The sequence below is a fragment of the Anopheles darlingi genome, chromosome 3 (genome assembly GCF_943734745.1).
Source record: "Anopheles darlingi chromosome 3, idAnoDarlMG_H_01, whole genome shotgun sequence".
In the NCBI taxonomy this organism is placed as follows: Eukaryota; Metazoa; Arthropoda; class Insecta; order Diptera; family Culicidae; genus Anopheles; species Anopheles darlingi.
The window spans coordinates 52,200,693-52,272,781 of record NC_064875.1 but is presented as its reverse complement, the minus strand read 5'-3'; the positions used below and the strand labels follow the sequence as shown (position 1 = coordinate 52,272,781).

Below are 72,089 nucleotides of genomic sequence, written 5' to 3'. Positions count from 1 at the left end.
TAGAAATACAGCATTAATTTGAGCATTTACTGCAGTTTAGTCCAAAAATTTAAGGGAAATATAATTGTAAAGAATGATTATTACTTGCATATAACACTGTATGTCGTAATTGTCGTATATTCCTTAAAAAGGGCATCAAAAGGGAATGTTAAAAATCATAGAAATCCACTCAACACACTAGTTGTAAGATAGTCAGACGAATATGCTTCCTCGTGCGATCGATGATTTGAAAAATACGCAGTTTTATCGTGGAAATGACTACCTGTCAGACGCAATGCAGGTATCTACATCGATTGACCATAAAGTGGTCAGACTTATAACACTCGATTCCTCCGTAGTGTCTTATTTCACGATTTACTATTCCTCTCTTATAAAGATTTATAAGTCTTATTTACTTTCCTTCCAGAATTTAAAGACTATTCCAAGTCACAATACCAATGCGGTGGCATTCAACTCGTGCAGCATAAATTTAAGCATTACACAATCAGCCGGGACATCACCACGAACCGTTCACCGATCGTGGGGATCCGTAAATTTATTATTCTAAACCAGTGCCACGCCTGATACCCATTTGATTATATTCCGTGAGGAACATTACCAGGACCAGGTCCCGCTTCGGCTGTGCTCCTTATCACCAGGGATCGTTTTTCGATTAGAGACCAGAGTGATGGGCCCGGGCATCCCAGCACACTCCAAACAGTCGTCATCATGTTCAAACATTGCGGAAACCGGTTCCAATAAATTGTCTCTCCTCCTCCTCCTGTTCTGCCACTGTCACTACAGCTACACTTCCTACGGCTACTGCTGCTATCACTTCACGCTGCAATACGTCTACAAGCGTGCCGGTAGCTGCCGCCCGCAGAGGATGCTCACACGGGCTCCATTATTTTCGGAAGGATAATGGTCCGAAGGCAATCCACCAGCCCCATTTATCTCCTTTGTTCGACATTCCCGGTGACGAAGGCGCACGGCAGAGCACAATCACACACACACACACACGCTCGCCAGGACGGAATTGCCCTCATTCGCTTTAAACTATTTACCAAGCGAGAGTCCTTCGCACGAGTCGCACTGTTCGAGTCCGACCGAGACGACGACGACCATTCGCGTCCATTAAACAAATAAGAAAAATCGATCCCGATTTGGTTGAATTGGTGTTGCTGGTGCTGGTGCTGGCGCTGGTGTGCCGGATCTGCTCCGGCGTTCGATCCCTGGTCTCTTCTTTGCATCGCTGCCGATAATGCTGCCATCGGTGGGCGGCATGTTGCGGACACCCCGGAAGGACACTGGACACAAAATGGAGAATCATTTGCTTTGCTCTGAAGGACTCCAGTATTCCGATCACGTTTTGTTTTGTTTATGCGAAACGTAAAACGTCCCTCCCCATCGTCGGTTCCCCATTTCCATCGCGGCCAGTCCCGGACCAGAAGTGTCCTTTGGCGTACCGGTGGCGTCCCGGAGTTAAATGCTCGCTCTTTAAGCAGTGGACAAAACAGAGGTGTTACAAGGTGAAGCAAGGCACATACACTTTGCACAACGGCCCAACGGAGAGCTTCATCGATGAGGCGATGAGTCGGGAGCAGCCACCTTTTGGGAAGCGCTGGAGCGCTGGCTTGTTTTGTCAATCTTCGTTTGCCCAGGCTTACCTCTTTGACAACCGGACCACCACCACCACGACTCCATTTGCCGGCGTCGATGGTGTGGCGTCTGTTTTCTTATTCCGGCCTCCCTTCCTTTTGCAGTTTTCCATTTTCTCGCCTTTCCCAAAGCCCAAAGCCCATTATCCTGTCGCAAAGCAGCAGCAGCAGCAGCAGCAGAGGAGACGATGATGGCACCTGAGGGACACGTCGATGTCGTCGTCATCCTCGTTGGCCACGTCGATGTCGCACATCCATTGATCCTCGGGGTTTTGATTGTCGTTAACCTTCGTTTAGGCCTGGATCCCGGTGAAGCTAAAATGTCAGAATGTCACCGAAGCCTCGGGGGCCTGGAGGTCGTCTGGTCTGAAGTGGGGTCCCCTTTCCTCATCATCAACCCTTTCCGCTGATAAACGGATTTTCGAACCCCCATTTCTCTCTCTCTCTTCCTTGCTTTTGTGTTGGATTGTTCGATGGATGATGGGCACGTCTTTGAGAAAATTGGTCGCTTAGAGCGTCCGGCACGCCGATGGCACGCCTCGTGGGGAGGGGGAGGCGGCATTGAGGGGGGGAACCATTCACTGAAAATTAGTCTTCGTTCAATTTAATCGATTCCGATCCGTATCGATCGAGCTAACATCGATCGAACGATTTGAGCCATTTTTAAAGGGTGTCTCTCTCCCTGACGGAGAGAGGTTATCTGTTTTGATGGCATTAGGCCACATTAGTGTCCGTGGATCCGTGATGATGGTTTCTGCTTTGGCCATAAGGTAGGAACTCCAAACAACCGACCATAAGAACCAAACCCATAAAAGGCACCACCACCACCTCTGCTCATTCACATTCAAATCCGGTAATTTATGGTCCGTTGGGCCTTTCGTCTTCTTCTCGGTTGTCTCCTAGGAGGTGGCAGCACACACACACACACGCACACACACATCAGCACACACCAAAAGCCCCCGGGGGCCCCGTTCAATCATCACAAAACAGTCATAAACTTTGTCATTGATTTGTTAATCTTTCGACATCGCGCGTACATATCTGTCTCTAGGTCTCCACCGCCTCCTTCGTGGCCGAACGAGCCGATGAGGAATAAATTAACCACCTTGGGGCTGGACCCCTCCACCCCATCCTTGCAGGGTGTGTATGATGATCGTTGGCTATTCGCGTTACCCTCAAGCAGCGTCGATCGCCTTTTTTACGATCCCAACCCTTCTCGACAGCAGCTAATTTATTGCCTAGCTCTGGCCACTCTAGCTTTGGCGCGTACCAGAGCGACTCACCCACCGCATCCCTAATGCGTGTTAAACGTCGGTCGTGGAGTGTCGTCACCGCGAATAAAGGTAGCGGCGGGCGGACGAGCGAGCGAGTGCGAAAAGGGGTTTTGTGGTTTGGGTTTTTTTTGCGCGAGCGTTGAGTCGATGAAGGTGGTTTCCATCTTAAATTTCAAGCCATAATTCTACGCCGCTGAAGCTGCGCGAAGGCGATTGGTGGCTTCTTTTCTTCCGCGCAGAGAAATCGATGTTTTTCACTCAACGAAATGGGGTTTTTTTAGTTCTGGGTTTAGTAGACATGGTGATGTATGCTGACGAGTACGAGTATACATTTGTGGCTCAGCTTTCTTCGGCATGTAGGTGGAAGGTTTGATATGTTTTTGCTATTATCTAGTAATCACATCTGATACACTGATGCACAAAGTAAAATGAAACATATTTCTTCTGGCTCTAATCTTCTTATGTTTCATGTTTCGATAATTCAATGGCACAGCGTCGTGCGATACATTATAAAAATGTTTTATATGTTGTGTGTTAAATACGCGAATAAATCGGTTTAATCATTACGATATATCTTTATACTTGTCAAGCATAATATGCTAATGCGGAGACTGCTCCTAGCATCCCACACTCTGATTTTGAACATAAATGAAAATGGAGGAAAACGCGGCGTTGGCTATGCGAATAAAAAGTCCTGCGTTTAATTAGCTAAGAGCAATGTTAATGTTCCTGATAATCGTACCAACCACACATGGAACACATTCCTATACTGTACCCGAACGAAGTTTCTCGTCGTCTACGTAATGGTGGCCGTTGTTTGAAGGGGAAAGGTTAGATGCTTGAATATCGAAGAGCAGCTTATCAATACATATATTTAAGGAAGTCTGTCCCTCTCACACTCATATTTTTGTGGGACTTATTATAGCAGTCATCACCATATATTATAGTCATCACCATCACAGTAACAGATGTGCAAATATTATTCTATGTTGTTAGTTGTGCAGTTTGGTTGCAAAAGAATAAAATTACCAGTGATAACGAGAATATGATGTTCATCATTTTTGTAGGTGAAAATCTTTTATTTGTAAATAGTTTAATTGTTGTTTTATTTCAATTTTCAACAATTAGTAGTGATTATTAGTCAAGTAATTTATTTGGTAAACAAACCATAATGCAAGTGATTTTATCTTGTAAGAAAAGGTCCGATTGTAACGATATATAAAGTAGAATATTTAGAATAAGAAAGAATATTTTGGATTTCCATTGGTTACATAAAGTAAAGATTCCTTACGCCGATTTGGCGAACAACACTTAAATTAGAAACATAGTATTTTTTAGCAAAAAAAGTATTTTTTGGTTAAATTTATAGTTTCTTATCGCGTCAGCAACCATCTAATGAATATTTTTTCCACTCCAACAGTTCTCTAACAAGTGAACCTAACGATGAAATCACACACGATGAAAAAAGCAATTTGCCGATAACATCTCCCAAATCTCTGTAATCACAAAGCAGTGCATCACCTCCTAACAGCAGCATCGTGCCAAATGAAAGATTTCCGATTGCCAATCGCAGCATCAGCAGCGCCCTTTTGGGCCAATCATATTACACTTCAAAAACGTCACCCGCCCCCCTCACGTACCACACGTTTCCGTCGTTCGCAGCTTCATCAATCGCACATTATTACCGAGAGCGAGAGGTGCAGAAAACCGCACCTCACTTCACGGTCCTCGCACCTCGAACGCAGCAAATTTCGCATCATTTCGCGCTTATTAAAGTGGCCATAAATGGCAACGACTGCGACTGTGTTTCGGTTTTCGTGGTCTCGATCATCGAGAGACCATTTTCGGTTTCGGAAGTACATCCAGTACTCCACGAGAGACAACAATCTCGGTTTGAATCACGCAAAAGAGGGGGTTCCAGCCGAACGGTTTTCGTGCTGCTGCTGCTGCTGCTGCTGCTGCTTCTGCTGCCACTTGCGATACATACGTCGACGCAGCTTGAATCGAGTAGCACCGGAAACACGAAACGCAGAATGGCTTACAGCTGCTGCGTGGTCGTCTGGCGTGGTCTGGTGTGGTCTTTCGCGTAGCCCGAACCACCAGCTCGTGGATAAACAACTACAAAAAGGAAAAAAAAAAATAGAAGGCGAGAAGGAAAAACTTTGGCAACCCAGAACGGAGCAGCACAAAAACAAAACTGCCAACGACAGCAGCGAACACGACGACGACGACGACGATGGTTACACACCCATCATCAACGCGCCCATTATTTGTTAGAAAATATCGGCCCTCGTACCACACACCGAAACACTCTCGGCGGCGGATACCGTCCCGGCGGAAGCAGCATTTCGTTTCACAACCTCGTGCGTGCGTGTGTGTGTGTGTGTTTCTGCCACGCCAGCGTTTCCAGCTTGCTTGCTGCGAAGAACGCTGCTGCTTCCCCTTGCGGCATTGCGTAAAGCCGCCCGAAAGGTTCCAGCAGCGGCGCATTCAACGCCGAGAAGCTCCTGGAAGACGAAGAAGCAGCACAAGGCAAGGCAAACGCAAGCGTCCCCCGGCGGCAGTTCGGAATCCGAAACGCCAAGAACGGTCGCTCGCTCGGTCGCTCGCGGGATGTCAGGGCAACGCTGTTCCCCAATTTATTTGCTCGCAACGCAGAGAGCAGAGCAGAGCATAGGACCAGAACGCTACAGAACCTGCGAGCATAGCAACCTTTTTTTCACGAGAGGGGTTCCGTTTTAAGGGTGTGGGATTTGAGGTGGTAAGGGGTGGCTGCTGCTGCTGCTGCTGGTCTCTGGTGGTGTTGTTTTCGGTATATTTCTAAATAATGGACGCTTGTGCGAGAGTGTGCGAGGCCACCGAGGCGGCTCTTACCGAAATTGGAAATGGAAAAGTTGGGTGTTTTCCGATTTGTTTTTCGCTCGGAAACCATATTGTTTGCAGACCATTTGCAGCGAGCGAGCGAGAGGAACAGAAAGGCATTTCTCGAACAACGTGTACGAGTGGATTCTGCGTCGGTATTATGCTGAAAACAACTTACAGATTGTAGGACACATTGTAGGATTCTTATAACCTTTGTTGAGACTCAGTTGATCCGTGTTTCGTTCGCCGGAACCGGAAGTGAAACTATTTACATATCGATCCACGACATTGTCTGGCATGTAATGGTGCAACATGTGTCTGAATCGCCTCCTTCATCAGCGTCATTATCCCCGGCCATATTCGAGGCCAGCGATTCAACAAACGATGAGCCATTTGTGTGGCGAACATTTCAATTAATTTCTTTTGTGTCTCATCAAATCCCCGAAAAGCCAGTGTTCTCTACCGTGTCCGCAACAGAAGTGCTTCTCTTCTTCCCAAAGAACCAAATCCGACGAGCGTCTTGGGCGCCTTCAAAACCGGCTATCGATGGCTAGCGGTCCATATGCTGTGCTGCGGGGAAAACTCCAATGAGTCCGATCATTAATTTTCTTTCTTCCTATCGGTCTGGACCGCGGGCAAAACGGAGTGATGGTGGCCGCAAGCGCGTCCTGTGACCACCAGCACATTTCCCTGCTTATCTTTTCCTCCGAATGAGCACGAACAACAGCTCAGCGGCAGCTTCCATGGACCGCTCCGCCCCATTTAGAAGTGGCACGCATTGTTTGTGGGGCACGCGCCCGAGGAATGATTGGTGAGACATCGTTGCCGAGGTTTTCTCCGAGGAATGGACTAAGTACATTCACCAAAGCGCTAGCGTACCATTAATCAAACACGATTAAATTCGTTCGTCTATTTATTCTCTTCATTCACAGCCGGGCAGATGTGAAAGCGGCACTTCACTTTGATTGATAAACCCAATCACGGGATTCCCATTTTCCTCGGCAGTGGGCGGTTTTTGTTGTGGTTTTTCTACAGAATTTCACTCGGCAAATGGGACGGTGTGGAAAAAAACGGAATTTATACTGTTTTTGGTCAAACGTGTCATCCAGAGGAATGCTTGTTGCTTTGGATTCTATTTCCAGTTGGCACGTCGCAAGTTTTCGTCGCCATCCATCGCTGCGCTCTCGATGCAACTACTAATTGCATTTGCACACACCTCCAACTATCGCCGGGTTCGTTCACACGATTACGATCACATTAGACGCTTGGGAAGAGGTGCTTGGGAAGGTCTCCCGTTCTCCAGTCTCCAGTAGTCTCGCAGCTACCAACCGCGAACGCGAAACCGACCGTACACGTGCGGTGTGTGTGTGTGTGTGTGGAAAGTGCGCGTCATTTGCAATTACTAATTACCAACTTCCCTAATGCGCCAGGCGGTAAGGGCATTTTCTCTCGGCCTTCCGGAGCAACACTGAGCCCGTTCTTCGCATGCACACTCATTAGCATGCTTGCCTGCCTCGGTGTGTGCGCAGTTCACTAATTTATGGTGACACTTACGAGGGACATCATAAAGTAGACGAGTTTATTTAGCGACTCCCCCGTCCCGGGAGTCTGGAGCATCGACAAACCGGCGCAAACGGCGATACACATCCGGCGTCCCACAGCCTTCAATGGATGCAGGAGAAGAAGGCGCTAACCACACAGCCCGAAAGATATTCCGAAAGATTCGCAAAGATAGATAGAGAGAGTATCATCGCGAGGTTGGTTTCTTTTATTGGCACACTCCAGGGATGTATCGGAGAAGCCATACGCGTAGGTAGGTGCTGCGGTAATGCAACTCATGCGTCTTCCGGTTCCATTTGTGGGAGGAAGATGCGCTGGAATCCTTTTCTTGTAGAAGAATACTCCGTGCGAAATGGAATCAGTATGACATCCATTTGTTTGTCACGTTAGTCTTCGTTATTTATTGTGAGGAAATGCGAAGTAGGTGTCAGGTTACGAAGTGCTGTGAACTACGAACAACATATGCAATTGGCACTAAAGGGGAAAACATGAGGGATGTATTAAATTCACTGGCCTGAATTATTGGGTGAGCAAGCAAGGAACAACTGTTTCACTATTAGTTATGCTAGAAAAACATGGCGCTTGGTAACGTCTTCGAAAATGCTCTAAATTAAGCTAGTATAGGTGACTAACAAGTTGAATTATAACACATTGAGATTCTTGTTATTGCATTTTGCTTGCTTTTGTTTGTTCCAATATGGCTGCATTCGTTGTCAAATTGCGACAGATGCTAAACGTTTTCGGAGATGCTGTTCGGAGCACAACAAGATACCGTGAGCAGTTACGTGGCTTAGTCTTGCTTCGACTTCACAGCAAATGATCGGTTTTCGACGATGCCGTTTGAGGTGAACCTAACGCAATTTGCAGACGCTGGAGTACCGCTATTGCTCATTGAAGCTGATACCGAACCAATACCAATCGCAAGAAGAGTTTGTCTCAATGGTACATGGAACGTAGCAATTCATTTCCAAACATTTAATGCATTTGTAAAGGTTTTATAAACTTGAATAGTTGATAGATTTAATGTTGAAGGTGAGCGATTATGAATATCCGATTTTAATCTGTAAAAAGCGGCGCTAGCGGCAGAAACGGAAAACATTTCTGTGTCTAGTTACATCGTTCACATGAAAATGATTACATTAGAACAGTTCAGTTCGCAAAGTGAAGACTATCCTAGGGATGCTGAGCAACTGGATGGACATTGTTATCAACTGCTATGAGCTGTTACAGCCAACTGATACCAAATTGAACGATAAAGAAGTGTACATTTTCGAGGAATTCAATAAAATTCCAATTAAGCATATCCATTCCTGTCGTAAAATATCCTCTAGTCTCCTGTTCAACTATTAATTGCACTGCCATCTGTCACACAAGTACGTGCGCCATTTTATTTATTTCTTTAGGATAATCATTATTCTGTTATGGCCAGACGGATTCATAAGTTTTAATTTAATGCATAGATCAATTGCTGAAATTTAACAACAATTCTTTGCATAGTAGATTGGAATCCCTCCAATCACCATTAATGCAAACATTCCCTAGGATGTAATGATGGAACTTCCATCTTTAGAGAAAGATCTATAAGAATAGTCTGTAGATTTTCCATATTTGTTGCGATATTCCGTTGAGCAATAGAATACGCTGTTTCGATAATTCGAACTAGGGAAATGGATTTTAGTTTCTCAAAACTTCAATAAATGCTTTGCTAAAGAGAAGATAGGTCAACTAAAGTGTAAAACCTATAAAAATATGTAATATGTTAATACAGTACAACCACCTCAAACTACACCAGAATCTTTAAATTAAATGGATTTTTCTTGAAAATTCTATAAAAATAAAACTCTTCCTATGTTTCTCTAATCTAATGCTGATGCTCCAAAAATCAATGATTTTATTATATTTCATAGTTAACTTATTAACAAGCGCATCAACAAGAAAGAAAACTGCATCCAATAGTACAATTCCTTGAAAATGGCTTCTCATATCCCCGGGGAGAAAACCAACATGGAGCCCTCCATCTCGCTGCGTGGCCGAAGCGGCTCTAAGGACACGATCCGAACCTCGACTCCCACGAACCTGGTCACGATTCGGTGTGTCCGAATCGGATTTACTTAAAAATCTCCCCCCGCAAGGGCGCGGTTACTACCAAACGCGATCAAGAAGCCGATGAACTCCATTGCGACGACCAAACCGCCGACAACAACAACAGCAACAACAGCAACAGCAGATAACCTTCAAACGCACCCTAAACGTGCCTCGCTTTTGTGTTCGGCACAAAATGGATTTTCTCCCTCGGTTCCCTCTCGTTCGGTTTCAACACTCGGGCCCCACTTCGGCTCCGCTTCGGGTTGATTCGTGGAAAAAGGAGGCGGTGCGGTCGCCGTCATCGTCATCATCGGGGCCGAGTCGATCAAAGGTTGCCCAAGAAGCCGGACGGAGACGACGACGTCGACGCACCCCTTTTTTTTCGTACAATTTGACCGCCCTCTTCGCCCTCGCACAGCCCTCATCATCTTGCTGATCAAGTTGTTGGTGGAGTGGAGTGATCGCAGCAGCTCTTAGTAGACCACGACAACGACAACGACGACCACGACGACGAAGGCTGCCAACAAAGCAAACACCGCGTGTGTCGATTGTGTTCAATCTCGAGGTGCTGTTGTCGGTTGTTGCGTAATCGCGAATTGTGTTGTACCTGGTGTGTGTTTCGTGAATCCAAAAACAATCAAAGGTAAGTGTTGTTTCTGCTGTCACGTCGATTTGGAATCAAGGTAAGTCATCAGCCAGGCTTGTAAAGGCATTTTCCATTCCATTTCCATTGGTGCGAACGCAACGTTGCCAACGTTTCGCTTACTACGCATCCGATTTCACTTCGGCAGCTCGGGCCCGCTCGGTTGTTTCTCTCGCGCTAGCAGCAAATGATGATGATGATTACGATGATGACGATTAAGAAGAGAGAGCGAGAGAGCGCTTCGGTCGTTCGCTCGCAAACGTGAATTTCGTGCGTTCGGAGCTGTAGCGCTGTCACGATGATGCGGCTAGATAGCCCCTCCACCCACATTCCTTGTCCTCCTCTTCAGAGTTTTGGGTCGTTGCTTTCCTCAGGCGAAAGGGTCGTCGTCGACCTCGCTCTGCTTTCGGCTTCGGGTTGCGTTCGTCGTCGTCGTCGTCGTCGTCGCCAACTCGCGTCATCACGAGTGGTGCGTACGTGCGTGCGTCGTGTGTTGTTATTGTTGTTGTTGTTGTTGCTAGAGGCCTAGAAGAGGTAAGCGATCCACTTTTTTTTTCGTTTTGTACTGTTAGCCCCTGGCCAACCGCCTGTTGGCACTTTGCCCCAAGCCGGTGCCAAGAGATTCGATAGCTGCTGCCGTAATGTACCGTAATGTGCGCATAGACCCCCCTTTCCCCCACCTTCTTCAACTTCCACACCAAAAACCGCCGTTAGCAGCTCGATCGCGACTGCTGTGCGAGTTTGTGGCGCCTTTCAATCGCGCCTCGCACAAGAAATGAGGCCATCATCATCATCATCATCATCACTATTTCGGGAAAGCTGCTCGACGGCATCGCATCGCGATCAATCTGTATCATCACCGATCCGATCGATTATCATACTTTATAAGTAAAGGAGAGAGAGTTAGTGCGCGCCGAAAACCGAAACTTCCACGACGCGCCTACTAGACGCGCGTAATCCGCGGCACACACACACGCACACAAACAGTAGACGCAGTGTGGACGCACTGTCTACTGCACGCACACGACGCGGCGCAAACGCTTGCTTGAGATTGTTTGTTTGTTTTTTTCGCGATTTTGCGTTGCGTGATTTGGTTTTACGATACGACCCACCAAGACCCACCATTCCCAGGGGCCACGAGTCCACGCAGCACTCGCCAAGCAGGCTGTGAGTCTGCAGTTTGGGATTTTTGTTCAATCCTTATCACCCCAAAAAACCGAACCACGGTTAGTGGTTGGCGGGTTGGCCGCGAACTTTCCGCTGATTCCGCAGCGCAGAGGAAGGTCAGTGCGTTTGCGTCTCCGCCGCTGATGCTACTACTGGGCTGTTGATAACGCAATCGCGGCTGCCTCTTTGCGGCTGTTGAGCCCACAGTTGGTGCAGTTGGTTCCTTGTGGTCCGGAACTTATAGTGAATTCGTAGAAATTTGAGATAAATAACGCTCAAACGTTCCATATCGGCACATGTAGTATTGAGAATCTGGTATGGTTGCGTGGATTTCCATTTTAAACCTTTTTTTCGGACTTTTAAACTTTTTTGCGGACTTTTAAACATGTCAAATGATTACTATCTTGCATGCTATGGCACGATAGCTTCACGCCGGCATGGTGTGAATTCGTAACATAATCGCAAACACCTGCCCACCCCGTACTCGGTGTACGCACACGGTGGATGCTAATATCAAGTGTAAACATTCCCCACCGCATAAAAATCCAATCTCTGCTTTATCGCATTACACACGTACGCACACACACACGTCGCACACACGCTTGCAATCACAAGCGACGAAGAAACGGAGCAACTGATCCGGGTTGTGGTTTGTTTTCCCCAAATCTCGACTTCTCGAATCTGCCGGAAACGTCTTTCGCGCTGACGAAACATTTGTGGTTTTTTTTCGGCTGCGCTGTGCGGTGCGGTGCGTTGCGGAAGGGAGGAATGCTTATCAATGAGGTGCTTCCGCCACTAGTCACTTGTCACTCCGGAGAGGAAGAGCGAGCGAGCGGAGGATTACCCGGCGGTCCGTCAACACCGTCTTGGCGTCTTTGCAAGCGGCTCGTGTGCGAAATGTGTCTGTCACGCATCATCGCGCCTCTCGACACCCATATTCCAGCGACACACCACCATGCATTCGGAGTTTCCCACGTTTCCCCGAGTTTTGGTCCGATGGGAATGGCGCATAATGATGTGACAGACGACGGCGGTGCAGTGTGCGATTCGCGAATGACTGAACTGTCACTCCGGTCTACTTCGAAGCAAGCGACAGCAGCCAGCAATCTCGATAGCATACCGAACGGGATGTTCCAGTAATCCAGGGATGTGCTGGCGTTTGTCTGTCTTCCAAGATATGCCACCATCCGTACACGGGTCGGTACACGGGTCGGGGGTAGTCTTTTCCGGAAGCAAACATGATTGACGAAACAGAGTGTCATCCGGATCAGGATCAGGACACGGTGCGTACCGTGCGACGACGCAACCCGACGCCACCACGCCAACGATGAGAAAGAAACGAAATTGAAAAATCACTTTAACACTTGCGCTATCTCCATTCGCCACCACCACCACCACCATCACCATTGTGATGTGCCAGGGAGTGAGCAGTGTGTCAATGCCTGCGTCGACGTTGTGGCCTGTGTCAAGTGGTCCTTTCGCGCCATCGCGACATAGCGCGTGTGCTCGAGGGGATGATGGCAATGCTGTTTTGCTGGCGAGCAAGCGAATTCGAGGATGGAAAAGAAGGCAAAAAAAAAAGAAAGAACATCAACAACAACAACAAGCGACGAGCACGAATGCAAACACAAACAGTCGGGCACTCGGGTGACGGTGGCACCTGTTTTTCTAGTGTCCGGAACCGGAACCTAACATATGCTAGCTGTTGCTGCAGTCAAGTGTTTGGTCTCGCGCGCTACGCCCGCACCGTTCGGGATCGTTAATTGCCCGCAGGGCGTCCACCGAGGGACCGGAGGGACGATGGACTAGGGATGGCCAATACTGTGGCGGGAATGGTGTTTGAATTGACTCTACCCCGGTCACATCTGCTGGATAACGCCATCCTGCTGAGTGTGTGTGTGTGCGCAGATTGGTCGCATATGACCAGGGAATGTCCATAAATCCGGGAGGGGGGAAAAACAGGTTGCGCAAAACTAACTTTATACGTCAGTTTGTGGATCAATTTACAGTGTGACAGCTGCCAATTTTGAATTGACAGTAGTTGAGGTTACGTAGAGCTAGAGCGTAGTTTGATGTATCAGATCCAAGAAGTCAGTGAGTATCCAGGTCACTTTGGTAGCAACTTTTGTAGGCGAGTGTTGGATCTCTCAAAGACATAGAAAAGACGAGACGTGTTTCCGAAAGTTCTAGCGCAAACAAATGGCAGATATTAAATCCATCGCCATGCATTAAATGAATTTGCGATAGGCACAAAAGAGTTCCAAGGCCAAAGTCCATTCGTGCGTGATGCTTATGGAGTCAGTCAGTCCGGAACGGAAAGGAACGGTTGGCACTTGGTTGTCAAGAACTTCTGAATCTGAATTAGGACGAGCCTTAATTAACGTGACGTAACGAAATTACTCAATGTCCTCGTACTTCAACAAAACAGCAAAGAAGAAAAGAGAAGGGATGGCATCGTTTTGCCTTAATGAAAACGCCTCATTACCCCGAGGATATTAGGGGCATAGTAAACATAATGGGAGGCATAACTTTTTTGGGCAATGGCCATTACAGCGTTATTCTTCCAGAATGGAATGGAAGAAGAAGGGCTGCTACTGTAGCACATCCCTGTCCCTGCTAGAATAAAGTTATGAGTAATGAGGAGTTACGGAGACCTGTTTTATGTATTATAGGTTCTTTTGATCCAGTAAAAGTATGCATATCAGTTGGAGGACTCGATTTCGATTCGAAAGTATAATTAGAAAATGTTTCCAACATTGAGGGTATGTCATCAACAAAGTACTACGTTTGATGATGTTTCCATGGCATGTAAACGTATTAAATATTTACAAGACATCGTGGATCCTTTCCTTACTTTTGCCCTTGTTCGAGGCCAACTACCAGGACCCTGTAGCGTGTATAATCACCACCTACTAATGAGTCCACAGAAGAAACGAGAACGAATACAGGAATACAGGATTACACGTTTTACAAATGCATCGTCCACATTGCATGCTTCGCGGCACTCATCGGGTCTGTTTGTCTCTCGTCAAGCGTCCCTGGGCCCACATTTACATGAAGAGGTCAAAACGCGGGACAAAATGACACAGTGTGCAGGGCGACGACGGTACGACGTGCCGCACGTGCCGGCAATTGCTGGCACAACCGGCACAAAGCATAATGATCCACGTGGCCGACGTTATTGACGTTTTTTGGGCGATGCACGGCCACAGTTCTCTCGTAAGCGATTGTCGCCACTAATGAGTCGTCGAATTGGCCCCGTATTTTATCGATTCCCCGGGCCCCTCCCCTGGTGCGGGCGGAAAACGCCAGAAGTGGCTTTTAAGAGTGCGACTGTTTCTCATTAAATTGCGTTTTTCGACAAAGTATGGACTTTTTGCGCAAAGTATGGCCATCATCTAGAGGTTTTTAAAGAATTATGCGCCTCTATTTTGTCGTCTCTTCCAAAAGAAACTCTCGCTCTCTGCGGAGTTGCTTTGGCTACCGTTGAGTGGTTGCAAAAATTGGTTTTCAATTTCCACTAGCCCTTGGCGATCTTCTCGGTCCCGGTCGGTCCCATAGTCCGACATCCAACTTTATATTCATAACCGTTGGGGGGATTCGGGGGGAGCGCCTTCCAGGATGAGGCAAGGAGCACACGGATCGCCCGAAAGCGGAAACGCTCGAGTGAAAATTGAGTAGGAGGACAGCGCCTTGTTGCGTTCGCGTGTTGGAATGGAACCCCACGTGACTGCTCCCCCCACCCACCCCTTTGAGGGCTCCCTGGAAAGCCCTATCATCGGCCACTAACCAGCACCAGAGATAGCCGATACCCGGAGACAGGCCCTTTCGGATGGAACATGAAAAACGACCTAAAGTGAACCGGGAGCGAGAGAGCGGCGTTGGAAAAGCCTAGAAGGCTCGAAAAACGCCAAACCCCAAAAAGAAGAGCAAGAGAGAGAGAGAGAGAACGAACGACTCAGTTGTGCTACGATGGGAGCGATGGGAACAAGGACACAAGGACGCTCATCGTCCACCAGCGAAGCGGTGAATATGCTGGCCGGGGATATGTCTCTCGAGGGTGTTTTTCAGCTCAAAAGGCCGCCGTCGCTGCCACCGACAGTTGATGGCCTTCGAGCCACACACACACACACACACACAAGCACACACATACAAGCGAGCACTCTCGCTCTCGAAGCCTGTTGTTGGTGGTGCTGCTACTGCTGCCGCTTGGTCGATTGTCATTCGTCGTCGTCCTCGTCCTCGTCGTCGTCCTGAATTGGAGGCAATCGAAGGCCTTCGTGGCGTGGGGTCGGTGGTGGTGATGGTTGTGGGTTTTTTTTTTTTTTTGGGGGGGCTTCCGTTTGGCCTCCGTACCAGTATTCCCCAAGGGTACAATGAGCTGTTCCTCCCCGTAGTTCATTTTTTGTTACCATTCACCATATTGTGTGTATGTGTGCTGTGCTGTGTATGTGCTTGAGCGTTTGCATGTTTTCGATGAGGCTAAAAATGGAAAATCGATCAAAAAAGGCGCACAGAGAGGGAGGGTGTGATGGAGAGCAGCTAGCAGAGGATGAGTATCTCTGTGTTTGTGTCCTCTGTTGTGCTCTTCCTTGACTTTCGGTTTTAAGGCTTGCTGGTGTGTGTTTGCCAAGGACATTGCACCACTTAACCGGGCGTTACAATAAATAATATGAATTTCAGAACCTCCCGTTTACGTTAACTCGTTCTACTTATCATCGTTTAACGTGTCTCAATAGATTACAATGAGGTGCGATACACTCCCCGTGATTGCCGATTACGATGTTGATTTAGTAGTCCGAAAGTGTGTGTGTATGTGTGTGTGTGTGTGTCGGTGTGTGAATACATCCCCCCAAGAAAACTCCCCAAAAACGTTGTTCCAAAATACGGAATTCAGAACCACTCCTTCCTGGAGTTGTACTCCACGAGTTCTCTTCTCCCCCCGGGGGCCACACCACCCACAAACCCACTCGATAATCAAGGATCCATCCTTTAGCGTGTCCTTTAAGTTGGTTTTTCCGCTCGCCTTGCCCCCTACGTCGTCACTAAAATCCCTCTACAGCGCCTGCCGCCTGCCTTCTACTTCTGTCTCGTTACCATAACCTCAAACCACCGTCGTCGCCGCCTCAAAACTCACGCGATGGCCTTCTGCGAGCGAAACCGAGACCGAGACCACGAGCGCACAGCACAGGAGCGCAGCCTTCTTGGATATGCTCCCCTCTCACTCGCTATCATTCTCTCTCCTCCGGTAGCAGCAACTGACAGCCGCGTTCGCACCGCTTTATAGCCCAAAGCGGATCGGATTGAAATTTTAATAAAATTTATGATGATGACATGATAACCCTACTCTCTCTCTCTCCCCCTCTTTCTCTGGCTCTTCCCCTCTCAAACAACCCCGTGTGCCGTTCTGGAAAATGGGAAATTCCAACCCCGAAATCCATTCCATCCCGGGGGTTGCCGCTGGCAGTCTCGCGTTACTCCCAGTCCCAGTCAACCCACCCGGTGCGGAGTGGTGCTGGTCTCCGTTGCAGGAATCCAAGCGCCGGTTCATCGCCGCCCCAGCGCAGCCGATAGCACCGACCGAGGCCACTAAATCACATCCGGGCTAAAGCGGCATCGTTTTCGCACCGAAAACGGCGCGATGTCACGGGGGGATGATACTGGGGATGATCGCCGGAGCCGCGGTGCTCTTTTTGAGCGGTGGTGTTGGCCGCGGGTTAGGGAGTGATAATTATCACAACCCCCGGGCCACCCACCCTCTGCGCCCCCCCCCCCCCGGTTCGAGCGAAAATGGTCGATATGGGACAACACACCGTTTAACGGTTGGGGTGTTTCGAGGCGCGTATACTACGTTGGTTTTGTTGTTGTTGTCGGTAGTGCTGGTGGTGGTAATGTTGCGCCCTTTAATTGCCCAGAACATGCATAGAACGCGCGCGCTCGCTCTACCAACGATATGAAGCGTTGCAGCAGCAGCGTAATCGCGAGGTTAATTAATTAACATTACACCTGGCCTTCGGTCGGCGGTCCTTCCATTACCATCATCATTACCCGCGCGCCCTCCGTTTTTTTTGCCAACGTTTTTGTCCTCGTCGTCGGCTGGTGACATTAATTAATGCATAGCGCAGGCAGGCTAGCCAAGCCGGGCATCGCATGCCCGGGAAGCAGCAGGAAAAGGAGGAGTAGGAGGAGCCTCGAACTATTTATTTATTTGGTTTTCCACATTTTGGGAAATCCGGATTTTCTGTCCTTTACACGGATGGGAGAGGGGAATGGGGACAGGGTAGCGGTACGTGGCGTGGCGTGACGCCGTCATTACCGTTGGGCCCTGTGAGTGCATTCCGATAAATTATGCATTTCTCGTTTTGGGGCCTCACGTGCGCTGCGGCACACTTGTTGAGTGTATTGGGTGTTGGAACGTTGCATTAGCCCCCCCCCCCCCCCCAATCGAAGGTAAATATTTGAACATAATTTTGTCGTTCGTTTGATCGGTCAACCACAGGGAATGCGAGTTGACTACCGGGCAGCGGTCCGGGTGGGAACTGATAAGTACACGCCAGACCACCGCCAGTGGATGATGAATTATTAGCTTGAAATGATAATGTCTGCATTAGTTGCGGTCGACGAAGAGTTTGGTTTCGCTTCCGTCGGTCGTTGATTAGTGGTCATCAATTAGCGGGTTGCGTCCTCTTTTTTGCTGCTGCTGCTGCTGCTGCTGGGTGGACATTCGTCGCTTTGGGGGCTTCACATCACACATGACTAATGAGCATGTCGTCAGTTAGTTTGGGGAGATGCTCTGCATGAGGCCGTTTCTGTGGGCAGCATTTGCATTTGTAAAGACATCTACAGGAAATTCAAGCATACTATTTAATATGAGTTAGATAAAAGCAAACTCGAGTTTTGTTTGGCACATGTTTGAGTTCTTGACTTATAGAAAGCGAACTAAAAGCTAGTAGAAATTCTTTTACCTTTAAAAAGACAATACTATTTGCAAGGCGGTGATGCATGAAAAGAAATCTGGGAGTGGAATGGCACATGAGTTGGAAAAATTTTCGTATTTCGATACCAAATATATTAAATTAACAGAGCAAGCAACACGAGGCAACTGACGTTTTTTTTATCCATAAAAACAGCGTTCAACAGCTATTCGTTATTAGCTGCATGCTTTTAACACATTTTTTAAACTTAAGAATAGCGTAACGACGGGTCTTAAAAAGGAAAATCATTCATGCTATGCTATTTTACACTTTCTCGAGAGATTCTTTTTTCGATTGAAACATAAAGCGTAGGTATTGACAGACATCCAAATTTAAAAAGTTTTCATAACAAGAGGAAGGCAAGTAATTAAGAAATTTTGTAGAAGTGATATTTCTCTAGAAAATACTTTTGATTATTAACTTTTGTCACCGAAGAGACCTGTTGCAATTTCTGATAGTTTTATCATTTCAAGCTATTAGTTATATGAAATATCTACAATATTTTGCAGCACTTTCATTCCTATTGATCATCAACAAGTCACCCAATAACGTCGCACTCTCGATGCCTCAATCACCAAGATAAGAGCCGTCTGATGTCTGATAAGCGTGTGTCATATATCATTTCACCAACCCATCAGTGGCTTTAAGATAAGGAGACAAATGATGCTGATAAGCAGTTGTTGACGCGTCGATCCGTGATGACAGTCGGCCATTTTCCTTCCTCAACAGCCGTCAGGCTAACGTTGATGATATTATTCATTGCGTGAACTACCTGCACATCGGAGCGAACTGCAATATGGCAGCCAACAATTGTTCCCCCGGGGGCCAGTTTCGGTGCAAAGTAGGAAGTCGCCATCCGGACCGTAAATGCTGAGTGCATTCGTGCACCCGGCCAACAACTGGCCAGACCTACCTACCGTGAGTGCTTCATTGAATTAATTGAGCCTTGACCTGGCTGGTCAGCTCATCGAAAAGAAATAAAAGAATTTAATTGAGTCTCGCATTGGTGCTCGTCGCTGGTGCTAATTACACCAAGTGCCCATTCATTTCAATAAATTTGCGGATGTCATCCCCCCTTTTGCGGTTCCTGCAGCCAGCCTACGGGGCCTCCCCCACTGACCGACCCCTCGATCGAGTCCACCGACCATTTGTTTCTCGCTTGGTTGTAATAACGTGGATCTCGACCATTTGTTGCGCTGGCTGCAGGGTTGATGGGAACGGTGGGAGCCAGCCATCGGCCAGCCTGCCCTGGACTAATGGAAGGTGTGGAGTAATTTTACACTCCATTAAAGGCCACTCATACCAACCGCGGGAAACGGTTGGACGGGAATTAAAGGATTTTATGCCGCAAAAGTTGCCACTCGGAAGGATTTGTTCCTCGAGCTCGCTCCATCTTGACTTGTTGATGAATATTAATTTGCCTGAATCTGTCTTTACTCCACGGTCCTGGCACCACCACCACTCGACTCCATCTCTGGAGAGAGAAGCAGAGATAAAAATGTTGAGCAGAAGAGAAAGGACGGAACGGTGAAAGAGTTTGAAGCCAGAATTCGAAAACTGTATTTCGCCCGACTGAAGGATGGGCAACATAATTCTATTATCTTCTCACTCCGTTCCCCCCGGGGAGTGTGCCGTCTCGTAGAATGATCCGGCCCGAGATTTTGTCCCCACCGGAAAGCGCTCGGCGAGAAAATTAATTCCATTTGGCACATTTTTCCGGCCGTCATTGCCTCGGCGGCCTAGTCGACATCCGGCGCAACGCGCTTGTAACGTTGTTTCGTTTCCGGTGAGGCAAGTAGCAGGCAACCGACCGACAGCATCATCATCATCATCATCATCACCGTCATCTCACAACCAACCGGTACCCGCGACGGAAGAATGTAGCAAAAATGTCCCGAATGCTGGAGGAAGCATATTTATGCCACCAAACCCCCGGTCTGAAGTTCCCGAGCTCCAGAGACGAACATTCATTTCAAGCATGGCTTTTCCTTCTCTACCTCGGTGTACGTTGTGTGTATGTGTGTGTGTAGGTCTACCTGAGCATAAATCAGAACGTGAATATTAATTGAGTTTGAAATAGTTTCCGCTCCGAAGCTGCAGTCCGGAGTCCGGTCCGGAGTGTGCTACACGTCCCGATTCTCTGCAAAGCCCTCTGTTCAACATCCCCTTTTAGTACATTCTTTCCTTGCTTCTGGAATTCGGTCCGAGGGCACACAAAACTACGCAGAAGCACGACCTCCGCTCTCAAGGAAAAGTTACTCGACTGCACAACACCTGTGCAAAGCTGTGTGTGTCACTGAAGTTTGCCGAAAATTAGCGCATGAATTTTCAACTTTTGGTCCTGCAAGTTGTATTCCTTTAGTTCGCAAAAAGTTCCTTTTCACTAGTACTCCGCTCGGTTGTATGTAAACTACTTCCGGATTTCGACTGACTTTGGGAGTTGATTTATGCAACTCGATTACAAAACGAGCTCCTCGAATAGAAGAACGAGTCTGGACGAGTTCTTTTAGTCAACCTATCTGCTTCCCTTTGGGCTCCTGCAGCCTAACTACTTCAGTATCTCTGATTTCCTTCGCCTCTATTTTGTTGAGAGTTTTTGCTGAAAGTTTTCGAAAACACCGAAAGGCTAACAGGGCGACGGTAGGTGGCGCAGTGCCACCGGAAGCAATGCCCGGAAGTCAATCCTAGAACGCCCGTTCTCCAGTTCTTTATTTTCTTTTATTTCTATCAGCGGATGAAGCGGATGGTGCGGTTGATGGGCAACGATGGGCGGTCGGGATTGGCAATTCGGTACGGTTCAGTTACTGTTGCTTTCGGTCGCAATCCGGCTACCCGATCCCCGATGGGGGAAATGGAAATGGTGATAATTATGTAAATTGAACAAATTAGAACGCCTTGCGGTGACAGCCATTTCCGCCGGTAGGTGAGAACGATCGAATCGATTCGTCTAACCGAGCTAGATTGGCCTGCTAGAGAACTTCTTTCGGTAGGAAATGGCTGCTCGGTGGAAACTGTGGACAAAGTTACGAATTGTTTGAAGCCTTCTTTTTTTGTAAGAAAATCGAGATAACGATGGATAACGAACGAATTGAGTTGGACGCTAATTTCATTTAATTTCCACACATTTGGCGGATGAATTGGATCCACGCGAGACCATGCAACTGTTGCAGATGAAAGTTCAATGGCTATTAGAACATTAGCTATCGTTTAGAAAGTTGGACAGTTGTGTTTAGTTCTGAATCTATTCATTACATTTGTATTTCCAATACGTCTTTTAAAGCTTTTGTTCCTTTGAAGACCTTGCTTTTTGCCTTCAAAATGGACTCAAGGATCCGTTCCAACTGCTAATTGTCGTTGGAATAAAAGTACTTCTATTAGCAGTTATCACTTTGATTTTTAAGTCCAATTATAACGATAACAGCATCTTAAGTGATTGATTGTAAAACAGTTCCTCGCCATTTCTTGTGGAAGATTTATACATCTAGACATGGAAATCAGTGCTACTATCGGTGACACACGGCAGTGATCGATAGCATTGCTTCTCCCATTTCCTCGCTACATATCCCTCTCCACGCAACAAGCGAATGCACTCTCGAAGTTAATGCATGTAATCCCCAGAGTCTCTATAATCCAAGTCCAAGACTCTCCGGGAACGTCATCAGGGATGAGGGTACTACCACACCCTGCGTGTAGTACATCACCGTTAATGGCTGATTAGAGATGCGTTGATAATCCCTTCTCTCCGGTCTCCGGTGTCCGCGGCCTCGTCGCTAATGAACGGCGCCATAAAGCCGCCAGCAACTTCTCCACTGGGGATCATTATGCTCCTCCTGCCAATATCGTGGACCAACGTGGCCGTGGACGTGGCTGCTTCATGCCATTTCCAGCTCGTAATAACATGGTACGACGACGACGACGCTGACGACGGCAGCGGCCGCGCAACTAATAATTCCTTCTTCGTCCCGTATCGGTGCATCAGTTCAGGCCTTGACGGGCAAGTGGCGATCCTTCAAATCGCGCTTCGCCATGGGGCCACGGGATTCAGGGCCAACCGGCTAGGGAATGTTCGCGTCCGCGTTGGCCCGGACTTGTACCTTCAATGGTAGCGACGACCGTCCCGATCCTGGGATAGGGTTCGCATTCGTTGCGTTGCGTCGTGCGCCTCTCCATTCTGCTTCTCCGTTCCTCTCCGTCGTACAATCTTGTCGATGTTTCGCGAATCAACATTCCCCCTCGCGCGCGCGCGCGCACGCGAACCTGTGGGTCTCATTAAAATAGTCAAGTGCCCAGAAGCTTCGGCCGGTCCCAGTCCAGGCTTGTCGTAGATCTTTGGCGCGCTGTAACCGACCTGTCCACCGACCCACCGATCGCCGTTCTGGGAAATGAATGCCGCAGAGCGAGCGCACATCGGTGGAACAGCATCATTTCGTGCAATCTCTAGCTGGAACTTGCAACTCCTTTGGGGATGCAGCAGCAGCAGCAGCAGCAGCGGCCGCAGCCTCGCCCTTGAGTACTTGCATTTACGCGGGATGATATGATTTATTCCTGCGGGGGGTGAAGGCGATGCGGAAGGCACAAGGTGGAAGATGCTGAGGAGCTGGAGTAAGTGGAGCCGTTCGGTGGAGGTATTTTGTCGGGACGGTATTTTGAGATTGCAAAATCAATTCTTATGGTAGTGGAGTAATTAAAACATGGGTTCGGTAAGCAAAACGGACGAGCTACTATTTAAAGCAAGGGAGGAGTAATGTAAATTCTGGCTAAAAAGAAGGCCGATTGAGGTTTTTCCGCGATGGAAGTACCGACTTAACGCCCTGGTGAGTTTTCTATAATTTTTCGTTTTATTACATTGTTGATAGCACTCAAAACTCTTTTCTCATAAAAACAGATCTCTATGCAATTGTTTTACAAAACGTTATAAAACTTAAAGAAAAAGTTTTTCGAGTTATCTGGAAAGTTATGTGCCAATAATCGGTTCAAAATTTCAAATAGACCATTCTAGTTACTTTGATGATACGATGGCCGTTGAGCTGTGTAAAAGCTATATTTATATCAGATTGCGTCGAAAAAATCAAATTAAATCTAATAATAATAGCAGTAATCAATGAATATGTAAAAAAACTGTCATTTTTTTAAAATACGCAATTTACTTTGATAAACGTTTTATTTATCTAGCTTTTCTATTTATGGTGTACGTCTGTAATTCGTACCATTTTTGCTTACAACCTTAACATTATTGATTCTATTCATCGGATTTTTAAAGAAAATACAAAATTCTATCTGCTACATTTAATAGATTTAGAGTCAAAGATACTATCTAGCAGCGATTGCCGGTTCCACTACTGCTCCTAGTATTCTGCAAAGGCTGTAATGCATTACCAATGAAGCCGTGAAATTGAATCCACCTATTACGGTGTAACGGAATAGCTGGCTTTGCTTTTAATACCTCCAGTCCTACCGAATTAGCTGCTGTTCAGGTGCAATCCCTAACGCCAAGTCCGGTCGAGAATCACTTTTAGATGTTCCATAATTTACTGTAACTACAACCATACCAACCCCGCTCCTCCCTGTTCCGTAATCCAGGTGGATTCACTAATCCTCTTCTCCGTCCAGGCCCCCGGCAGCAACAGCAGCAGCGAGAACACCAATCGCCAGAACGGTGGCTGGATTCGTTCGAAATTCAATTATTCCGATCCACCGAAGGGTCCACCACGCTTTTGCTCGATTAAACGCCAGCCCAGCGAACGGGGGATTGGGGGAAAGAAAAATGTCCAACACACCCTCCTTGCCTACCGACCGGAACCGGTTGTTGGTGGGCCAGGTGAGGTGTCCTTTTGCTGGTTTGTTTCTCGCGTCGCACGATATATCGCTTCAACGGCGCGACGCCAACAACGAAGCCAAGTTTGGCGACCACCGGCAACTAGTTACAGACAAGAGCAGCACCGTCCCCCCCGTCCAAGCGGTGGTTGCGGTGTCCGTTGTCTAGTAGGACAACGGGAATGAAACAACTGCGAACCCAAGAAAGCCATTTAAAGTGGAGCTTATCGGTGGGTTAACATCGGTGTTCCTTCGGACGATTCGCTTGGGTTCGATTCAACGAAATCAATGCTCTGCTGCCCCGGAGAATGAGGAGGAGGCGAGATGTAGGTGTTGGTGGTGGTGGTGGAGACGTGGCGTTCTGTCTGTTCGTTATCGGCCAATCTGCCATCCTGGAAGGGACACACACACACGTACACGGTGTTGGTTCACCTCCACCCCAAGTTCCACGTTTTCTCTCGTGCAATGTGCATTCAAATTGATGATGCATTGTAAGCAGATTTTCCCATTTCCAAAGGTGACCACGACATCGAAGCGGTCCAGCAGAGCTGCATGCAAATGCTCCCCCACCCCCTGGTCCTTCCTTTTTTGAGGAGAAGACCCCGAGCAGGTCCCAGAGCGGAGAGATTTGACTTCGCATGCACCTCGTTACATCGCGCGAGCATCGGGGACAGCAAATTAGAGAAGAGAACTGGACGGAGTGCGTCTTTAGCTGGATTATGTTTTGCATTCAACATTCCAGCAACACTCATTTGATCTTTTGGACCCAGCGAGACATCTGCGCCTGCGGTAGTACACGAGGGGATCAGGCAACTGGGTGTGAGACGTGGGGATTCACATCCTAAAAATAGAACCGCCACGAATGCTGCGGATGTGTATGGTCTCTCCCGGTCCAGAAATAGCAAGTAAAACACGAACGGCGGCAGCAGCAGCAGCAGCAGCAGCATTGCCAGCTCGAGATAAACTCGTTTTTGCCTCATTGACTCCCACTGTTCCCGTTGCCGTAACCGTGGCTTATCGCTCTGCATCGCACAGCGTACGCTCCGACCTCCGGTGGATGATAACAAGGGCGGGACCCTTGGACTGTGGCAAGACCAAAAGTCACGACGACGACGAGGATGAGCGCTTCTGTGGATGAAGGTGCGCACATACTGCAATACAATGCAACTCGCCTCGGCTCTTCGGTCTAGGATTCTTATCGGTTGCTCCCTCTTGTTTCATCGTCTGGTTGTGTGTGTGTGCAAGGGGAGTAAGTAGCCATAAACTATGTGCAGTCCTGTCGGCCCTGCCAAGAGCAGGTCGCTCTGATAGTACAACAGCTATCAGAGCGACTTTTAGGTGCTTTGCGGCGTTGAATGCAATTTGTGAACGGACACGAGAGACTGCTGCTGCATTCTTGGCACTGCAGACCCGTGTCTGTCGAGTGCGAGATGATGATGATGATGATGATGATATGAAGTCGTTTGCTTGTGTCGGTGAATTTGATATTCTTTGGTATTTCGTACAGCGACCATCGTGCAGCTCCTGTCGTTCTCTGTCGAGGAACGTATTTCACGTGAACGTTGAACGTAGAGCAAACCCTCGGGTGTTGTCGCTCAACGCAGTATTGAATCCCCTCTTTTGGGGATGAGCTAGACGGAGGAATTGGCAGGAGCAAGAGTCCTACTCCATGTTGCGTTGACACATTGCGCCCGCTGAGAACGTTTTTAGTGGAGTTTGTTGCGGAGTTTTAAGCTTTCTCCGGAACGCGCAGAAGCTTTTTAGGAGTAGCTTTCCGGGAATGTTACGAGCTTTTTTGGAGTGTAAATCAATCAGAAAATCTCGTAAAACAATCGAGTGTCCTGATATGATGCTGATTGAAAGACGCGGCTAATGTAAATTCCAAGCAATAAAACGATAGGTTTTTTATTGTTTGTGAAACGAAGCTCTGTTTTGTCATTAAGGGTATTCATTTTGAATTTTTGGTACAAATAATCATCGCATTCACCCTTTACCATATCTATCGTCCTTGATTAATTTACATATTATTTAAAAATCGATCATCTTTTGTTAGATGATGAGTTTCCTCAAGATATGAGTCGTTTTCAAATTTATAGTGTTTCGTTTTTGGTAGCATTTTAAACATGAATTTCCTCTATAATTCATACGATTTAGCTGAAGAACGAAATGAAGTTATACAATATTATTATTAACCACCAACCTTGAAAAACACTTTATTATTACCAACCTTGAAAAACAATCTATTCATCTCGGGAATCTCGGGAACATTCTATAAAGATCGTTTGTGTCCAGTAGTTTTACGTTAAACCCAGAAAAAACTTCTACTGCGTTTGAAGTCGTTGGTTTGCGAAAAGTCATTTCAATCATCATTTAGGAAATAATGTCAAAAAGCCACAAAGCTGTGTTCCATTATGTTAGCGACAATAACCACTCTAGAATCCTAAATACCTAAGGACAATAACCACTCTAGAAGCCCAATAACATGCTAAAAAAACACAAACTAGAAGCAATTCTACAACAAAATATGGGTCCAAACTGCGTACATCGTCTATCATGAAGCTGTTGACTCTCTAGGGAGTCTAATTGGCGTCCTAAATTTATTACAATGTTCGTTTGATTCGTCAAATATAATTGAGTACATTCGAATACTAGAACTGTTGCCGAACAGCCAGCCTAACGCTGGCCGATTCAGCGAAACTGAATGGAAACCATTTATCTAACTCACTCGCATTCAGCAGCACGCTTCAACAGCCCGTCCGTGGCGGGGTTTCGCATGTTGCTGACGCATTCGGTTGGTTATTTGATAGCAAACCATCCAACCGAGGCCGAATCATCCGCCGCCTCACCGCCGGCGCAACACTACCCCACACACAGACAGACACACAGCGACACACCGAGTGTTTTGTGCTTCGCGTATTTCATTTTTTGTTGTTGCTGTTGTTGTTTGTTTTCGAAAGACCTCCGCATTCCGCATACCGTTTGAGACTTCCGTGTTCCGCGAGGTAGTGCGCGCGTGTCAGGCGGCCATTAATAATTTGTCATTCAAATTGCCCTCTAGGCGAGTAGGTCCAAGTTTACGATCCAATCCCATTTCCTAGTTAGCATTTGTGTGAGGAATCGGAATTGGAATTGGAATGGAGAGATCGTACCAGGTGGTGGTGGGGTTGGGGATCGACCGATTGAAAAACGTGTTGCCGAAGGCCGCTTCACTTAAGTGGTATTTAGGGAAATGGAGAGCCCCCCCGATTGGTCTTGTATTGGCCAGGCCAGCCAGTGCTCGCTATTCCGTTTTAACCGGAGAAATCGATTTGAAGCACTTAGTATAGAGCAAAGTGAGTCTATCGCCTGTGAGCACAACAAAATAAGGAAAGAAACCTCATTCTTGGCACAAACACACAATGACTGTCAACCGCAACTTCCGCGTATGACGAACGGCAACAAACAGCAGGCGGGCTGCTCGATGCAACGGATGCATCTTCCGTATGCAATTTCGAACAGATCGTATTCGTCGCCCGCTAAAGCGCTTCTGTTCCCTCTCCGATGAGACCAACCCCACCTCCCTCTGCTCACGTGCATCTTCGGTGTCACGTGCTCACCGGTGGCCCCTTGTAGACGGTGGAGCTGGTGATGGTGTTGGGGCGAGCAAAGGAATTTATCGCCAAACACAAAGGCACCAACAACGACATCGTAGACGCTGACATTCGTCCACAGCACAACAACCCCGCGAATCGGGTTGATTGTATTTATTGCTTCGATTAGTCACGAGCGCTCTAGATGCATCTATTCAAGTCGCTGCGTGCTTGAGAGAACACCCCCTTTGGCCCCATGGTCGTTTGTGGTTTCTTCCCGTTTATAGCCATCGACACGATACGACACCGTCGTCGGTCGTCGCTGTGTACTATATTGGGGAAGCATTCCTTCGTGCGAACCAAACAAAAAACGAGATAAAGCGCTAGAGCTAAAGTCAGTAGCCATTGCAGTTATTTGCAGATAAAGGAGAGGTTTTATGTGTGATTACTAATGCGCTGAACAAGCAAAACAAAAGTAAGAACCACTGGTGATGGCCAATAACATGAGAATGGTCGTGTACGAGATGATGTCAATCAAATGGGTTTTCCGTCGCTGTAACGAGCCGTAAACAAATCACACTTGGGCTGTTTCGGAATCAAGAACGTTCCTTCTGTTAAAAGGAAATTGATGTATATTGAGTGCTAGTGAATCGGAAATACTAGCAATACTAGCAATAGCAATACAAAGTTTCGCATCTTTTCGTCTGCTTTTCCAAGTTTCCAATTTGGCAAGACGTTATTTGTACGAATCCGTTGGCGAATGTTGGAGAAATTAATGGAAATATCCATGGAATGCACAATTTACTAAACTTGACTAAAACGACCAGATCAAGAGTAAATTTCGTTAGTTTTATACATTTTATTTTCTGAAATAATTTTCCCTTGGTTCGTTAACGTTTACGATATTGACGAACGGACTGTAGTAATACATTTAGATTTAGAATCCGGAATTCTTCTTTATTCGATTTATATTTATGTATTCTTTAATCAGAATGGAATCATCGAAATTCCTTCTTCTTTATGGTTGCTTTCATGTTTTATGATATGATGCAATAGAACTATAAAGCATTTTGTAAACTTTACTGTAGCTTTACTGTAACTGTAGCTGATAGAAGAATGCATTTTCTCTATTGAATTTTTCTATTGAGCACTCGAAATCTATCTAAACTGCATATAATTCTACATGCAATATTTGCTTCGGCAATCAGTTTGTTTCGTTACAAACTCGGAAGTGTTTTCGAAGTGGTGTATGAAATTGTGTAGATGTTCCAATGCTCAGTTCATACACCGGGTTGTAACAGTTTTTTTTTGTTTGAATTTGTTTTTGCACTATAGATCAAAGTCTAATTTGCCTTGGAATGATGATTTAGTACTGTATCGGAACACGTCTATTTGAACATGTTTTCAATTAAATGATTTACCGTTTTTTTAAATAAGAAGAAGTTCAACAATTCAGCATCTCATTATATGAGATGACTGGTTTCTGATAAGCCGTCAATGACGAGCAGTGGAACTCGTAATACGCTTTGAAAGACGGATAAAAAAGAAGGGATTCTAAAAGCATCTAAAGAAGCGTTTGTCTAGATGTTTCGTTAAAAATTCCATAGTTGCTCCTACACCTCAATCTAACATGATTCATTCCGGAAATCTTCAGGAGCAGAAGCATCTACTTAGCGCATGCAGCAGTTGTATCACTTGCACTAAATCTTGTGACATTTGCACTAAATCTTGTTGCTCGAATAGCGCCTCACACTGAGCCCAAGATTTGTTTTATCTTTGATACAAAGACATATTGACGTCAGACATAACAGTTACAATCGAATTAAGTAGTTTTTTAATTGAGGGCAATCTGTTACTAAAACAGGACTTATTCCACAATTTAAACAGTCTTTTTCAATACCTAGGCTGCAATCACAACCAGTATGTCATCTTTGTCTCCCGGAAAGTTTACCACAAAGAGCGTTTCGGGAATGAGCATTCTCGGACAGCAATGATGTAAAGCTAAGCAAGGAAGAAGTGTAATTTCGTAATGTTGTGCAATTGGCTTTGCTTGCTCGCGTCAAAATATTTGCATTCGTTTATTGCTTAATGAATCATCGTTTCTGTATCGTGGAATTAATTTTATTATTCAGTAGTTCAACGGTAAACTGAAAAAGGTTTTAAAACCACAAAATGGAACTCGCTAGAATGATGCCGAATCTGTTTCATCGTTGGGTTTGCAAACGGAAACGGATTGTTCATGCTCATGGCGATGAGATGCAAAATGGCGTTTTGAATAGAAAGAAGCTGCAATACTTTGCTAAACTTAAAGGACCATTGTTATAGGGACACTGTGAGTGGTTAAAGTCTGATTGACTAATCTTCACGGAAACACACATCGATTTCCAAGGTATTTCGATTGTTTCTCGCTGTTCGAAGACCGTATTTCGTCGGATCGGATATGGTTCATCCGTCATCCGATTTGTGTCCTGATCCTGAAACTTTTCGCCTGTACCCTTCGCCACCACTACTTCCTCCTGTGACCTCTGCACTCTCGATCAACAGTTCACGAGGATTTCATTTCGGCAGAAACTGCCATTTTCCCTCCACCGCAGCTACAGCAAAAAGTCAAACTTTTCCCTGGTTTCGAAACATGGCGTCTTTCGCCGGAGTCTCATGCGAGGTTTAGTGTCCTCGATTCCCCTTCCTCATGCCGCGTGCCATTTCGTTCTTCTGCAAAGGCCACGTTGCTGCTGCTGCTTCTGCGACAAGAGGGTGGACTTTTCTGGCAGCTAGGGGCCGCCACTAGCCTTCCGTGTGGTCGTGCAATGTCCGTGTTCGATTCGACGGGGTCGCAGGATGCGCACTCAGACAGAGAGACACGTACAAGCACCGCACAGCTCACAACTTGCGTACGTGGACAGCAATTTTCCACCCCTGTAGCAGAGGAAAAACAGTGGAACCGAATTTTCGCTCGCTCATCATGTACAGGCGGAAAAACCTCGCCGCCGCTTACGGGTGTGACGCGAAGACCTCGCCGCTGCCTACGTGGCGCGTGGAGAGATTTTCTCCTTCTTTTTTTTTGGGCCTTTCCTTCTGTCAATTTCCCCGCTCCACCGTACGCCGCACCGGTGTGTGGTGGGTACGATTTTCGTGAAAAACGCTCACGAAAACGACGCCGGAAAGGTGGCATCGAGGGACCACCGCGTTTTCGGGCTGGTTCTTTTATCGATTTTCCTCAGTGCCACCACCACCCGTTTGCCAGTTCCGCCAGGCCAGGTCTCGTCACGAAGGTGGTTTCGGTTTTTTCGTGTCCCGCCGCCAGTGGAAGATTCGGGAAACTTCGTCGAGACCCGAGGCCACGATGAGCAGCACGCATTGCGCCACCATTTGTTGGCCGCCTGGCCACCGTCGGTCGACGCCGACGACGACGACAACGGCGACGACGACGTCGTACGGGCGCACATTTCCACCATCGCCGTCGTCGTCGTCGTCGCCCAACGCTTTTCCTTCGCTCTCGTTCGTTCGTTCGCTCTTCGATTGGATCTTCTCGCTTTCTCTCTTGGTGTGCATGCACCCCTTCCTTCCGTCCCTGTTGCTCCTGTTGTCTCTACACCGCCTTGCCTTTTGCTACCTTTTGGTACCCGGGGCCGGCTCCAGTCGATGCGTCGGCGCAGTACGCGCACCTCCTTCTATCCCTTCTCACCGTCCGTTCACCAGCATCCTCCTCCTCCTCCTCCTCCTCCTCCTCCTCGTCTGCCACACCTTCCATCCCCCTTCTGCCATGCACCGTCGCACTGAGCCCTCGGTCGCACTGCCGAGCACGACGACACTATCTTCGAGCGATCGTGGTGTCTCCGCCGCCGCCAAGAGCCAAGAGCCAAGCGCGTTCGGCTGCTGCTGATGATCGGGAGGAACCAGCGACGACGACAACACCGGTGGCTTCGTGCGTTCGTTTGCGCAACCTCGTTGGTCAGTCAGTTTTGTGCCGCGGCCAGCAGAAGCAGCGTGTGACACACCAGCCGGAGATCCGTGCCCGTCGTCGTCGTTCGTTCGTTCATTCGTTCGCCGGCGCCACGTCGTTGAGAAGGGCGTTCTATCAGGCAGGAAGGTTAGGGGTTAGCCGGAGCAGTAGGAGGAGGAGACAAGGCACACACATACACACGGCCATACGACGCACACCACTCTTCGTGGTGGAGGATTTTCCTCGGTTTCTCTCGCTCGTTCGAGCAGTTCGAAGCGCATTATTCGAGCACCTGAGATTTCTCTCGCGGTGCCCGACACAGAGAGACAGAGAGAGAGGGAGAGCGAGTGTTGCGAGTGTGTTGTTTGTGCGTGCGTCGTGTTACTGTGGTTGCTGGCTGGCTGGCTGGTAAAGTGGATTTTATTGAAATTTCACCAAGCAAGCGGCGAGTAAGGTTGTGTGCGCGCAAGCGAAACGGAGCATCCCTTGTGGCCTGTGGCATCTCGCTCGCACCAGTGGAGGATGGTGCTTGATGGTAAGTTGGCCAGCCACCCAACCAGCCACCCAACCAACCACCCAACCGACCCGAGCATGGGTTGCTGCTGGCTGTATCGTCATGTGCCGTGGCGGCGTCCGTGTTTGCTTTTTCTCATCCATCGTTGCGTTGGTATTGGGGCGCGCTTCGTCCGTTGCTGGCTGCGTGCGTTGTTTTCGATGTCGTTGTTGATGGTGGTGGTGGTGGTGGTAGTCGAGACGAATTGGATTTTGTGTGTGGCGGCCCTGACTCTTTTACGGACGGGTGGATGGGGTTGTTTTAAAGAGGGCTAGGAATGGGAGGGGTAGCTCCCACTCGAATGTGGTGGAGGAGTTGTGGTGGGTCGACGATCGTTGTGGTTCGATCGTTTCGAAGGACGAAAGCTGTTCAAGCAGCTCTCCACTCGACCGACCGAGCATGCTCGCCGGGAAATCGATTAATTTCGTAGTAGTATTGGTAGTAGCAGACGTAGTAGCCACAAGTAGTAGCGTTTCGTTGGGGTAGTAGTAGTAGTAGTAGTAGTAGACAGAGAGAACGAAAGAAATTATCAGGAACACAAAGCAGCAGCTCTCTCGCCTTTTTTTCTCTCTTGTTGTACTACTTTGTTGTGTTATTCGGTTAACCACTTACGTCAAACTGTTCGCTCACCAACTTCTTCAGATGTTGTTTTATACATCTTTTGTTTTATTATTTATTATTTTATCTTCTGAATGTTACAAATATCATTTTTTAGTATTTATGAGTTTTAATTATCGCTTTTCAGGTTTCTTTTTTCTTTTTGTCACATCTTTGCAATTTCGAAATTAATAAATAAATCATTTTGTACAACAATTTCATCGTTCCTCTATTCTCCTTTTCACAGGAAAACAAATAAATGAAGACATAAGCAAGTGAGCAAGTTTGACTACTGCAGGTGCATTTGCAAATAAGCATAGTTCAGTGCATAGTGTCTCCTCCATCGTGTGGTTCTAGTGCAGTGAGCAAAGCCCACATAGCAGAGCACCTCTATAGTCTCTTTGGAAAATGTGTTGAAGAGAGGGCGTCGTGTGTGTGTGTGTGTGTGTGTGTAACGCGCCCGTGTGTTAGAGTGTGTGGTGCAAGTGTTCTTGGCTCCCTCGCAGCCACCTCACAAAAGGAAATACCCAAGGATTAGCAGCAGTAAACGGATTACAAAACCCCAGACACAACCGTACGCGTAAGCGCGGGTACGGCGAGAGCGGCAAATGACAAGCGCCGCCGCCGCCGCCTCCGCCGCAACCACAGCCATGCTAGGTGGTGGTGGTACTGGCAACGGGGCAATGACGCCTCCCGGCCGGGACACCACAGCCCCGACCCCGGCAGGCCTCAAGGACTCTCGGCCGGCGAGCATCGTGCCGGCGACGTCGGTATCAGACGGAAGCGTGGGCCGGCGGAGCGTCACCCAATCGCCGGCCTCCTCTACGACGGCGACCACGGCCGCCTCCCCGTCACTGCCGCTGGCGGGCATGATGATGATGATGCCGGGGGACGCGGAGCGCATCCGAATGCGCTCGAATGCAAGCAATCGGCGACGCGTCAAGGACTTCAACGACAGCATAACTTGCACCCTCTGCAATGGATACCTGATCGAGGCAACCACCATCAACGACTGTCTGCACGCATGTGAGTACATGTGGGATGAACCAACAGGGTGGAGAGGGGTGTAGTCCGGGGGGGAGGGGGGAGAGGCATTAATTGAGATTGCAAACGATACGCAATACGGTAGGCCCCGCAAGGCAGCTTCGAAAATCAAAAACAGACGCTTGCAGTTGCAGCACGATTGTCTTGCGAATACTCACGTTTACAATCTCATTAAGCCAACCACTTAATTGTTGTAGTAAAACAGGGTAGTTAAAAATATTCGCCCCGGTATGAGTAGTAAAGTAGTGACATTATAAACCGCTTCTCATAACCCCCTAAAGAAACCGGAAATCTCCTGTAATTGCGATCGCTTGTTGTAAAGCATCCGCTCACTCACACACTCACTCACACCACCCCACACACAATGCCCTGCCACTGTGTCTCGGTTTGAGTCTCCTGAGCTGCCTTTATGGAATGATTTGTTTTATTATGATTTGCATCCCCCTCCTCACAATGTAGATATTATGAGTTGAGACATAAATGGTGACATTGGGGGGGAGAAGAAGTGAATATTTGCTTTGCAGGAGCCCATCATTGCAGGATGATGTCATGGTCGCAGGTAGGAAGATTTATCATAATATTCAATGATCCAGGATAAAACCCCGAGCACTATTCATTACAATCCGGAACGTCTAACATTCCTGACGTTCCATAATCCCCCTCCTCATTTGATTGAATGTCTGCACTGCAGAATGTGTTTGATTTCAACAGTGCTTCGACATTGCTTTGCGCTTGTCCATGAAACTGCACGCTGCAGCTTTCAACTCAATTGACGCTCAAATTCAAACATTTAATCAATTGCCACAAACTCACACAACAGCCCAACCTGTCCCTGATCCGGTGATAGATATCATAGCATTCGCTTTCATCCGAATTTCGAATGTGCTCTCGTGTGTGTGTGGGAACGCTACTCAATTCAACGGGGAATGAAGTGCGCTACTACCAACCACTGCTGCTGCTGTTGTTGCTGAATGTTTCGAAAGCTTCGAGGGTTTCAAAGAGATTTCAACATAAACCCCCGGCATTGCCCGGTACACGAATGGTCACTTTTATGATTTTGCATAACAGAAAAGCCGATAAAATATTGATTTTGCGCCTGGGAACCGGCAAAACGGTAACGTTCTGCTACTCCGTGCACCACCCTTTGCCCTTGCTACTGGCGCTGCGTAACGGCTGCAAAGAGGCAATCCTTGCATAATTGATAAAGAGAAACCGAGTGGTGCGAGCCTTCCGTCCGTCAGCCAGACGTCCCGGCCCGATACACAGTCTTCATCACAGTTTCGTTTCAAGTCAATCCGAACGATCAGTCTGCCGTCCGGAATCTGAAGGATTTCTGAACGTGAAAAGCGTAACATTTAGGTTGGGATTCTGAGTTCTGACTTTGTTTCGATTGTTCGGAGTTCCAAAAAAGACCCAAGGAACGACGGAACTTGTAATCTTGGCGTGCCATCTGCCACTCACTACTCGTGCCTCTTCTTCCGATATTGTTCTTAGTAACTTAGACGCATTCGCAACCTAACCTCAGCACGATTGTTCATTAGATATTGTTGCTTCTTGCGTCGTTTCTTCTCCCGGAAGCACCCCAACGGTCCACGCTTTACGATTCATAAAACAACCAATTTTCGATGGCCATTTCCTCTCTACCACACCCTGGTGAAAAGGCTGTGCTGCGGCCATTTTTGGGATGTTGGGGTGGAGGGGACCGATAGGTGCTTTGGGAGTTTCACTGCCGTTGACATAAAAACCGCCGGTTATAAAAATGCAACGACCGTAGCCATGCCATAATACAGAGCGTTTTCTTTGGAGCACGTTTCCATCGGAGGAAGACGCTTTGGAAGAGGAAGCAGAGTGGCCAGTGGAGCACGTGCACGCGCACGCGAACATCGAATGTGTCATCGTGGATGTTGTTTTGTTTTTGTTTGTGAAAAGAACAATTTGTTCTTCCTTGACTCTAATACCTTGCTCAAGAGGAAATTAGCGTAGATCCGATTAATATCTAATGACGAACTTGGGGACAAAATGGAATTTAATTGCTCCCCATTTCCATACACAATAGCCCGTGTGGTACCGTCAACCCATTCGCTTCCTATCAACACTCTCATCACTCTCGGTTCTTAGTACGTCCGACCGTTTGTGTGTCTGTGTGGGCGCGGTTCTAAAAATGGGCGAAATGAAATGCCGATAAATCATGCGCGAGTGTGAAGTAAACATTAACAACTTTTTCGGCATCTTCGGCGGCTGGCACGCGTCCATAGGTGGACGGGGTGGCGTTTCTGGAGATCTTTTCTGTTTGTATTCTTCGCTTCTTCAGTTTGACTGATGACATCACCGAGTCTCTGTGTTGAGTCTAGGCGAGTTGTTGGCGAGTAATACAGAATGAAGTTTTGGAAGAGAATGCGTTTACACGATGAACTCAAGAATCATTTCATTGACTTCATCGTATTTTTGTGAAATAACTTTTGTATTCATATTGAGTAACCGTAAAAACGCAGCCAAAGAGGATGCGATTCGGTTTGAAATAAATTCGTAATTTACTGCTCCAATCCTGGGGAACGAATATCTGAAGTGCCTCTTTCCAGGAATCTCTTTCATGGATCTACTTATTGGAAATTGGTCCTATCGGATCCTGCCACTTCCGGGATACCGACGTCCGTCGTGGGGACATCTTTAACACGTCCGCCTTCCCGAATGTTTACCCGAATATATGGGTATCGCTTACAAATGGACCAAACAAACCGATAATTCAAATTCCATTTCTTAGACCGGCCGCCGGTCGAGGTGTTAAATGTCTTCCCGGGCAGTTTTGCGGTGACGGTCATAAACGGTGCGACTTCCCATTTCGGTATTCGATTTATCTGTTCGGCCAGTCACCGGGATGGTGGTTGGTGGATCGAAACCCTCCCTCTCCAACGGGTGTTAAACGGATCAACGGGGATCTGCCTACCCAAAAGGTGGTAAGAGCGGCCCCCGGACACACACACACACACACACACCTCCGCATAGACTGACCTTCCGGTCCAGTAGAAGGAGGCGCACAAAAAAAAAACGGATCAAATTGCGGACTGATTTTCTATTCTCGGACATTTATCTTCGCCTTTTGCCTTTTCTTGCGTAGAGGAAAATAAATTCCCAAAAAAAGGCGAATTGCCTGGACCTGGAAAGTACTCCCTTGTGGCAAATATCGACGGCCAGTTGTCGGCAGCAGTCTGTAGCAACAGCAGCAGTAGCCGTGGTGGTGTGCAATGGCAATCATATATCTTTAATAGATTTCATCTAATAAAGTACGGTACACTGACACACCGATGCACGCACACACACGCATAGGGACCGGATCAGAAGGCGCCCATCCGATAAGGGTCACCACGTGGTAAATCTCGGTTTTTATGACCGAACCAGGGGAAGATGACGACAACAACAACGACGAAGGCGACAACGACGAGGACGAAGGCAAGGACGAACGAGGGTCCCTTTTTGGACTATGCCTATATTCAGCTAGGAACACGCCAGGAACGTCCATGATGTTCCTGTGCTGCGACGAGGAAGTTTTAAGGTCGTCCTTGCGTCTCTCTCTCTGGCTATCTCCTGTACTGGCGCTTCTCAAGTCGAAACGCGTGGCAGTGCGATGAGGGGAATCCGTCCCGTACCTTCGTCTCAAAACATTCCAGCTTCCTGTCCTCTTCCCGCTGTTGTTGGTGTGTTTTCTCTCTCACTCGCTCATTCACAAAGTAGGTCTCTGCGCGTAGATAAGGGAATACCGGGACTATCCGAGTTTCCGCGTAATTCCGCATGTGGATCTTTGCGACCGGAAGGCCGTAAGGGGATAACATTATGGTCTCTCTCTCTCTCTCTCTTTCTCTCTCTTTTTACACTTTCTGGTTTTAGAGGGACGGGAACCCGAAGTGATTGCAATATTTCATTTCAATAAGATGCTGTTTTCAGCGGCTCCTCGTCGTCATCTCGCGGGCACTGCTGTTGGTGAGAACCGTAGAAACCCTGGTGTGAGAGGTCGTTGTTGTTTGCACGTCGCGACTCGTCACATTTGATTGAAGGTGTGCGTTTTAGCAGTTTGAGAAGCTACGAAGAAGTCTACGAAAGAGTTATCGAGTCACATATGTAGACCTTTAAGAATACATTAAAGATTCGATAACAAACTTAGAACCTCTAAAACTCGAACTGCAGTAAGGAATTTTCCAAAAATGCGCCCGAAAATGAATATTCAAAGATGGGGATGGTGGTGTTTGTGCAACTTATCGGTCTTTGGGCAGGATGATGTCCAGTGTGGCCGAACATCGTGTAATAATTTGTACAAACAACAACCGGATCTCAAGTTCCACAACGCCGCCGAGCGCCGCCGTAGGGGGAGAAAGACCGCGGGGTGTGGAACCGGGTGTCTCTTGTAGCAGCAAGCAACCAGGGGTGGTGAACAAGTGGTGCCCCTTGGAGGGGAAAAATAAATAGGAAATTAGAATAATAGAATAATAGAGGTAGAGCGCAACGGTTGCCTCTCCCTCCCCACCTGGCAGGCTTCTTCTCCTCTTCCCGGTCGGCATGGCACGTCGTCAAGAACCTTCTTCTGGACACGGTGCTGCTACCGCTGCTGCTCAAGAAATCAGTCAACCACGGATTTGGTGAGTGAGCGGCGCGCTGCTGTTACGCCGCACTGACTCTCGCGGTCTTGTGGGGTTGCTTTGTAGGCATCTAGCCAAGAGGCACCCTTACCCCGGCACACATACATACACACACGCAAAGCATACTACAGGAGGAGGCATTTGGTGGCCCGCGTTTACCGCACGGTTTGATTCCGGAATGTTTTACGGTTCAACCGGCCGGCCGGCCGGGCCTGCTCCAAGGAGAGTGCCTACCGTTGTGTTGATGCCGGAATTCACGACACCGTACACGACGAATCCCTTTTTCGACGCGGGAATGCGGTGCGTAGTGCGGGATGTTTGTTCTCGCACGCGAAATCATAACGAGGTTCAGCTGCGTTTGCTGCGTAATCGTCAAAGACAAACGGGGGAACGTACGTGTATACGTGCGCGCGCGTGTGTGTGTGTGTGTCGTGAGACGAAGGATGAATATCTAGAGGCCACGGTGACGGCTGTGCCAAAAACCATCTGCAGCACCAACCGAGAGCCATCGTGGTTTAAGCCTTTCGCCGTCGCCATCGTCGCTCGCAAGCGTTCAAAACGCCATCGCTGGGGGTGGTGGTGGTGAGGTTGGTGGTATTGGCTCTCCTACCGCCTCCCCCCCACCCAACGGGATGGGGTGGCCTACATTTCCGGTTTTCTCTCCCTGCCTGCGTTGCCTACTCGTCGTAGGCTTGCCAGTGAGTGCCGCAGCGAACGACGACGACGACGACGACGACAACGGCGACGACGATGATGCCGGGTTGGTTTCATCGGAAAAAATGGGAACAAAGTGTGCCCTAAGGTGGCAGACCCGGTCCGGCGTTGACATACACTAGAGCAGGCAGCAGCAGCAGCAGCAGCAGTAGGCTTGGATTGGTTATGAAGTAGCAGCAGCTTGGTGGAAGGCTGCTCTGATGGAAAATGGGCGAAAGCAGCTGCTCGACAGCGTGCTGTTGTGCTGTCATTTGCAGCAACAGCAGCAGCAGCAGCAGCTCGAGCAGGTTGGAGATTTCTTTGCATATCTTTTTTAAATTGAATATAACACTTTTGTTGCTTTGAAGTTTTGGGATTTGAGATTGAGTATTAAATTAATGAACCTTTCTCGCCCACTAATCTCTATTGTTTGAAACTGATTACTGATCTAGCAATCCATTCCAATCCAATCCAGAGAGTGTATCTGGTTTTGGGGTAGTATTGAAACTCCAGAAACTCCACTAAAACTCTCTCTGATAAGAAATACTAAAAAGTTGCTGACGCGGCAGCAGCAGCAGCAGTAGCAGCCACGGCAGCACAATTTCCCCCTTGAGAAGAAAAATGAGAGCAACCTGCTGCTGCTGTTGCTGCTGCTGAGCGGAGAAAGGCTCTACGGCTCAGCCTTACGTTTGCTGAGCTACTATGGCTTGGTGAAAATGTGGAAAAGACCACCAGAAAAAGCAAGAGAGCGTGCGTGAGCAAGAGAGAGAGAGAAAGAGAGAGAGAGAGAGAGAGAGAGAGAGAGAGAGAGAGAGAGAGAGCTGGAAAGTGATAAAAATATGCACTACAGCACCTCTACAGCTCTCTTTGGCGCAAACAAATTGCCGCCAGAGACACGCAAGACCGAGGCGTAAGCAACCTCTGAGAACCTTCAGAGCCGCAGCGCAAGCGGAGGGAAAAACTGTGGAAAACCACGCCGAAGTAGGGTGTGGTGGTGGGTGGTGGTTCCACTTATTGTTTCGTACGTCACCAGAGAGAGAGAGAGGGAGAGAGAGCAAACCCCTCGTGGCACAGCAAACGCCACGACTGCGAGTGAGCGAGAACCGGCGAGCTGAGGGTGACTGAAAGGGACACTTCGGGGGCGCACCAGCACCTAGCGTCAGGTTGTTAGCAGAGTGCTGGGCGAGGGGATCACTTTTCCCATTCTGTTTTGATCCCTCGTACCCCGCACCGCCACCACCTGTCCTGTCGGACCGGGCGCCCTCTCAGCACACACCACAGGCCCAGGGGTGCATATAAATGAGAAAGAAAATGATGTTCCAGCCCAAGAGGCCGCACGTGTGTGTGTGTATCTGTGTGTGTGTGTGTGTGTGTGTCACTCGGAAGTTTCTCTCCCGTGGTCTTGCCTGCGTGTCTAATGCCTATCCGCAAATGGGCTCTCTCTCTCACTGTCTCTCTCTCTGTCGGTTGTTGGCTTTTCCGGTTTTCTTCTAAACTGGTGAGCGGCGAGTTTTTGGGAAACTCTCCAAACGAGCATAGGCCCGAGAAGATTGATGTATTTCCTTTCTTTTGCCTGTTTCTTTTCTTTGTTTTGTTCCATTCCCTGTTTCATTGCTCTTCGCCTTTCTTACCAACTCTCTTGTTTAACTTCGTTGTCAGCTTTTACTGCTGAAAGATCTATGTTTTTGTTTGTTTTTTCTTTTCTTCTTGCCTTTTCTTTCCTCTCTCCCTGCTTCTTTATGATTTCATCTTCCGTTCGCGCGTTTATGCTCTTGTTCCGGCGCTACTCTACTCTCTCGTTGGCGGTGTTGTGAGGGTTTTTCTTCAGCATTTCAGCACATCGCGCCACACCGCTTCCGCTACACTTGTCATTTGCTTTTGTTGCGGAAATTGCCAGCCTCAGCGAAGAATCAACGGTACCGTTAGATGAATGTTCTGGTTGACTGAGTTCGATTCTCAGCTTCTGCCTTTTCATGTTGTCCAGTTGGTTACGGGTTTTCTCTAGGCCTTTTTGAAATTGGTTTAGTATTGTTCTTCTTTTTGCTTTATTGTCTTTCTATTCCTTTAATTTGCTGAAATTTCTTCTAGTATAAGAATTTAATTTTATGGAGCTTTCAATAATTTAAATGAGTTCAACCAATTTTAAAGCTTATAAAGTTAGCACATTTTTCAACCGAAACAGATCTGTTTTACCTATCTTGTTAAGCATCTGCCATAAAGAGAGAAGACAATAATTCAATAATTAACTAATCTCCTCCATGTGTCAACCGGAGTGTCGCCACTATCGGCCGTCGCAACCGAGATCGACTCGGTTTCGGTACCGGTTGCTTTCGTAATCCATCATAACATTCCACAGCCATGCCGTTGTCCAGCTCGACCGTTGTGACTGCTTCCTTCTCTCTCTCTCTCCTCATCGCATCGAAGACGTTTTATGATTTTTATTGGTCCGCGCGACCGATTAATTAATGAGCGCGGTCGCGCGCGCGCACACGCCGAACTACTAGCGACCGATTGCGCCGCTTGCTGCTGCTGCTGCTGCATCATCAGCACCATCACCCGGCCCCCGGACAGGCGGATGCCCATGAGAAGAGGGGAGAGATTACGCAAAGAAAACGAACGAACGCACGCAGCGCAACTCACAACCAACCAAATTTGGTCCATGGGGTGTGTGTGTGTGTGTGTGTATGTGTGTAGTACGGGCCGCGCCAACCCAAAAGGCCGCAAAGACGTGGAACGTGTTGCTTCCATCTAATTTAAACAAATTTATGGTTATTCCGCGCTTCGTAATCGCAATCGCGGTGGCTCCTGCTCCTCCTTGCTGCTGCTGCTGCTGCCGTGAAGGAGGCTGCGATGGGAAGCTCCCTAAAGAAAGAAGACATCGCGAACGACGCGCGAGACTAACGCGCGCAACACAACACGGCTGACGGCGGTGGTGTTTGTTATTTTCTTTCGATTAAGTGGTATCTTGACCCGATGCCGATGCCGTTCGAGAGGAGAGGCATGAGGGGAATCTTATTTTTTGGAGAAATTATAGCCGATTAATGTAAACAAATTGGCGCAACGGAGTAGAAGATGCAGACACCGCTTCTCCTCACGAGCCGGATGCTCGACGGTACGGTCCTTCTTGACTGAATGACGAGCTCAACGTGATCATCCCATATTGCGACAATTGCGTTCGATGATCTGTTTCGTACACACAAAAAAAGCATCTCTGTCTGGTAGAGGATTTGCACAATTGGTACGCCCTGGTGCTGCTGGGGCGCCTTCGTGTGCACTCGAGCAAGTTCAGTTCGCAAAGAATTAATTCCGAATGTGCGCAACCAATTTCAATTAAAAGCCAAACAAAGTTACCGGATCTCAGTAGACGGGTAGTCTTCGGTGCGACTTCGTTTGCAGATGTGTGCTTCACATCGGAGTACTTGTACCACCTTGGCGTGAAGTACCGTGAAAGTTCTGGCACAACGAGATGGTCTATCCACTATCCGTACGACCCTCCAGGGGGGCACTATGTGTGTGTGTATGCACTGTTCTGCCAGAGCCGGAACGTTTCATCCGGAACTCGCTCGCCTGGATGGCCCGGCCTGGCCCGGCCGGTGATGCTATCGCGGTGCCGTTGCCGTCGCGTTGTTCCGCTGTTTTTCCTTGGGTGTGTTCGCTCTCGTCGCTTCCCAGTGCCTGGTGTCTTTTGTTCTCTCTGTGCCAAACTCCTGCTGCACACTATGGGGTGGTTGCTGCCCCCGATGTGAGCACCAGGCGTTGATACATGCATGAGGTGCCTCATCTCGGGCGTATATGCAGGTTTAATATCGAGTTTTCCCCCACCGAGGAAAGAGAGATACAAAGAGGGAAAAAAAGTCGCGTAGAATTTTCCCAGTTTCCATGTTCAGCAAACCAGGTCGTCCCATTGCTTCGTTGCAAAAAAGGTTCTGCCAAGGGAAAAGAGGCTTCGAGCTCAGCGCAACTGGGGACCCCGCTGGCGTAATGGGCACAATTATGTCGCCGTTTGGGACAACTTACCTTCTGCCGTAACGTTGCAATTGCGCTGTTGCTGCTGTTGCGAAAAGCAAAGAAGCGGTGAAAAGGCGTCTTTTCAGGCGTTTTGTACGACAAGCCCCCCAAAGTCGTAATGAGATGAACCGTTTAAAGACGTGAATGTGAACATGAACATGGCTTCTTGACAACTTCTTCTGTAACCTTTTCAGTTGTACTGTCTGTGACTGTGCACGACACGACTCTATTCTCGCAGTATAGTAGGAGTTAATGGACGAACTTTAGTGGCAAACGCAACTCGTGTAACGCATTACATTACAAGAGACCCCCAGAGACACGAGCGAAAGGTTATAATGATATGGGCGCCTTAAATTGCGCCCAACGGATTCAATAATCACCATTATCTAAAGGTGCCCAACGTCACGAATGCCGGAGAATCTTCGTCAGTTTCTTCCGTCCGCGCTCCGTTGCCATTTGATTGGCTAGAATCTGTTCTCGGTTTGTGACCGCAAAAATCCAACATTCGAACGTGCCACGGAACCACCGGACGATCTCAAACGACCTACCGGAACGAAAGCAACAGCAAACGTGAGTTGATATAGAACACCGGAGAGAGAAAGAGAGAAAGAGAACCGAAAGAATGGTTCTGGATCATGATTATGTTCGTACCCGGAGTTGTTAATCTGCCTCGCCGTGGGACCTTTTTCTCGGGATTGTTTTCCTTCTTTCTTCGTTGTTCTTTTTTCTTCCTCTGGGTTTAGCCGGATCTCGCTCCTTCGCATCGCGGCACACCGGAGGAAATAAAGTTTGGCGTTTTTTTTGTGTGTTTGTGTGGGAGATTAGGGGGTGTGGTACGCTGGTGGTGGGATGCTGAAGGGGTAGGTGTTTTGGGTCCATTTCCTACCCCCACTGCTGCTCGAAATGTGTTTTTTGGACAGTTTTCCCCATGGATGAGGTCGGTCCGGAGGGATGGACGGTAGCGAGAAAAAGTTTCTTCCTCGGTGGTCGTCGGTCCGACCGAACGTCAGACCAAACTGGAAGCGAACTAAGGGAAGCAGCACCAGCGTGAGGAGAGGTTGCGAGGGATTACATCCTACGCTTAGAAGCGGGAGGGAAAAAAGCTTCTTCTCCGGGCACGCGTGAGGTAAATGTGTCCGCAACCGTCGTCACCTGAGATCAAAACAAATTCCAAGTTACGACGACGCCGACGACGACGACGATGGGGTTTACGGTCCGTAATGGGTTTTGTGTGGCACAGAGAGAGAAAGAGAGTGGGTTCAGGAATGGCCATTCGCCGGGCGGAACGGTTTTCTGGTGGAGAGATTTCCAACCTCCATTCCTTACCCAACCGGACGTAAAATTAAGACATTTCCTCAAAATGTTGGAACTTCCTCAAAATTAGGGTGATTGACATTCCTTGTTGGTAGCAGGAGCTCCTGGTAAGTAGTGAACTCACCGATATGGCTACTTTGAAAACTTTTGAGCACAGTAACAGATGCAAAAGTAGAACTAAGTAGCCATATGTAGCAGCATTCTTTTGAATCACAAGAATAGCGTGCCGTTTCAGTTGGATTTAAAGGGTTATTCTACTAAGTTAGCAGCAGTATCGAATAAAATAGCGCACCAAGCAAGTATTATATCAACAATCAAGTGTTGCAGCTGGACTGCACTTTTACTATCGCAAAGAGTGTACCAACATGCAGTAGAGTCCACCTAACGCTGGGTAGGAAAAGTAGAAGAGAAAACAAAACGCTACGATAGAGTGCACTGTCGGAACTAGCCGGTAACCGGAGTATGCTTACCTAATAAAGTAGGTCTAATCGATGAGGAAAAGCCTCACTTCACTCACACTTCACTATCGAATCATGTGGTGCATTGGAGGAGCCCAGGCCTCGAAGCCTACGGAACTGGCATCGCCGAGCACCGAAAGCGGGAGAAAACAAAAGTAAAAACGGATTTTAATTTCATCCGGATCGTCGCGGCGGCCGCCCCGATGACAGCAGTGTCGTGATATCGGGACGCTCGCACCCTGAAGCCGACAATCGTGTGCTTAGCCCACGACAGGCACACACACACACACACACACACAGATTAACGCGGGCGGCAAAGCAGACGAGGCGAGGTGATTACGATCACACTTTTGACACTTGCCTTCAGCGTTTCATCGTTGGTTCAGTGTCAATCGACGCTGCTGGTGCCTCTGCTGTTCCCCAATTCGTCTCCCCCTCCCCGGGGCTAGCTAGTCATCGGTCGGTCTGTTTGCATAGAGATTGATTTAAAGGTGAGTCGGTGAGCGGTTCGCTGGTTCGCGACCAACCAAGTGTCGCCAGCTGCCAGCCAGCGGAGATGGATTCGCTTTTTGAATCTCTTCCTCCTCCTACTGCTGCTGCTGTGGGCCGCGTACACCTGGGCATGATTGAACAGTTCGTAACTGTCACAACAAAGAGATGACAGTACGGCCGAGAGTCCGGGGACGTTCTAGTCCGCGAACTCAATCTAGCGAACGAACGAACGAGGTGTGAGAACATGAGGGGCGATGATGATTGACTGTGTCACCGCCTCCCTCCCCCCCTTCCTCCACCCGGTGCCCCGCTTCCTAATCATAAGATCGTTCACTCTTTGAACGATGGCGTGACGACGATGGCGATGATGCCGAGCGGCAGGGAGGTTGTGGCTACTGTGGATGATAAATGTACTGTCGCACGACTCCGCTCTACTCGTCCTACTGGTCACCACCACCAGTACCGGCGCGCAGCATAGGACAATCGGGTGGTTTGGGGGGCGACGACGGTGTACGGATTGTTCCTTTCTTCCTTTTCTTCGCTTTTATTTTTCAGATTTTGGGTGACACCGATCGGAAGAAGAAGAGGCTATTAGTCACTGTCTGGTCACCGGTCGTGTCGAGTTCTACCGCTGGGAGTTGTCTATTCCCTATTTAATTTATATTTTAACGCCAATTAGTGTGGGTTGATGTTTGATTGTTTGAGCTTTTGTTTTACGATTGGAACATCCAGTTGTCCCATGTGAAGGAAGACATGATGATGATAGTTGTAGTAGTTGATTAGCAGGTTTGTTTGTAGATGTAGCTACTAGTGTAGAATGGATGTTGCATCCATTAGTTCCAAATAGTAATTCGTGGGTCATATAAAATTGTATTGTAGAACCTCAACCGCAACCGGCCGCCAATCGTGCCATTGGCCAAACCCGCCAATATCGCTAATCGTTTTCCTTTCCTTTCTCACGCTTTTCTCGTTACAGTTTGCCGATCGTGCATCGTGCAATACCTCGCACAGTCGCACAAGTACTGTCCCAGATGCAAGTCGTACAACAGCAAACCAATTACGGTCACCAGCCTCAGGTAATTATGGGTGGGGGGAGGGGGTAGGTGAAGGCACCGCAGGTCCGGCCAGCTTACGAGCTAACGGGCTTATGCCATCTCACCATCTGTCTACCTTGACCAGAACGCAGTGGCCTGTACACGCGCAACCCCACCACCACCACCACCACGACCGTGGTGCCCAGATCATGGGTTGTCAAATGATGACAAATTATCATTTTCATCCAGGCATTTCTAGTCAGTTCTCGCCGAGAGGTTGCATCTGCTACCACCCTACTGCACTCCGAATGCACCGCCACAGTGGACAGTGTTGTTGGCGCAACTCTTCCTCTTCGTTCGTTCGGCGATTTTTCCCTGATGCTAGCGAAGCTGGCATCCGGTCTCTGTGTATGGGTGTGTGGGTGGGTTTGGGTTACCCAGCTTTTGGGGTGGTCGCGTTGCGATTGCGCGCAAACTCCCCATTCGAGGGCGTCATCGGCAGCGGCTAGAAGCGCTAGGAAAATGCTGTTCAAGTTTTCTTTTTGCTGCTCGCTTTCCAGCGCTCAGCGTAGACACTGCTGACTGGTCACTACACTACGGGTACAATCGGTCTCTTTGGGGGGAATATGTTGACATTTTCTTCTTATCATGCCATTCTGACGTGATTTGTGCACTAAGCAACTGTACTAACGTATGCCGTGCTATAAAATTGTTCCTTATTTCTTCCAGACCCGACCGTACACTGCGGGCGCTCGTTTACAAGCTAGTGCCGGGGCTGCACAAATCCGAAATCCAAAGAATGGTACAGTTCTACACCGAACGGCAACCCGCCCCCGGTAGTCTGGCAGGGACCGTCGATGACGACCATCTGCAGGCGCTACTGGACGACCAGAACTTCTATTCGCCCGACGAACCGATCAGGTAAGTGGCTGGGAGGGTCGTCCTCTCGAACTATCCACCCGCGGACGAATTTCAACGAATCATGTTTTATAATCGATGAACAACTTCGCTACTTTCTCGCCCCGCCAGTCTATCGCTCGAATACCACTACGATACGCTGACCGACTGTGGTGTGGTGGCGGAGGCAGAGACCGACAAGAAGGTACCCGTCACCTATCTGCAGTGTCCGGCCGCGGTGACCGTCCATCATCTGTACAAGTTCATCCTCACCAAGAATGGGCTGCTGGTGGGATCGGACAACATACGCGTCGAGATCATCTACGAGGACGAAATCCTGCCGCACGATTTCACGCTGATGGATGTGGCCTACTGCTTCGACTACAAGCGGGTAAGTGCAGACTTTTGCGGACTATATTCCAGGATTCCGGGATTGTTTCTCCAGTATAGTCCTACCTCTTAGAGGCTTATGGCGGACGTCCGGAAGGATAGGATATACTTCTTGAAGTACGAAAAAACACTTCGTCGACATTTGAATGGGGGAACAAATTCATGAAAGCAACGTTCCTAGGAACGTTTATGCTGCCATAGGGTGTCCAGAGTATGATTCTAATTTCCTGTCCACCTCCCCCAGCCAAGTGACGTAGCGTTGGTGGTAGCTTTGTTTTTGTCCTTCAGTCGCTTTCAAAAGGATAATTGGAAAAACTTGTTCTGCGGTAGCAGCTATAGATTGGGCATATACATACGAGGAGGACTTTTCCGCAATCCTGAAAAGACTCCGTCTCTTCTAGAGCAGCGCTACGAAACTAATCAACGTCACACAAGGACTAGAGAGAGAGAGAGACGCTCTCGAGCTCCTTGAATCGTTGTGCATTTGATGATTTGAATTGATGCCGAGAATTCTGTGGCCCGTCCAATCGGCAAGATGCCGAACACACGAACACGGTCTCCATTTCTGTGATAATTGAAAGACACCACCAACAGTCCCGAGACCTTCTCTGGTCTCTGGAGAGGGATTGAATGGGCGCAGCTAAACGAAGGGAATAAATGCAATTCGCCGCGGATGAATGCATCCTCCTGGCCGATGGAGCCCCCACGAATTATCACGGGTACGCTTGAGGTTTTCGCTTCCCACCGCTCCATGGCGCACGACATGCACGATGGTGGAGCGCACGTGAACATCGGCGCACGTATCCGAGAATCTGTGAAAAGAAATCAGCGATTGTTCGCGCTCTTCTTCTTCGCTCCGCTTCAAACAAATCCCCCACCGAAAGGAAACGGTTGGCGGAGACAGGCGGGGCGAGCAGCAAGAGGGGACGAGATGATGGTGTGTTATGTTCGGGCGAGAAATGCGGGCTGAAATCTCTCGCGAACCCTTCGGGACGCTTCAAGTGGCCACTTCACGGCATAGGGCGAGCGGGCCCATCATGATGGGCCAGAAAAAGGGATAGAGAGTCAGCCGCGGCTGGAGAGAGAAAGATAGAGAGTCATCGTGTGCCGGGCATGAAAAGGACAGGAACTCGACTCGACTCGAACCAGTGCTGCATGACGAGGTGTTTGAATCTGGCTTTCTCGCCCAAGACGAGAGCAATACAGTGATGTACCATTAGGCTACGCTAACGTCGACAGTAGTAGCAGCAGCACCAGAAACTCCAGCGGAATCCATGAAACAAAATGCTGGACCCTGGAACCTCTACTACCCAACTAAACCATTTCTCGGAGGATTTTCCCAAGAAACTTGAGACACTTGAGATACATCTTGACATACCTAATGTGTGTTTTCAACATTTGGTACCGATTACATGATTTCTAATGACAAACAGAAGGGTGTAGGATGACGATCATCGTCGTAACGGCGCGAGGTCCATCTCTGGTGGCCACTAGATTGGCCCTCAACACTGCAGCAAAAACCGAAACTCACTGTCTGCTGTCCGGCTGTCGGCTTCTGCTGAGTGCGCTACGACTGGACTGGAGAGCGCTACGTGAAATGGGGCGATACGGCGCCGAGGTTACGCCGAACTCGGAGAGCCAAGTGCGAAGACGCATACCGTTTCTCGCACCGCGGAATCACCGTGGAAGCGGTGAAATGAAAATAATTAATAGTAATTATGTTGAGCGATTGCCTCGATAAGCACTAGGGAGAGCCACCAGCGGTGCGCCGCTTCGTTGAAGATTCTGCTGCTGCCGCTGTTGCTGCTGCTGCTGCTGCTGCTAGTGTCTTCTCCTTCCATCACAGAGCATCACATCAGAGAGCACAACTCGGAAAATAATAACGACCGTGATGATGATGGTGATGGTGATGATGATGATGATGATGACTTGTGATGATCTGTGGATAAGAGGAAGCAAGAGAAACACGATGGCCAATGGCTGGCGTCGGTTTGCTTCAAACCAACCCGCCAAACAAACGTTTTTCGATTCCCGAATTGCGGTGCTGCCCCAGACCGTGGTACCAGAAGCAACATATGTAGCGATGACGTCTAGGGTACGGAGTAGAACGGATCCACTTGGAAGCGGCGAGGTCTTCCATTTCGGTTTTTTTGGGACAAGGACATCCAGATAACGTCACGCGTACCGGTTTGCGGTTCACGCGCGTATCACGCGTGGTGGAAAGGGGTTTATCGTTCCGATCAGTGAAGGACTCGGCCGAGATGGCCGAGATGAGCTGTCGGCTAGCCCCGGGTGACCGGCGCTCCGGGAGATTGAAATGTCAGCAAAGGTGTTACGCACGCACTAGAGAGCATCGTGTAATACGATACCGATCAAAACGGGATTCTCGCGCGATGGTAATGTCCCGATATGGAGCCATCTCGCGCCGGCGCATGGGAATTGAGATGTGTTCATCTGGAGAGTAGTCAATTATCAACACTTCTCATTCATCACAAGTATAATAAAGAGAAGATAGAGAATAGAGTAGAAGAATAGAAGAGAAAAGTGTCTTTCATACAGTTATATGAAATGGTATATAACTTGAAGAAAGTATCGACAATATGGCGTTGAAATCCTATGTTCAGTGGTGGCCTTCTACGATCCCTTTGAACTATTCTAAAGAAGAGAAATCCCATCCAAGGACTCCACGTTCTGATTTGCAGAATGGCAAATTCCGTAACATGACACCGTACCTCTAGCTAGCCATTTCGGTACATACCGGCCACATATTGCATCGCCGAGCGTCATACTGCGCAACTAACAGTACCATTTCTATTTTCTCTTTTCTCTTTTTTCCTCTTCATTTCTTTTCTCCTCTCACCTTCGCACCTTCAGGTACTGCCGATGCGCTTGTTCTATCGCATTCTCATCCATCCGACCACGAAACCGGCCCAATCGGCCATTGGCAGTCAGCAGCAGTGGGTTGAGGAGCAGGATAAAAATAGCAGCAGAAGCGGTGCGGCTGGTAGTGGTAGCGGAACTACGGCAGCAACAGCAGCAGCAGCAACTGCTGCCAACACCTCAAGCACTGCCAACGCCACTACACGCACCAACGGTCAGCGTGGAGGCAACAGCCCGAAGGAAACGGGTGGCCATTCGGGTCCGGGAAAGGCGGGTACGACAGCAACGGCAGCGGCGGTGGCGGTGGCGGCGACTGCAGCGGCGGCGACTTCAGCGAGCACGTTGGATCGTCCTCGGGAGGAGATCGCTAATAATAGCTCCCCGGTTGGTGGTGGTGGTGGCAACAAGGAGAACACGGTCAGTAATGGCGTTAATGGTCATCATAAGGTCGCCACTGGTAGTGCAAGTGCTGCCGACAGTACCACCAGTAGCGTTGTCACTGGCACCAATCGCACTGGCACCTCATCGAACCAGAGGAAACCGACCTCACCGGTGACCAGTGGCCGGAAGTTGTCCTCGGAAGTGGAAAAGAAGACCGCCATCAAGTCGAACGCAGTGGTCGCAGTCAATGGAACCGGTAGTCTGAAGATGGTACTGGTGTCCAAACCGAAGAGCCCGGTTGATGAGAAGAACGGCGTTCCTCCACTGAAGGTACTACAACAACCGACGACCTCAGAAGCGGCGACGAAGCTACCTACTACTACCTACTCGAAAGCAGCACCTCAACAAACCACAGGAGCAGCATCATCATCGGTCAGCAAGCCAGTTGACGTATCCACGGTAAAAGCTCCCAAAGCCAAAAGTCCAGATGTAGCGCAAACCAAAGGAACCGACGGTCAGCAACCGAGTCAGCTGAAATGTTACGTTAATCTAAAGAAGCAAACCGTTGTCGGAGCTGTCAATGCCATACCACCGGCCAGTCCGAGCCAGGCGAAGGAGATTCCTAGGCTGAAGATTGAACTGCCGCGACTGAAATCGTCGAAGGTGGGCAGCAGTCCCTCGAGTAGCAGCAGTTCATCGGCTGCTACGTCTCCTTCCTCGTCGGCTGCATCCTCCTCGACCGGCAAGAGTCCGGTGTGGCCAATGGCCAAGGAAGAGTACGCCAAAACAATCGGCCTCAAGCCTGTCTATGCCGCCGTTCCGGCACCGATCGAAGAGGAAACGACGAAGCGTCGCAAAGAGCGCGATGAACCGGAAGAGGGAATCGATGGTTTGGCTTCGTCGTCCCACCGGAAGCGCAAGAAGGGCAAACACTCGAAGGAGGCCGGTAAGCGGCGCAAGCTGCATGCCGAAATCTCCTCGCAGCAGGATGCCAGCCTCAAGATGAAGGTGAAGCTGACGGAGAAGCCACCGAAGCACGAGCGGCAAAGATCGACGGGAAATGAGGAGGACTCACCACCGGCCATCAACACCGCCAGCAGCAGCAACAGCACCGTACCACCGCAAGTCAGTGCCGCACCCTCGAAGCCAAAGACTCCTCCAACGTTGCCACCGATGGTGAGCGTTCCGGTGCCGCCGGTTGTGCCGGAAGTCGCGAAAGTGATTGACATCACCAAGGACGACGATGACGTGAAGTTTGTGCATGAACAGCAGCCACCGAAGCCCGGTGGCATCGCTGCTGCCGTTTCCGCGAAGGACAAACTCAGCGAAATGCGTGCGATACGCCACAAACCGATGGTTTACATTCCCAATCTGGATCGTAGTCTCTCGGCCGACAGTGCCAGCGGGACGGCCTTCAATTCGTTGATCGAGAGCGTACAGGCGAAGGTGGGCAATCGGCCGCTGGTAACAGCCGCCCCAGCACCACCAGTGACGACCGCACCGACGACTACCCAGCAGCAAGTGTCCTCGACCACGGCAACTCCGTCGAGTATCGCGAGCGTCCCGATGGTCCCGAAACCAACACCAGCCCTGATAGCAGCTGCCGCTGGACTACCACCGGCCGGATCCGGAGGGCCATCGTCGTTGGTTGGTAAGTCACAACCGCGTACACCGATCCTTTCGCCCCGGACCATGCAGTCCTATCCTCCGCTCGCTTATCCGCTGACCAACACGACGACAGCGACCAGCGCACCCCCCGCCATGACCGGTGTGTCCTCGGCTGGTATACGGAGCATGGCTACGCCGATCAAGCGATCGATCAGCAATGACTCCTCGAACGGAAGCACTGGTCTGCCTCAACCAAAGCTGGCACGTATGGAACCACCATCACTGGTGTCACCGCTCGTCGGTCCAACCGCCAAGAAGTCTACTCCCATTCAGGCTCCGATGTTTAACTTCGCTAAGGGAGCGAACCGGGCGAAAGCCGCCCAGCAAGCGGCTGGATTGATGATCCAACAGCAGCAGCAACAGCAGCAGCAGCAGCAGTTGGCAGTCGAGCCACTGCCGTACCGGTCACCGATCAGCTCGAGCTACACCAAGGAGCTCGGTTCGAAGAAACCGATCCCGAATCTTCTAATTCCACCCTCCTCGATCAGCGTCACGAAAATGTCGGATCTGGGTGCGTCATCGGTCGGTAGCCATGCGGCCGCCGCCATGGTCGATTGTCGGCCACCGGTGGAGATTCTTCGAATCCCGCATACGGCGCCAGTTGCTGATAAGCCAACGCTATCACCGTTCACCACAGCGCCGGCCACACCGAAACCATCGAGCGGTACGACACCAAAAACCACCCGGCCGCCACCGGCCACCATTCCGTTGATAAAGATCAAGAAACCCGCTACTTCGGCTGGTGAGTCGGTGACGACTGGCGGTCCGCTTGGTGCCCCTCCCGGAATGACTCCCCTCAAGGCGGGAATGCTGCATAAGTTGGCTGCAGTTCGTCCACAATCGGAATCGTCAAAGTCCGGCAGTACTAGTGGCGGTACCGGGAGTAACAACGTGCTGGACCTCTCCGGTATGCGACAGCCGACATTTTCCGACGAGGTCATCATCCTCGATCACAGCCCGGTGAAGGCCGGTAGTTCGGTAGTTGATCCTGGCACGAAAGCAGCTCGCCCGGACGGTAACCGAAATCGGAAGTTTACCTCGGATATGATGGGATTCCCGGTTCCCGTCAGCACCACCACCACCACCACGAGCACGATATCCGGCAAAACGCTGGCACCGTTGCCGAAGCTGACGGAGATTAACCGCAACCGGAACCTGGCCGTACGTCAACCGAACGCGTCGATACGCAGCATTCCCAACCCATCGGCGCTCGCCTTTCGTGGGGCACAATCCGCAACCATGACGTCTGGTGGTGGTCCCGGTAGCGCTGCTGGAGGTAGCAGTAGTATGGCAGTATCCACCACCTCGTCCGCACCAAACCGACCGACGAACGGTAACGGCACGTCCGCTGGCGCTGCCACTGCCACGGTAACCGCTGCTCATGCGCACAGCAACGGAAGCACCTTGAACGGTCACTCGAAGTCAGCGAATGGTGTTGGTGGTGCTGGTGCTGCTGGTGCTGCTACTGGTACTGGTACTGGTAGCCCGGGCAGTATCGCGACTACCAGATCTCCTTCGCTGAACGGAAGCCACAATAATAACAACATCAAGCATGCCAACGCCAACACTTCGCCGGGCAGCCACCAGCAGCAGGCTACTAGCAACGGCAACAACGGTACCGCTGCTGGTGCTAGCATGAAGAAGACCATCGAAACGGTAGCAGCCGTCCTGAAGGCAGCAGCAGCTACGGCCGATACTGGCAGTACCGGTGGTAGTATTGCTGGTCCCGCTCGTAGTCCAACCGTGCCAACGACCACAACCGCACACAATGGCAGCACTGGTGGCAGCAACGTGGCGACCACGGCGTCGGAGATGCGAAAACCACTGTCTGGCAACACGGTCACCTCGACTACTGCAGCAGCAACGGTTACTACGAATGGTGGAAGCGTCGTCAGAACGACCAGCGTCACCAGCGTTACCAGTGGCAGTGTGACGAGCTCCGTCAGCTCCACGAACACGCCCAATACGGCAAGTATCATAAACGTTGGTTAAGGGATTATCTTAAAGGGAAAAAATGGACAGATGAGTCGATGAATGGGGCGTTGTAGCTGCCCGATTTGAAGTTTTTCTATATCTTATTCCGCCGCACATTCTATACTACAGTTACTTTGCTCGGTAAAACTACTCGGTAAAACTAGTTCTTAGTATCCAATCCATCATCCAACCATTCAATGATCTTTTCGTTAATCGTAAATTCCTCAACATACCGGTACCGCTGGTTACTGGCAATACCGGTGCAGTATCACCCAAGTTGTGCAAACCACAATAATCCCACTGCATGAGAAAGGCTATGTGTTTAGAAGTACGGATGTTAGCAACTACAGCAAGATAAGTTATTTATTTCCAATCGTCCAGTTAAGGGATAAGCGTGCATTGTATCATAACGTGGAGGTGCACGTGTTGCAGTGAATGATTCATTCAAAATGATTCTACAACCGCAACTGCATCTGCAGCATGAGAGGCAGAACCGCCTTTCGAGCAAAGCCAGTGAGTACAACTCACTCGCAAGGAGCATAAGGCAAGATCGTGCAGAAAGCAAGCAAAACACACGTGAAACAATATGAAGGTACTGTGCGCACTGTAGGGAGCGACAAGTAGGACATTTATTTTTATGATTTCTGTTTTCCTTTGAATGCACGCCACGCTCTTGCGTCTGCTGCAGCCTGCTCCAGGGCTGCGGTACGTTGTGAAAACAGTGCACTTGCAGTTCACTTGCGGTTTGTATGAGTTGCATCGCAAACTCTTCTTCAATTCGTAACATCTCAAAATAGCAGAGACAGAGTGCCGGTACTCTGTGTACTCTGGCTACGTTTTTAAGCATCTGTATCAACTCTGCAACTGAATAAACACACATAAACATCTGCTTCCTCATATGGTAGGAAGCAGAATAGATGAATGTACGTAGATTTCTACTTGAGCAATAGCACTGAAGGAGATGCAAGCGGTACTTCCGCTGTTAAAATTTGAATAAACAATCGGTAAATCAAAACGTTTACACTCGCTAGCGGATAACTGATATCTGACACAGCAGAAAAGAGGATTACGAAGAGGCAACCGCGCAAGGCATCAAAACCAAAATGTCATTCATGAAATTAATATATTAAAAATGATTTCGGTACCGCGATCGCGCACATTAGTCTCGCCGGTGCACCAAATGGGAGGACAAATGCGAGACGACCACCCCGGGATCACCCGGCCGTTGTTGACACCGCCATGGGAGCCATGAGCTCGCTGAGAACCGAATGAGAAACGAAGATCGATTGATAATTGAAGTAAATCGAAAAATTATTAACTTCTCCCCTGGGCGCTCGGTCCGGGGATCCGCGTGAGTCGAGTCGAGTCCCTGGCGCTGGCTCGAAAGTCATTTTTTATTTATTCATCAATTGGATTTTAATGCTCGAGAGGGGGGCGGGCCTGTCCCCATGATGCTGTGAATGCTGCACGATGCTGATGATGAGTTGTCTCGGATTATAGGAGAGAAGCCCGCAGTTAACTTTCTGTTCCACTCACGCAAACATAGTTCCATATTGTTTCTTTGTTTTGATAGCATAAGTTTTGTGAGTTGATTTGTTGTTTAGGAACTTATCTTTGGTGGATAAATGGTAGACCAGGGCTCAGAGCAACAACTGTAAATAGTTCTCCGTTTTTAAGAATTGTTTTCGCTCTTAGAACAGTTGTAAAAAGTAAGTAATTTTTACGTTCTTAAGTATCCAACATCTGCAATCTAGTGTTAGTTTTGCGAAGCTATGACCGGTTCCAGCTGGTCCAATGAATAGAATTCGTTGTGCTTCATTCTTCTACACTTTCTGCGTTTAGAAGCTAAGTATAATCGATATCATGGAACGTATCCGTTAATGCCGTTATGGTGATAGGTGTACAATCTCTAGATGGACTTTCAGCAACAAAGCTACTGAGGCTAGATATGTAGAAGTGAGCATAACGTGCCCGTTAGCGTCACAGACCGCCACCGTCTTGGTGGAATATGATTCATTATCAATCTAGTATAACCAATTATGATATTCTCTCAGGGTGAGCAAACAGGAAATAAAGAAACATTAGTGGCCAGCATCCACAGTAGACGGACATGCACACATACAACGTACCCATAATCACTTAGCCAAGTAGGTGGAATGTAGAGCAAATTGGATAATAGATGTAAAATGGCAAACAAGGAACAAGGCGGTTGGTAGTCGTTGGTAAGCCGAAGCACTACTATGAATTGTTTCGTAGGCGCTCGTACCTTTGACAAATGGGAATGTTGAGGGCTGGCTGAAGGAACCACGCAACAGATAAGGCAAATAACGGACTGGTAGTAAAGGTTGGGCTGGAAGAGAAAAGAGAAAACTTTGCTTCGAAAAGGACAGTAAATAGACCATGCAAACAACGTGTTGGAAGGTACAAATGGCCCACCCACGGGATGGCACGTACATAAATAGCCATCCCACTTTGCGCTAGCCAACCGAACACACAAACTCACCTACTCACTACCAGCTAGCCTGTCAGACAGACCTCTGTGTAATATGTGTAATCCCGTGGCCACACCGCGCCCCGTTGTGGTCAGCGAAACGCGTATATATGAATAATAAACGTCAAAAAAAGGAAAATAAGATAATCAATATTTGAACGTATCGTGCGTTATTTGTGTTGTTGTTACGTTGCGGGGGAATGAGTGGGCTGAAGAAGGGGGCAGAAGTGAATATCACCATCAGTGACCAGTGCCGTTCACGCACCTCATCTTTCATATTACAATCGCATGCGGCGGAACGGTTGTGGTTGGTTGGGGTTTTGGAAACCCGCAAACCCGTTCGACCCGAACCGGCCGAAGCACTGCGTACGCTCCAGGTACCGGGTACCTAATCAATCTTTATGGAGCTGTTGAAGGATGTGCTTGGCCATAACCCGTTCACACGAGGGCAGGTAATGTATCTTGCGTGTGGAGTATTGAGATAAATTGTTTCTTGTTTGTTTGGTATGTTATAAATGCACTGTGCGAGGTTTTATGGAATTATGTTTGTTGGCTTTCAGTTTTATTATTATTGTCATTGTTCTTTCTTTTTACAGCCTTCGTTACCACCATGTGTTGTTGGTTTTTCACTATAAACATTCTTTATGCCTTTACAAGATGGTCTTAATTATTTATTGTAAAATAGAGAAGTGTTTGTTTTTAAACCACCACAAACATCACTTTTTTTATTCAAACAATCCCTTCGAAAAGCTCAAAGCAACTGTTGAAAGTCTGTTGTTGCAGATACACCCTCCACGAATTGAAGTCGTTGGCTGTATATTCTTCATATACTTTTGTCAAATTACATCGTGAAATGCTTGATAAGCTGTGCCTAGCGTAACATGGCTAGAAACAAATGTTTTATGATTTTGTCAAAACAAAAACGCAAAATTAAAGCTCATTCCTGCCAAAAATTTACGTTAACCTCCCGTCGATATGAGCCTGTATTCTCTTGGCATTCATAAATTATGAGAACGAAACGTATTTTACCTCATCGATATTACTTATTAAAGTCAACCTTATTTTCATATGCGATAAGCTGCTTTCCAGAACGATGGTTGAAGGTGACAGTAGAATGAGTGCGGGCTTCCTAGCATGCAGTCAATATCGTAGCATAAATCATATTGATTCATGACACATCATAATCCCGTCTGCTCACAACTAGGAACCGCTTGTACAAACACTCGATCGGAATTATAGTTTTCATGATTACCAGTCGTTGCGGTAGTCATTCTCACATCAAGTGCCAATCTCCATCGGTCAGCAGCTCATTACCACGAGCCAGTTAGCGAACGAAAGCAATGGAAGGAATAATTTACGACCCCGTTCAATTCCCATCAATGCAAAATGTCACTAAACAGCCGCAAGTGCAGCAATTGTGATAAAACAGTGCATATGAATAAGAATAAGGAAGTATGACAATTTGAATGTCTGTTTATTGAAACAATTTACATCGTAGAACGGCTGGAAGAAGTTTTTTTCTTGTCAAGTTAATATCATTTCGATTCAGCTATTCATAACAAAGCTGTTACATCGATTAATTTACTTTGATTGTTTTTTTTTATCAAGGCACTCGATACTGATGGATGCATTTCACTATTGAAGTACTTTCAAAAACATTCCAAAAGCAATATTCATTCTTCTTTTAAGTTTGGAACCTCGGAAAGCTATTTGCACTCGATGATCCTTCACGATTGACGCAACGTAAAAAGCAGCATTAATGCCAGCCAACGTCAGAACGAACGATTGCAGCCATCGGCACACCGCACCAAATGAACCCCATTTCCCCTGCGGAGGTGCATCCGATGCCGATATGCAAAACACGGGCTGGCTGGATTGTCTAGCAGCGAGACGCAAACCCACGCGGCAACTCGCGCCGGCAACCTGATAATGGCTCTCGTGACTCTGCTCATCATGCGGGAAGCTGCGATTACCTGGCAAAACGTTTTGCCCTTGAGAACCCGGCAGACAATAGGGGCTCTGCTAGATGTACATTGTGCAGTGGAAGCAGAATATTGCATTTAACCCTTTATCAGTTCATTTAGCTCAAGGATATGGTTGCAATTCGTCGAGTTGCGCTCATTATCGTTGGGCGTTCCTTCCATTCTTTCATTTTTAATAATATGCAATGAGCACCGTGCAGTGTTGCGCATTAAAAGTAGATAATCAGCCGTAATACAATAATGAAAAACAGCACATTTTGGCACTTTTTTCACTTGAGGTTTTATCGTAGATCCAATCGTAGCGATAAACGGCTCCGATCGGCATCCAACAAATCAATGTCCAAAAACATTATTTCAGATGCCATTTCGATCATAAATTGCATTCTAATGCAAATAGACACCAAACACACCCAGTTCTGACTTCATTTGACAATGTGAACGTGAACTGCCAGCAAAATGGCAAAATGGCGGCGACCGCTTCCAGCGAAAACATCCCGAAATGAAGCGACCGAGCGAGGGCGATCCCTCACAGCGAACCGCAAAAACTCATTTCTGCCGCCTTTGAATTCTGCCGTCCAGGAATGCCAATAATTCAGCGCGTTCGTCGCGCCAAAGATCGCTCCGGTGTCACCGTTCCTATGGATCGCGCTCAAGTTATGCATACAAGAGGCGACGGGTTCATAAAATTATTTACAGTTTTTAAAGAGACCCCAGAACAATCGGCCAATGTTTTATAACCCTCCGAAGCGCGTGGAGGGATTACAGCCATGGATGATCTGGTCATGGGCGCCGGCTTCCCTGGCCGGTCAGCCCTAGTCCCGCGATCGGTCTCATCCTTTTCGCTCGTCGGTGGCTGCGGCTTGGCGGTAACCGGGAATCGGTCCGAAAGATCAAAGGTGTCGTGGCAGAGACGGGAACTCCACTATTCCCCGTTGGGGTGGAGTAGGACCTGGGCGGCGATTGATTTATGCCGCCCGGGTTGGTGCTTAGTGGTTGGCCTTTCTGTGTTGGACGCCGTCGCTCGCTCGCTCGCTCGTTCGTTCGTTTGTTCGTTCCGTTCGTTCGCGCGTTCGTGATGTGTGTTGACGATGTGGCGACGAGAAGGAAATCCAATTGCGTGACCGTTGGTCATAAAATGTGAAAACGCCCGTGTTGCTGCGGCTGCGGATGCGGTTGTTCGTGCCGGCTGTGATAACGCCAGGGCATTCCGGACATTTTAAGGTTTTATGCTTTGTCGTTGCGGTGTTGTTTTGATGCCCGTTTGATGCAGGAGCAAGATTGAAGCAAGTTTGATCCGTGGCAAGTTTTGAGTAGAGCTCAAGCTTCATTCCTCTCTTATTATCATCAAAAGACAAAGACCCAAGCACATGCTAGCATGAATATAGCTGAATCTTACTTGGTAAGCAACCCTGCAAACACACAAACAAATATTTCTTATTAAAGATCTCGTGATAAGATTCGCTCTGCGCGCGACTTGACCAAAACGGTGTGCCAAGGTCCGGGGTGGTATGGTTTCATAACAAGTCACACCTAAATCCACTTATTTACGCGTGTTGCCAGCTCAATTCGCCACTCGAATCCGGTTGGGGGGAGCGCGCGAGACGTACCGTGAGGGAGATGATGGAGTGGAACGATAGACCTATGCGACCTGCTGCTGTCACTGTTGCTGCTGCTGCTGCTGCTGCCGTTACGACTGTGTACGCATGTGTTCGCCAACTCGTGAAGTGAAGGAGAAGGAGGTGGAGGCCGTTCGCCTTGGCTGCTGCTATACGTCGTGTGGGGTGGTTTTGCTGTGCTGCACGCCATACACTACACCACCGTCAATCATCCGTTTAGTCGCCAATTCGTACACGAAAGCGAAGCCTGGTCTAGGGATGGTCTTCCTACAAACACACACACACACACACACACACACACACACACACTCTCTGTTTAATGTCGCTTTCATGAATCGTGTATCTCAATCTTTATGACAAAAATGTAGGAACAATAATGGCCGGGCAAATGAACATGTTTATGGGACGTTATGATGATGGCCGGTTCACTGTTTTCAGTCAGCAACAATAGTAATACTCGAAAGCTAGCAGTAATCTAAGCACCTCAACCGGAGTCGAAACTTTGGCCGATTCCTCTCGATGAATTCAATTGCTTATTTGTTTAAGCCACGACCACCACCACAACCAAACCGACCCGTAACAGCATAAGTAGGCTCAAGGCTCGCTTGAAAAACTCGAAATTATTTGCATATCCCGACAGTGGCTCAACTGCCCGGACCCGGCTGTCATCGTAGCAAACCGAGTGCCAAAACAAGGTGAGCAGTGGTGCGTACTGGGCGTCTGGGGTATCACCAAGGCAACGGGCAAGGCTGGAAGCGAATCGTGGCGCTTGAACCGAACCGGGCGGGAACCTCGAGACCGAAGTTTTTCGTGCAAAAAGTGCCCGAGTGGTTTGTAATTAAAATTGCATTTAAAAGAATTCTTCCGTTCACCCCCTTAGTTTGGGAACTTGTTGGAAGTTTCGGTGTGTTTTATTCAATTTTAAAGCAATTTTCATAGCGTTCCTCCCCATTAGCTCATGTATGGAATTTGAAATGCCGTAGGGAGACGGAGAATCTGGTCTAATTTGGACGAAATTGCTTGGCAGGAACAAAAAGATTTTTTAAAGGGAGTTAAAATAGGTGAAAAAAAAATCCTTTTTTCGTTTTTTATTCAATCGTGCGCTTGTCAGGATTATTATTTTATTTTCGTATAACAAATCGAAGCAGAACTTTGTTGGTTTTGCACGATAAGTTGGAGCGAAAGCGATACATCGTATATAAATCTGTACTCCTCAAACCTTAAAACTGGTTTCCTACAATATAAACGTTTGTAAAGTCTGTGTCAATTATCAATTTAAAGCTGCGGGACTCACTCCACTGAAATTTTGACATTTTGTCAATACACTTTTAGCAGGATAGAAAGCAGACATTTTATTTGATCCTATTTTGTTGGAAAACATGAACAGCACTCTTATTTCAAGCATAACCGTCGAACATTAGCAGGAAACATGCATTATCTAACAAAAGAAGAACGATTGTTATACCTCAGATGATCCTGTATCGAGGATACCGTAAAACATGCCTGTATCAGTGACACTTCCTTCAGAACTGCTGTCATGTCTGATTTTCTGCTAATATTGTACTATAGAATACGATTCTCGAAAAATAGAATCATCTCTGTTCTCTGTAGAAAAGAAAAAATCATTCCTGTTATTAGTTTCAAAGGAATCACGGAACGAATGAAAAGAAGTACTCCATTTCGTTGCCTGCTTAACGTGAATTCATTTGTTCTTTGCTTTTAATTTTCTATCAGAAACCTCATAGTTTTGGAAGATCATTTCTTATGTTTAACGTACACGTTTTAGAGACGCAAATCCTTTCCTGATGCATCTTCCTAAGCGACTAACTACACTAATGTATACTTAAACTGCAACTGCGCATACCTTGTAAAATGGAGCCATGCCTATGAAATGTTGAATCAATTAATTTAATAAACGTATGAGAACAAATTTATTTGAAGAAATCATTTTGAGAGTTCCCAAAAGGACCATACATGGCGAATAGATATTGTATTAAGCCAATGCTACTGACAAGTGGCTGGTGCCGTTTGACAAAAGAATTTGCTCAAAAACTGAGGTATCCGATGCAGCTACCCATCAAAAGCATATCATTTTACACGAGCGATGTTAAGAACTGTTTCTAGTTAACCTATTTGAACAACTTCTCATTACCGGGTACCGCGAGTACCTCACAAGTGAGTCAGAAAGGCGGAAGTGAAATTGAGACCAACGGTGCCAGGGAACAAAAATGGTCCCTCAACAACGGCACTGCACTTTCTGCATTCCATTTCAATAAATCAACAACGCCGTTGTATTAGTAGTAGTAGCAGTACGTAATTGTGGCAGTCGTCGCATTGCATTTTACGCGCCCGACTCGTCGTCGGTGTGCAGTGGCACAATAAAAACAGAAATAAAAAAAACCTCCCGCGAGACACTCGGCATTAGCGTGCGCAGAAGGTCTTCCCGTCTATTGTGGTGCGGTACCCGCGAGCCGTGCGTCCATCGTCGGCCGGTGTCTGACGTATTGTTGCAACAGCGGAATCCTAATGCGTCTTTACCTCGGAACACTCAGCACTCCGATATTAATGCTGATCCGGCACGAGTAACAGAGAGGCGAGGAACCATATCGCGCCGCTTCATATCAAGTACCCCTCCATTCCCGGCCATCCCCACAACATTTTCACCCCCTCCTACACCTTAATCCACCACCATTCTCCTCTCTTGAAAGGGTTGTATCGCGTTCCATTCGTCGTCGTCTTCGTCGGTTCAAATCGACAACCGTCAAATGGCAACGAGGTTGTGTGCGTCACTTGGCGCGGGAGGTATGCTGGCCTCTCGGGCTTTCGCGTGTCGTACCACAAGATCCCCTACCCCGCGTGCAGCGCGGTCTCGCTCGCTAATGAATATTTAATATGACAATTGTGTGCAACAAAATATCCATAAAGCTGTCGATGCCGATTGCTCGAGTTTTGCGCTTGGCCACGACGCGAGACGCGCGTTTGCGGGTGGTGGATGGTGGGTGGCGGGTGCGCAAACGCATCACGAAGACCTCCGTCGAGACAGTCAGAAAGAGAGCGAGAGCGATACAGAGAGAGAGAGAATCCGAGAACACAATCGAGCATAACAAAACGGAAGAAAAACAGAAAATAAAACAAAAACGGAAGACAGTACAGTAGATCACAGCGCACAGAAGCCACAATTGTGCGTATTCCCCAAGGTCTGTGTGGCTGTGTATGTCCCGGCTGATGCTGTTGTTGTTGACGCTCGGGAGTGTTGTCTCTGTTTGCACATCTGTTGCCAGGGGAAACCTCATCGCCAGCTTCGACTCCCCCTGCAGTGCACCGCGATTTCATCGAAAATGAATATCACTTCGGTGCAGTCCCTGTGCCTTCGAACCGTGTGTTGCTAGCAAGGAGGAAGGCTTCACGTCCGAGTGCAAAAATGGCGTCGACGCAAAGGGTCGCTCTCGTTGAGGAATAAACGGATGTTTAATTTAAAATGTTTTGATTAAATAAGCATAATTATCCGAATTTTCGGACTCACAATAGGAACTATGAACTGTTTTCACAGTAGGGACTACGAGCAACAATTTAAATCAAAACTCGGTGCTATGAAATAAGGCATTTTCGTAACAGCAATTCCAAACATGAAATGTTCCTTGTTCTGCCAGTATAGTCAACTTTTGTGTTTATAGAAGGAATTGTTTTTTTTTCTGGAAAACAACTAAACATTATTCTTTAAAGGATGGTTTGAGTTTTTCATCTGTCGCTGATCAAATCAATTCCACAATTTCTTTCAATATATTCAATAGAATTGTTTCGCAAATGTCCTTTTCTGCGATAAGATAAGTCGTTTATCAATCATCAATGATTCGTTACATTAACCTACGAAAACAAGCTGTCTGCTAATCCCTTGCAAAATTGTGTGAACTTGAAAAAGGGTCCAACGATCAATTGTTTCATTTTTATTAGACCTACTTTTATTTCACTAAAGAGATACACCTTCTCTTAATGAACCTAATTACCAATTAAAGAACATCGCCACCAACAAACCGAGGTCCATCCGGCAACATTAAACATTACTCACATGTTTGAGACCTCCTTGAGACACACGATCCGTACATATTCTAGCAAATGCTTCCCCTCTCCGCATAGTCTAACCGAACCGAACAGAATCATTCACACGTGACACGCCGCTAGTGGTGGGCTCAGTTGGGTGCAACATAAATCACCGCAATGAGCGAGCGACGCAGTGCCTTCGTGCTTCACACTTTTCTCGGGCGGCCCCACGCCAAACCAGCGAAGAAGGCACGCCTCGGCCTACCCAGCTCCTGGCATCATCGTTCCACGCAATACGCATATAGCCCTCCTGGGCCTGGGCCTGGGCTGGGCTGGCGTGCGAAAGTGTGTGCAACGCTCGCCTGTCAACAGCTGTTGCGGGCTGCGCTGCGCTGCGGACAGGGGCTGCGCGAAGAACAGCGCGTGCATGTTTAACATCTTAGCGTAATTAACAAGTACACGACGATGCGAAAAGAGCGAATGGAAATGATGGATTCACTCTGCACCGCTCTGCTCTGCGCTCTCATAATCTTCCAGCTGCCCTTACGGTTCCTTGCCTGGGATTTGCGACTCCAGAAAATAATTGTTGCCCGTTGGCTGGCCACCCGGACACCACCTCTCGCGTTGGTGGTTAATGTTGCGCGAAACGCTACCTCATCCCCGGGACCTCAATCGGGACCGGGAGCCTCATTACAGCCAAAAGCGGACCCGCGAGTGGTGCGATGCGGTCCTGCTCTTTAAACCGAGCACCGATTGCACAATAATTGAGCATTTTATATGTTCCCCCTAAAAAAACAACAAAAATGCCATCGTAATGCGCAATTGGCCGCAGGGGCTTCACGCGTTCGCTTATCAAAAGTACCATAAACACATCGGCAAAGCTCAAACGCAGAAGAAACGAGCATCAGATCTATTGCATTCGTAAGCATCCCGCAGCAATCCAACCCAGCGCCGCTAACTGATACCGCGAGTGTTTATTACCTCTTGATTAGCACGTTATCATCGCCGCAAGCCCATCACACACGGCGCGTGTGTGTGTGTGTGTGTGCCGGAGCATTGTTCAACAAGTGCCGACGGACGGACGCACGGACATCAAGTACTTGATGGCCAGATGTGAGAATGCTAATGCGCGACAAAGTATAGTCGGAGACTCCACGGGTAGTAGTCAAACACTGGACGTTGGTAAAGGCGACGCGAAGGCCACCGCAAAGGCAGGGCTCGTGTAACGTACGAGCATGTTATCTGAGGGGGGGGCAGGAGCGGTGCCAGCGGTCGCATCGCCCACTACATTCGAGCAGAGTCAGCTACTCCCGCGTGCTACGAAAACAAAACACACATTTGTTTGCGGCCACCACCTTCTTCTCTTATCACGCGGTGGGCTCAAGAGAGGGCCTCTCTCTCTCTCTCTCTGTCTCTCTGTCACGCGGTCACGAACGTGGCCAAAATGCCATGACTGGCTGACTGGTTGGCTTGTGGGGCCCAGGAAGGGGTTTTTCAATTGCGTAAAAGCCACGACGACGATGACGCCGGTCAGCAGATTGTAGACGAGGAAAACGCGCCCGGTTCACTCACATTTTCCGCCGTTGCTGACGTCTCGCTGGCTAGCTGCCTCTGGCTGGCTGGGTCGTCGAACGAGTCAATCGCAATCGCGCAAGTGCCGCGATCACGTTGGGCAACCAATTAGCGAGCCAAACGTCGGCCGTGGTGGCAACGACGACGACGACGACGGTTGCCGTTTGCCAACTCGCGAAACGTGAACTCGCGCTGCGTGTGGCAGCATGTAATCGGAACCACCAGGTACGGCGAGATTCGCTGGGACCGGGCCGGCAACGAGCAGACATCAGCCGCCCGTCGCTCGGTCGGTTGGTTGGACGGTTGGTGCTAGCTATTTTTAACATGATTCGCACCGGCCGTGATTTGCGTCGCACCGGCATAGGGCTGGCACACTTGCATATTTGGCAGCTGATATGGACTGGCGGCGGCGGCGACGGCGGTGGCAAGGGCCGCGCTGGTCGAGCTGAGTCTTACCGAACCAGGAACTGATTGTCGTTTGCCGATTCGGACGATCTCGGGACCTCGGGAATGACTCACGTCGGATGGAGGACGTGGAATTCCGGCTCAAGTTCTAATTAGAAATAGTCAGACCATTGCGTCACTGCACTGATAATTTTAACGGGCTGCTGAAACAGGGTCGTTGGTTACCAAGAATTTCGGGATTTGAAGGCGAAAAACGGCAAAAAGAAACATAAAATTGTGCTGGATGGAATGCGGATGCATAATGACAGTTCATCATTTTATTCCGCAGATGATGATGATGATGATGATGATGATACAATGATGGAATAGCCCGAAAAAGGGAGCGAAGATTCTAATTTCGTTGAGGCTATTTTTCCATGATACTCTTCAAATCAGGTAATCAGAAGTAGAGCTACCTGTTGTTTATGGTATCGTTATGCTAAACAGATTGCTGAACCCATACTAATGGATTTTTTTTTTGTATAAAATACAAACTATCCTCCATAAACTGTTCGAACGAAAAGTAATAATTCAATTCCTAACGAATGTTTAAACCGATTCGTTGATGTTTATGGTGAATGATATCAAAAAATGAATTTTACTATCCCATTATACGCATTGCCATGGTACGAATATGAGGATAATCTTTTATTGGCATCAACAGAAGACGAGCATAGGAAAACAAAATGTCTCCCTCGTACCTAGCGGATCTGACTAGCGAATAACGATGCTTAATATTATCACTTCGTACGAAGGCTTTTACAAGAAGTATTGATTGCATCCGTGATTTTCTACCGATCATTCTCCAACAAATTACACATGCGAAAAGGTGATTTACCGTTTAAAAAAGGCATGTTTAACATTGAAGGCAACGCCTATTGGAAAAGAAATTCGGGAGATTTGCAACCTATCGTTGGCCAAGATCCAACGCGAATCATGTAACGGAAATGAAATAGATATGCATTTATTAGCCAAACGAACCGGGTAATGGTTAGGCAGTATTTGGAAAGATACCGAGCATCGAATACTAAACAGTCCGGCTCTGTATGGAAAAGAACAGAACCATTTCTTTAAATCGTTGCTAGCGGATGAGGAATAATGTTGTCTTCGTAAAGTAAAGTGTCCAACAGCGACACGCTGGTCATGCGTTAATCTTAACATTCGTCCGCAGAAAGTTATTTATCGAAATCTCATCTTCTTTAACCAAAAGCAATGCATTCATTGCTGACAAAAAAGCGTTTTCTCTTCATTCTCTTCAACTGTCAGCGTTTGCAAAGAATGCGTTAGTTATTAGAATGGTTGGGATCTAATGGCCTTTGATTAACATATTCAAAGTCATGTTTCTCATCTTTTCAATTCCATGTTTTTATTCAATTAGCTATTCTCTTCAATTAAATGATTTAAATTCTGATATTCAATAATCGCAAACAGTTGCTCCGGACAGCGATACCTTCATTTACATCCATTATAAGTTGTTTTAATGCATGGAAATTAAAATTAATCGAACATGTTTAGTAATAAATTCATATTAAAGCTACTGCATCTATGAATGAATAACATTTTACATTCCACGATGTACCCTACGCTCCAAATAAACATCACCAGCACCGCTGAATATGAAATGCTACCATGTATTTCCCGAAAAAAATGAGCAGTCGGTGCGCTTCTAACGTGTGCCTCTGACAAGGGAACGCTGCTGCTGCTGCTCATAAGAAAGAATCACCTACGCCCGGGCGCCACGAACGCCATGCAGTCCGTCCCGCCACCGAAAAATCCGTCCGTCCCCGCCGCCAAGCGCCCCAAAAACTCCGAAAACCAATTGGATTAGAGGAAAATGTATGCGCATTTAGATGGGCCGTATTAACTTCTCGGACGAGATTCGTTCCTGGCCCGTTTGCCTTCTTTTTCCCCGTTTTTGTTTTTTGTTTTGTTTTGCCTCTCGCGATCCTCCCGGGGCGAGATTTCGAATGCCGCGCGCCGCGGCAACCTTTTCTTTTCTCGTTTTGGGTGATGCTGCATCATCCCATCCCATCCTATCCCAGCTCCATATTCGTCTTCATCTTCTTCCCGCCGGTTTGCTGCTTCTTCCTGAGCCGCCTTTTATGGTTTGTTTCCTTTCTGTCTTGTCTCTCATTTTTTACACACTCCCAGGGCACACTTCTCACTCCCCCTTTTATTGTTGTCTGCCAACGGCAACTCTTCGGGCTCGGTCTCGATCTCGGTTTCGGTCTCGGTTTCGGGCTCCATATTTGTCCTTTGCCTCATCGGCTGGGCCTCATCGCTCGTTGGATTTGAATCTCGGGCACCCCCTCCCTTCACACGCCACGTCCACGACAACAGGGAATCCAGGCTTTCGATGGCCCAGCGTGGTATCATCATTAGAAACCGCCGTTTTTGGGGACCGCGGTCCCCGCTTTGAGTCCGCTAAATGGCTGCTCGTTAGCCAAAGCTGAACAACACTTCCGTGGATCGCTTCCGTCCATTTGTCATGTGCAGACGACACTAACTAGTGGCGTTCGGTCGCCCTCGCAAATCCCCTCGCAAAAAGATGCAGCAGCATCTTCGTTTTGTTGCTTCTCTCGTTTTCTCTTTGCGGACTTCCTAAGCTAAGAAACCCCCAAAACTGCGACGCCGGTTGGTTTTGGTTGGCGTTGGCTGCGGGCTGCCGCTACTGCGTTGCCGTTGCCCTTTGCCAATCGAAACCAATCCCACCAAATTGGTCAGATTTGAACGCCCACTCGGCGTGGTTCTGGCTGCATCTCTGCTTTGTTTGCGGAAATGTTCGAGCTGAAGGGGCAATTGGGAGCGATGGGCCTCGGTGAGGCTTGGGGAACATTAAGAGAAACAGTCCTAAATCACCGTCAATCGTCCATACTTGTAGCTGACGGTACTAGTATTAAGTGGTACTTTAATTTATTATCTGAACATGTATTTTAAGCATTTTCTTAACTCTAGCTGTGTTCCAGTCGAAAGTTAATTCGTTGCCTTTACATGATTCCTTATCGCAGTTATGAATTCAGCTTCTGTAAAAGAAAATTAACTAGCGAGAAACTTACTGGCGGAGTGAACTGGTACAACCAAATTGCCTGTATGTTTAGCAGCTAAATGATAACAGATATGACATCACGTTAACCAGCTAATGGTGCTATAATGTTGAAGAAAGGCACATTTCTTTCTGTATCTAAATATCCACAGTTTCAATCACCTATAGATAGTTGATTGCTCAATTTTTACTTTATTTGTGAGAACTTTGAGAGAATTGCAGATGCACCAAGGAAAGCTTCGAATTCTGATTCTGATGGCCGGTGCTTTTAATGTAAAACACGCCATTTTCATATCGGCAAATTTACTTTCCGAAGATGTAATTTGCTGAGGAATATTCCACACAGCCTTACGATAGCAAGTGATGATATTTACAAAGATCCTGTAAAGCTCGTTCCAAACACGATTCCAAACATAGCTTCATGGGTTCGCATTCGGACCGGGCTATTAAAATTGAATAATACATGGACAAACATAAAACAAATCGGTGGTTTATTTCTGAAAACATTTAAAATACATCAATGTGGTTGTGCCTGTACATACAATTTATACCTATTGCTTAATGTTCAATATGTTTTACTATTTCTGCTGGTATCATTCACAACGCACAAGACGCCGTCTACTGCTAGCATCATTTTCACGACGTAATTTTCCATTTAATTTAGTAATGGTTTACTCGTTGGTCAAAATGTGGATGCTAACAGAATATTTGTCAGTGTGGTTAAGCAATCTCTTGCTCAACATTTCATCAACTGATCATTACTGTTTGCCATGAATTTTCTATTGCTGGTTTCATTGTCCTATTTGATCTACTGCCAGAATCTTGGAGCGAAGTACAGGAAACTTTTAGCTTCACTCTCAACTTTATGTTTCTTGTTACCAGAGTATACTCCCAGTTATGTACTTCAATCAACTGCTTCAAATTCGAATTGCTCTTCATCCTAAACCGTTGAATCCGACACTGTTCTCTAATTTACGCAATGCGCTTGTTATGAGCAAATTACTATGGGTTCTTTTGAAATGCAATGTTTAGGACAATAGACACCAGCATTTCAACTTGCCTTGCGTTCTGTATCATCGTTTGAAGATACTAAATTAACACATAAAGCTTATTCTGGCGAATGTAATGTTCAAACTCCGGTATGTTCTTCACATGAAATACGATTTAATGCAGTGTATGAAAATGCTCCCAAACTTCTACATACCTTTTGAATAGCGAAAACTCGAATACCCTAGCGTTGAGCATAATGCCGAAGACTGTGCTACCGGCTTCCGACGAATGAAATCGCATAAACCCGTCGAGTACGCCTTTCGGCTCCACGGAACTATCCCTTTCGCAAATAGACCCTTTGCATGGATATCCCTCCTTTGGCGATTGTTCAGTTAAATCCCCCCGCCGAAAAAAGGGTAGCACCTTCGGTACTAAAAAAGAAAAGGGGGCGAAAAGCAATCATCCCACCAAGCGAAAAAGGGTACAACGGAAATACAAATATAAAACGCATTTACGAGCGCCAAATTAAAAAGAGAGCACAAGAAGAGAGTAAAGCATGTTTTATGAAGGCCTCTGCGGCCTCCGCCGCCGCCGCCGCAAAAAGGGGGAGATTACCGACCCCGGTACCCCGAGAGCATGAAACGAAAGGGGGCAACGACACAAATGGAGGGTTACCTTCCGCGTCGTGCTGATGTGTGCAATTCGTATTGGCCAGCCAGCCACGGACTGTGACTGCGGGAGGGCTGCGTACAACATCCGGCCATTGAAGTGACCGTTTTTGGGGTTCTCGGTGAAAATGTGGCAGCAAATGAAATGGTTGCTCCCTGATGGTTGGTCTCTCGTGTGGATCGTTTGTGTCGGTAGCGGTCACGTTTCGCTACATGCGTGGTTACTTTATACGGTTTGAACTTCAATTGCATTTCAATAACAGGACCCTCGCGGTCGGCAGTCAACCATTTTGTCGTTTCTTTAATCGTGCGTTTTTACGTTCCGGTGGCTTCTTACAAAGTTCTCGCTCAACACGACATGATTTCAATTGAAATAAGCGCTTGCCAAAGCATCTGTGGCAACATAAATTGATTTGATTTTCATCGACACTCTCGTAGAAACCCCTAACGCCCGCCCGGCCCCCTCCGCTGACTCCGTTCGGTCGTCGTACCGTTTAGTGCTTTCCAATTTTTGAACTCTAATGCCCGCCGCTCTCAATAACGATGACCTGTCTCGTTCAATGATGAAACCGGCTGGTTGCTGATGCCACCGCCACCGTCGTTAGTCCCATTAGGGGCCAGAGCATCACAATCTGCTGCGTTCTGCTCCCATTCGTTCGAATTATTTCTCGTTCCATCATCGAACACCATCATCATCATCGTCATC

The 72,089-nt window shown here is 48.0% G+C and overlaps 1 protein-coding gene across 1 annotated transcript; it reads left to right on the top strand.

Annotated features, from left to right (window-relative positions):
* Window positions 1-31,579: 31,579 nt before the first annotated feature.
* On the top strand, window positions 31,580-56,313 carry LOC125957353 (mucin-19). Its single transcript, XM_049690004.1, has 6 exons — window positions 31,580-32,063; window positions 32,926-33,704; window positions 46,292-46,391; window positions 47,079-47,270; window positions 47,379-47,637; window positions 50,511-56,313. The coding sequence occupies exons 2-6, from the start codon at window positions 33,287-33,289 to the stop codon at window positions 54,555-54,557; spliced, it is 5,016 nt and encodes a 1,671-aa protein (XP_049545961.1). The 5' UTR covers window positions 31,580-32,063; window positions 32,926-33,286; the 3' UTR covers window positions 54,558-56,313.
* The last annotated feature ends 15,776 nt before the right edge of the window (window positions 56,314-72,089 follow it).

Coding starts and splice junctions, on each gene's coding strand:
- LOC125957353 (XM_049690004.1), top strand. CDS start 33,287: ATGACAAGCGCCGCCGCCGCCGCCTCCGCCGCAACCACAGCCATGCTA. Junction 33,705..46,291: donor CAACGACTGTCTGCACGCAT/GTGAGTACATGT, acceptor TTCTCGTTACAG/TTTGCCGATCGTGCATCGTG. Junction 47,271..47,378: donor TCGCCCGACGAACCGATCAG/GTAAGTGGCTGG, acceptor TCGCCCCGCCAG/TCTATCGCTCGAATACCACT.